The sequence below is a fragment of the Enhydra lutris genome, unplaced genomic scaffold (genome assembly GCF_002288905.1).
Source record: "Enhydra lutris kenyoni isolate GAN:26980312 unplaced genomic scaffold, ASM228890v2 scaffoldscaffold3, whole genome shotgun sequence".
Lineage (NCBI taxonomy): Eukaryota > Metazoa > Chordata > Mammalia > Carnivora > Mustelidae > Enhydra > Enhydra lutris.
Window position 1 is genome coordinate 3,602,367 of NW_019154087.1, and position 72,089 is coordinate 3,674,455.

Sequence of the window (72,089 nt, forward strand, 5' to 3'; positions counted from 1 at the left end):
TACACAACACATAGAACCCTTCATTTTCGATTTTGTGTTTATAACCTAACAAATGACATTCCAGGCAACTTTACAAAAGTTTAACTAGCCTACATTTTGACATAATACATTGATCATAATCAAAGATATTTCTTGGTCAGGATGCACAAGGAAAGATAAAGCTTCAAAGAAAAGAAAGGAAAAGAAAGGAAAACAGAGCAAATGGCTCCTACTAAGAGAGTGTAAGTGGGTAGGGTGGGTGGGTGCTGCGTATGGCCGCCTCATACAGAGTTCCCAGCAGGACGTGAACTAACTTACAAAGCTATCATTACACTGTCAGAGAAACCGTGCTCTATACCATTTGCATTTCAAAGCAGGAATAAAAAGTGTGGGCTTTTTATTTTTGTGTTTTGTTTTTGTGTGGGTTTTTCTTTATTTTTTTTGTTTTGTTTTTTGTTTTTTTTTTTGGTTCAGCATAACTTGGAACATTTGAAAGCTTTTCAACCTAAATGTGGGGAAAAACAGGTAAGGCATTATTTTTGCACAAAACTAGCATTCCTAAATAGTGCAAATGAATCTGGTACCTCTTAAAATGGTGAGAGGTCATATACTTACTAAAATTTAGATTTTCTTTCTATGGCTTGACAGATTACCCCTCTATATATTCTACTCTCACCCAGAGCTGTTGCTGTGGTCAAAATGTAACTGTAAAAAGTGTCCACCTTCTTCTGTATCCAACAAAAACATTTTTGCTCATATGCAAAAAATCTGATTTTTAAATTACGCTATGAGTAAATGTACAACTTGGATTCATTAAGAAACTCCTAATATCTGTAGCAACAGCTTATCTGGACAGCAGTCTTTCAGAATGAGCCCCATAGCTCAAAAATAGTCAATCTAAAAACCTGGGTCATTCTTTCCCCTCCCCTGAATTAGCTACTATAATGTATTCGAAAAGTTAAGACTTGGTTTGAAAATGTCATACATACAATGGGGATGTGTCAGATCTACTATTTGATCATCGGATAAAACTTGCATAGCAAGATGGAATTCCATAAGCCTTTTTTGCTGTTGACGATCACCTGGAAGACTTGAAAGGTAACTACAGAACTCAAAGCATCCCTCGTTAAGTATCAGAATGTCCCTGCCACATGGAAACAGATGTATAAATGAATCAGGAATCTGAATACTGGTATTAACAAACTAAGGATAATTTAGGGGAAGTTGGGCTTGTTCCAAGTGCCCATAATTCTAAATTTCATTGCTACTTAAACTTTAAGTTTGATTCACAACTACATTGAATTCCAAAGAAAATTAACAGGACCTTAACACTATCCACTGTCTTCATACATACGCACTACAGTGAGTGCAAAAACAGAACATTGTACTCAAATTTAATGCTAAATTCATTATTGCTGATAACTTACTAGTTATTGCCATTTGCAATTAGAAAGTCCAAGTTACGAATTGGAGCTTAGAACTCTGACTCCAGGAAACCTATTACACTTCAGTCTCTTTCCTGTATAACCTTGGTCAATGGTAAGAGGTTATCGCAACTTATTGCCTTTCTATTGTTTTTAAAATATAACCTATTTTGCTTTTTTTTTTCTTTTTTCTTTTTTTTTTTTTTTCTTTTCCTTTTTCTTAAGGAATCCATTCATGTTGGAAGCCCGGATTCCCCAACATATGCAATAGTGGTTGGCTCTGGGAAATATGTCACCAGAGTCTGGAAGTTCATCGCTTGAACTTGAATAGCCATTAGTATTGTTGGAAGCCAGATGGCCAGGTATGCCAAAGGCCAGGGAGATCCCAAGTTGGCCCAAAAGGAAGTGGTTAGGGAAGAGGAAGGTCAAGAGGACTGATAAAAATGGGACCAACTGCCCTTTCTCACAGAACTTCCTAATGGCTTCTTTCTCCACCAGTCCCATACCCACAACACACTCAAGTGCTTCAGGCAACAGGACCTTGCTATACTGACCCTAAATCTGCAAGCTGCAGCAGCTCCCCCCTGCCCCTTCAGATCTTCTAGATCTGACCTTTTTTTTTTTTTTTTAAGCTGTTCTAATTTACACATGAATTCCCTAGAGTCACTGAAGCTGCTGCCTCTAACTACAATGCAACAAAAACAGCCTTGTGGGCCAAAGTATAAACATGACTTCAACATCTACCACAGTCCTAGGAAGTAAGTTCTATGGGCTATTAAACGGTACGTGAGGGTTTCTCAAGAACTGCATCTGATTCCGCATATTCAGGTAACCAAGAGTTTGTGCTTTGGGAAAAATACAGAGGGCAATACAAACTCAGGAGGCTTCTGTAAGCCTTGCCCTCTGAAGACTTATTTCAGTCATTCTTATCTTAGTGTTTAATTCAGCCTCAAGTACTAATGTCTTGAGGGTTACAATCTACTCTTGTGTTTCCTCAACAAGTTGCAGATAACACACTTCTCACAACAGTGATTCATAAAGCACTCTGAAAAAAAAAATTCAATCTGACTTGCAAGTAAATGTGTTTGTGTAGCTCAGGAGTGATGGGGTTCTGCTTGTCCCCCACATCAGAGCTCTGGTCTAGCAACTCCACGGCAAGCCCGCGGCGCCCCCACGCCATCTCAGTTTCATCAAGAGGCCAGAATGCTTCTCCTGATAATATCTGTCCTCCGGCTGATAGTGCTGCTGGCGTGTATGCATTTCTTTTCTGATGCCTCACTCTCTGAGTCACTCATCTCTACATCAGGGACATACCCGTCATTCTCATTGTCAGATTTTAATTTGTTCTTTACCCTCTCCTTGGCTGGAACTCGGCCTAAGCCCAAATAGGGGTAGTCTGAGTGCTGGTGGCAGGCCCCCTCGTGGGCCTCTCCCTGCTGCTGCCGTTCCCCTTTCTTTGGAATCCGGAATCCTCCCCAGTTTTTCACTGGGCTGGCAGGTGTTGTAGGCACTTTGACTGCAGTCTGGTTACAGTTTACTTTGATGAGGGAGCCGTTGCACTTGGGCACTATCTCCTTCCTCGTGCCAGGTGCTGCCTGCCCCGCTCCCAGGGAGGCGGCAGCTCTGCTGTTGTCCAGGTGCCTCTGGGACACATCTGTGGACCTGAGAGGCTTGTGACTCTGTTTACAAGGTCTGTCCTTTAAGTCTCCCTTACTGAGATCACAATGAAAACGATGGTCTCTTCTGTCCCCATGGTCTGGCATCACCAGCCCATTTTTCTGCTGTGCTGATATGAGACGTGCTTCTGCAAAGGTCTTTTCAAAACTCAAAAAGCTCTCTGGGACCACCATCCCCTCCCTTCTCCCACACAGGTCCGGCTGCTTCAGCAGGGTTTTCCCTCCACTCCCAGTGCTGTTCTGCAATAGATCTCGCTTATGGGGCTTTTTCAGCGAATGAACCAAGGAAGTACCCATTTGCTTCCTGAAGAATGCAGAATGCCACTTCAAGTCCTCTATCTTGGGAGCATCAGGGCCCACAGAAGGACTGTTAAACAAAAGCATGTTTTCCAGTGAGGAGGAGGAGCAGGAGGAAGAAGGCACACCTATGAACATATAACCACAAAGAAAAAAATTACAGAAGCAGATCCAAAAAAAATAAAATTCTAGAACCTTAGCATGGCCCTAGTAATGCAAACTACCCACCCAACAGTACAACGCACAACCACCCAGTCTATAAAAATTTACAGAGAAATATTATCCGCCTTGAGAATCTGCATTCAGTCTGTAGACTTGATTTAATATGCTGTATTTTCTAAAATAGCTGAAGCTCACAGAAGTTTTCATGAAACATCTTTCCAAGAGAAACATTCTCCTTCAAACAAAACAAGTGATCTGACTTTCAAAGAGGAATCCATGCAGAATGCCCCTGGTCAAGCACTGCCTCTGCCTCTGCACCTGGTTAGGCATCTGCCTCTGAGACAAGAAAGAGAGCATCACAAGGGCAGCAACTGGGGCCTTAGAAGTTTGAATCTCCAAGGGCACCTGGGTGGCTCAGTCGGTTAAGCACCCAACTCTTGATTTCCGGCTCAGTTGTGATCTCTGAATCATGGGACTCAGCCCTGCGTCGGGCTCCACGGTCAGCATGGAGTCGCTTGAGACTCAACCCTCTGCCTCTGCCCTTCCTCCCTGCACCCTCTCTCACACTGGTGCGGTCTCTCTCAAATAAATAAGTAAATGAAAATCTTTAGAGTTTCTTTCTCCAAAGTAAATGTACCCTCATGGGGCTATGATGAGGATAAGTAACTGTAAGTACATGAAACGAGAAAGGAAGATTTAGTTTAAAATCATTCTTGATACCTAGTAAATGTCTTTTAAATCTTCACTATTATATACAAAGCCTATTTGTGGAAGTAAACTGAACTGTCACCCAACACAAGAAGGATAAGTTAAAATGGTGTTTTGCAAACATTTTTGCTGCAAATCACAATAACTAAAATTTCACAATGTAACCCAGTAAGAGCTCATATTTCATAAAATCATATTAGCCTTCCCCACCAGATGTGGCACTGACATGTCACTTGCTTTCAATGCTGGTGGTGACCCACTGAATTCATCTCACAACCAACTAAGGAATCATAACCCTCAGCGTGAAAAACAATGAATTCATAACACACTGGATTTTATCACAAGGACCGTGTTTCTGCAAGAGCCTCTGGGACATCTATAAAGAGCTGTTTTCATGTTCTGTCTCCCCTAAGGTATAAACCACCAGGAAAGCAAGGCTCTGCCAGGCAGGAGCCCAGTTGAGACCTCCCTGCTCCACAGACATGGGCACCACATGTGAACAGAACAGAGCGAGCAACTCCGAACATGATGGAGTTCAATGGAGCGCTCTGAACACGAAGGCATGTGGGCGCCACAGGGTAGGGAGTTCTATAATCCACTGGGCCAGAGACTGCCTGCTTTCTCAAGGATCAAACCTTCAGGTCAACCTTCATGCCACACTTCCATTTCTCTTCCTCAGTCACCTACTGTGGGAAAACAAAGGTAAGAGGGACCGACATTTTCTAAACTCTGAGTTCCATCTACCTGGGATCCATGTCTCTGAAAAGCCTTGGTCTCAGGACCTGGAAGCATGGTCCCCACTGAGGACGTGCTCCTCCAGCAGAACAGCCCTGCCATTCTCAGCTTCACACACACGTCCAAACCATGGACCCTGACCGACATGTCTAAGCTGTGGCCATGTCCTCCTCACCTGGAACCACCTATCTTCTAAGACTGGGGATCCACCTGCGGCGTAAGAATACAGCTGAAAGTCTAAAACTGGAAAGGAGGGTGGGAGGAGGCATCCTAAAGGGTTTCCACTTCATTCCCTGTGGCAGCCTGCAGAAAGATTAATGTTGCTTTCAACCCACCACACTTAGTATGGGGAGGAAGGGTTTGTTTACCTTTTCTGGGATAGCAGTAGGATTTCCTCACAGCTATGTTACACAAAACACTTCCTAACCTGGTGAAGAATCTCAATCACTCACCCAAATAAAAACCTCAGCCATGAAATGCAAAAAGCTTCCTGCAATATCCAAAAAAAAATGACTCTTAAGTGAAATCAGATGAAAATGCTCTTTACAGCTTATTTTTATAGGTAATCACTCATTACATAACAAGTTAACTAGAGTCACAGAAAGCCCTCCAATGGCACAACTCCACAGGCACAACATGCATTGAGGATCCTGCTCAAGGGCAGCACAGGCAGCTCGGCCTATGCTGGCCAGAAGCTGGGGCATCTGCAGACAGCTGTTTACAGGAGGCCACAAAGACAAGGGATAAAATAGGTCCCATGTATTTATATTCAAGTAGGAATAATGAATGAAAGAAGTTCACTTGAAACACTGTGAGTCAAACAAACTGCTTTCCCTGATGAACCCTATTTAACAAAAATTTAAGTTTTACAACTATAAACTCTAGCTAATGATACATCTGGAAAATATTTCTTCTCGGGAAGAAAATTATCTAAGTAACATTAACAAGTTAATGCCATTAGTATTCACTATGTAAGAACGCCTCAAGAATACCATTCAAAACTCCCTAAGTTTGTTTCTCTTTGTTCAGCTGACCAACTTAAGACTAGTTCCATTCATCTGGCTAGTTTTAGGTAAGCCAGAATTTGGATTTCAATGTAATAGGGTATAACCACTTCTTTGTTGCTCCTATGCGTCAACCATCTACAGAGACAAAAAGTCACCGCAGCAGGAAAAGCTAGCTTTCTGTGGCCACACAAGGCAAGTGCTTTGGCCTGGGGACAGGGCCGTGAAGACCCAAGACCTGCCCGATCCACTCCGTGATCTCCTTCCCTGAGAGCCCTCCGATGCTGGCTCTGCGGGATTCACAGTCACAGAATGTCAGTACTCAGAGACCCAGGGGGAGGTGGAGATTCTGAACCCAGCCCCTCTTACAGATCCAGGATCCCAGAGAGGTTCAAGGACTTGCCCTAGCATGCACCCTGCCTCCAAGTAACAGATGTGCTCTCCACAACAGAGGAAGTATGTATCTTCGTTTCCTTGTTCACTCTGCCTAACCCAGAGCAATGTAGAAGAGAGGGCACTAAATAAACACTTGGCGCTGAATCTCAAAAACATCCAAACTTCCACCTACACCAAAATGTGCATTGGAAATGTTATCTCAACATGGATGTGTGCCTTAACCATACTGTCTTAACAGATCTTACTTATCACACCTTACAAGGTAGATCCAAAGACCAGACAATCTGTAAGTCTTTATGGGTATCCCCATGACACTTTACAATTATCAGGTGCTTTGCAACACACCAGAGAAGTTGCTGCTCTACTCGAGTCTCACAAGAGCTCCCAGTAGGAAGCCTGAGATATCATCCTCATGTTACACAGGAGGAAAATGGGGGAGCCTCCGAAAACTTGGGCTTGCTTGTGTTTGGCCTATAAGTAGAGGATATAGGATTCAATCCCTATTTGAGGTCACAGAGGTCACATCCAAAGCCCTTTTCCCTATACTGTGATGCTTCAGATGCCCAAAGATTTTCTTGAAATAGGAAAGTCAGTGCTTCCAAGATTCTCCTATAGCATACATAAAAGAAAATTAAAGAAACTATTATTTTTTTTTCCCTTTCCCAGAACATGAAGGCTTACAAACCCCTACACTATTGTTTGACCTACAAGAGCTTAATGCATACCTGAAACTCTTTCTTGCTCCAAGAGCTTAGTGTAAAGATTGAATATCTGTTCCTGGACTTTGCACACAGACCGCTTAATCTTTTCCCTGCGGGTCACCATGTAAGTGAGGTTCCGAACCTAGAACGTAGAGAATAAAGACGCTAAGTAAGCAACACATCATAACGGTACTTCAGTGTTTTTTCTTTACCTGAGAAATGTGTTCTACTAGGGCTGTGAGTGACGTCGAAATCAAGATGTACTTCAACATTTTATCCAATCTCTAAACCACTTTTGGGCTGCTAACTAGGATTCCACGTAGGCAGCAGCCACATGGAAGAGAGACTGGATGGGGACCTTGAACAGAAGCCCTGCCTCATCCACCACACCCAGCCTGAGGCTCATCCCAGCAGGGAAGACCACTGGGGTCCAAGTCCAGACATGCCACCTCCTGCCAAAGGGCTCTGCATACCACCCCTCAGGAGCTACTCCCCATGAATTCTGATGGAAGGCTTTCAAGCAGTTCAGAAGCCACTTTATCAAGCATCTCTTGAAGATGGAATTAAGGAAGCACAGGGTCAAGGGCCATCACAGAACACCCTTGCCCACACCTGCCAAAAATGATCTCTGCACCAAGCCGACTAGAAGACCAAATGGGTACCAGAATCCAAGTAAACTTATTATCAACTGGACAGCATCTGAAATGCCTGCAGCCTACAGGTAGCTACTGTGTTCCTCTAGAATGTAAACCTAGGAAATGTCCTCCTTGCTTCGCCACTGATATGCTGTCAGCATCTCAAGTCCAACTCCCTGTTATCACCACCACCAACTGCCACTGCCCTCTTCCACATTCATCTGTAAGTGACAAAAAAGAGCCAAGTACTAAAAGCTCCACTTGGCATCTGACCACAGCTGCTGGGGATCCCACATACACACCCACTAACCAATATGAACTAATCGATCCCTAGATTTGTTCCCCATTTTTAAAGCCACCTATGATCAGTTGATACAAAAACAAAATAACTAGTTAATAAATGCCCTTAACTCCTCAGTCCTCAAACCTACTGGGAAACCTGACTAGATTGCATGCACCTGAAAACACAAATGTCAAATTCAACACCCCAGAGCTACAATTAAACCTCTTCAGGAAGATGAAGACCAGAGCCCCATTAGAGCTCAGCGGCGGGAGTGCAGGGCCTCCACCTCTGGCACAGCGTGGCGACACTCCCTTAACACCTGTCTTCCTGAGGTGCGGGCAACCCCCTTTCCCTGCCACCTCGACTGAACAAGCTGAAGGGTTCCCGATCTTTCCCGTAAGGGTGGCAACAAGCCCCACACACAGGACTTGGCACTTTGGCTTCTGTGCAAGCACCTCCCCTAAGGTTTCCAGTCCTTTCTGAACTCTAACCGTTCCAGCTGCCCTTCCTGTGTTCACAGCTGTCTTGTCTCCAAGAAGACAGGAGGCATAAAGAGGGACAGGCTGGCTGGCTGGTTTTCTTTTTTTTTGCATCATGGTGGTTTCTGGGCCTATTGCAGGAGCACCCAGTCAGGTTTCTGCTGACCCTCATCACCTGGCAGACTACTCAGCATCCTCCTAACAGCTCTTCTCGATGTATAGACGTGTGTGCGTGTGTATGTGTAATCTCAGAATTAAAGAATTGAGAAGAAAATCACTCTCTCTATCTCAGAATCAGTATTATTTTGGTGTAATTCACCCTGGCCAGAGCCTGTTCTGACAGCCTCAGGGCCCCAGGCCAGGAAGATGTCCTTTCTAAAAATCCTGACCAATATGGGGATCGAAGTGGCTCACAGGCTATTATCTTTGGTAAGTATTGTTCCACCAGGGCGGAGGTTTGAGCGTGGAAGGTCAAAGAGAGGAAGAGGCAAGACTAGGTTTGTATCACAGATTAAAAACTTCTGCCCAACAGTTTTTACATCAAGGAATCTGACTTCTGGAAATAGGAAACAGAAACAAATTCTGACATCCTGAAAACAAGCGAAGTTACTCTATTCAAGACAGATGTACACCCAAGATACTTACAGCTGACTTGAAAGTATCCATGAAAACAGAAAATAAGGAAACCAGGGTACCTGAACTTTGCATATTATTTAAACTTAATTCTGATCGCTTCAACCACTATCCCCAGGAAAGGCTTCCACCCTAAGTGGACAAATTCCACTACTATGCCCTCATGATCTCTGATAAGAAACCTCTACCTGTAACCCCAAAAAGCTAAGGCCAAGGTGAATTTTCATTGGGACAAATGAACCCCTGAATAACCTAGCCCTGGCTGACCACATTTAGACTAGTAAGCACACTAAACCTTCCCTCTCCTATACACAAAATACTCCTCACAGGACAACTTCCACCAGCAGCCCCAGCTGCTCCTGGATGCTCTGCCCTTCCTGTACGCCGCTCAACCAAACATCCTCCCCCCCTTCATCCTCTCACAATTGCCAGCGAGGAGTTACCAAAAAAACCAGTTCATGGGTGCGCCCTCACAACACACTATACCAGAGTCAGGCTTTCCCGCAAAGCTGTGATTCTCAAACAGAAACATAAGGGGACCCTAAAACACAGGAAGCTGGCCACTAACCACCCCCACCCCCGTTTCTGGAGTCAGAGGTGGGGTCCAAAACTCTGCATTTCTGTTACGTTTCCAGGTACTGTTGCTGCTGGTTGGGGCCCGCGCTCTGAGAACCACTGCCCTCAGGAATCCAAGAATGGTCTTAAGGAGTTTTCTTGAATCCCAAACACTGCTCGCACACTAAAGCTCAACATGCATTTTGTTTGGGGACACCTGTAGCCTCTATCAGATTCTCAGAGGTGAACATTCCACTGAGTGGTGAGTAGGACAGTCTCCCAGGAGCTGGCCCCTTCGCATGAGCACCACATGCAGAGGAGGCAAGTCTCTGAGAAAGTTCTCGTTTACTACATCTTGTAAAAGACAATGTCTAAGGGATAGGGATTCCACCAGGGTGAAGCGGCAGCCTCGGGAACTTGACACAGCCACAGACCACACCTCAGCAATTGCGTCTTCTTAAAAATGGGGGTTCCCAAACCCTCCTAAAATGCACTCCTGCCACCTAACTTTGCCATCCAGAACTGTACCCAGGTGTGGAATGCCCGGCGGTGTGTATTTGCAAGAAAGAGCTATCAACATTATCGTTCATCAGTTGTTCGCATTTCTAATGAAGGCTACTCATTTGTCAGTTTAGAACCAACCACAGCCTTGATTATAATCCCGTGTATCCATGGCTTCTGCACACCTGCTATGAACTACTACTATGTGAATTAGAAGAACTGTAACTTAATTGAAAAAGTAATTTAGGATTTGTTCCGGTCACCCCTGCCCTGATAAACCTTTGGCCTGATATCCTTAATTGTCTATAATTACAAAGCACTGTGCGGCTCTCAGGAGCACAGTACGGATTTCAATGTTTTTTAAAGCTTCCACCATCGCTGGCCTTGTGGCAAATTCTGGAAACTTATTTTTCATTATAAGAAGCCCATTTTAAACAGACACTAAATTCCCTAAAATGGCCTAGGCTTTTAATAAAATAATTGTAAGTAATGCCACACACACACACACACAAAAATCCTGATTTATTCCCTGTTTCTCATACATCATCGGTATCATTCTACTTAAAAACCAACAGTAAGGACTCCAAAAAAAATGTTTAGAATTTAATTATAAGTGCGTGTTAATCTGAGTAACTGAAGTACAGAAAAGAGTTAGTACACCACAAGCATTTTCTACACTTTTATTCTGTGGTGATCATGAGACAAACACAGTCCAAACATTTAGACTTCTCGTCCTCCCTCCTGAGGACTATCTGACTCCATAGCTCATGCAACCCCACGGACCGCGGTCGTCAGGCTGGGAATAATGGCTTCTTAGCAGGACTCCAGTTTAGCTTTCTGAATCCCTTTCTCCTCCCTCTCTTACCAATGCCACACGCAGGTGGTTGAGGCGAGGTCTTCTTTACACTCACCACCAGGGGGGGTACAGCAGCACAAGAGCCTCACAAACCCTCCTCCGGCCCGGCCTCCCCCTGAATCTGGAATCCGAACCTGGCCAGAGGGGGTGTTGCAACAAGCTGGCCCTCTGGCACTTGGTCTCCTACGGAAAGGATCTCTAATGAGCACTAAATACTTCCGCACCTATGCCATCTTTAGCGGGGCCACACAGGTCTCTGTGAGAGCTGGATTCTTCAGCTTAATCCTCCTCCAATTTATCCCTGCTCTTTGCCTACGCTCTCATTTCAAATTATCTGTGTGTCAGATCCTCTCCCAGGCAGGTGAATCATTCCCTGCTAATAAGTGAGGTGCTTCGGGGCGACGCGGTAACTGTTTCAGGCCACTGGGGTGCCTTTCAGTGCAGGATGCTCCAGGCCAGAGAGCTTGGGTCCCCGTTCCTGTGCACTAATGAATTTAATCGTAGCTGGCAGTCAGGGGAGTTTCTGCAGAAGGTGCTCTAAGATGCATCCCCAATTAGCAACCTCAGTCAGAAACTACCTACGGGGAACAGGAGGCCCTGGAGGGAAGACAGCCCAATCCTAATTATTCCTATAGCAGGAAGGGAGGTCCAGACTGGGGCTCCAAAGATAATGGAGAGTTGGGGAGGCACAAAGCAGCCACACGTTGAAGGAAGTGCCATCAGCCAAGGCTCCAGACAGCCCAAAGCCACTACATTCACAATCCAGTAGTGGGATCAAGTAGTGTACTGAATACTACTCGGGGCTCCTCAGATAGATGAGACAGCCCTGTGCGCCAGCTAGCCCGCCCCAGCCCCGCACAGACACACCACAGACACACATGGACAGGAACACACAAGCACACACGCACAGTATATACTCTGCCTCAGTGATGACTTAGCACCTCACTGCCAGGACAACCTCCGGGAACAGATACGCATGTGTATGTAAGTTCATGCACACACATCGGCACCCACTACCTGCTCGCCCCCGGGACGGTACCGGGAATGTCCCTGTGAATTAGCCAATGAACGAGGGTGAGCCAGAGAAGCAGTGCCTAGCTCTACTTGATAAGCCTGTCACTGGCACCCAGTGTTTCCCCAGGTCTGAACAAGAATCTTCTACTTCTGCCTGCCCCCACCATGAATCAAATCCACGTGGTCTTTCTAACTCCACCTGCAAACAATTCTGAGCCAATCCCTTGGTCGTCTTCCTGGGGCTCAGTTCCCTCTAGTACTGGAACGGAGAGGGGACACACCCCATTTGATCTTACAGAACAACAAGGATTAGTGGGAAAAGTGTCATAAAAATAAATCACAGAGAAGCTCCCCACTCTGTGGCAGTCTTACACATATGTACAATGAGTTTACCAGCCCATAAATATATTTAACTGACACAACCTCATGCTGCAGTGTGTACAAGGGTCTGGGAGTAAAGGAACTGGCTACCATTCCTTGCTCTGGGCAAGCAGCCGCCTCTTTGCAATCTTCTTTTCTAAGTCACTACAAGGTGTCAGTGTCAATCATTACCCTCTCCAGGTCCTGCCGCAGGTGAGTGAACAGCTGCAGCCTCCTAAACAAGACATCCTGCTCCCGCTTCGCTAGATTGTCCTCTTCATCTTTCTTTGGAGTGATCAAGGGCTTGTTGAAGTTGACCTTCCTCTTCAACTTCCAGTACTGGTACAGGAAATCCACTACTTCCTCAGGCAGCCGCAGGGCCCTGGCCACATCCAGCAGGTTGACGAAGGTGTAGAATTCATCTTCCAGCTGTTGCAGCTTCTGCTTGCGGACACTCACCCGGTGGGCCTCCTCTTGATTCTGCTCAAGGCTGGCAAAAGGCTCCAGCGGATTCCGAGGGGAACACTCAGAAGCCCCATTCTCCTGCGCAGCCCCCTCACCGAGGCTCTCCTCAGGTTTTCTATGTGAGCTGTGCTTCGGGCAGTAGGACTTAAACTTGACTTCATCATTCTCTGCCAAGATGGTCTTCATCTCCAGGCCCCGGTCGAAAGCACAGGTCACATGGAAGGCCGTGCGGCAGTTCTTCACAGAGCACTGGAAAGAACACAGAGAACGCGAGAAAAAACGGTTATGGAGCGACAGTGGCTGAAGGCCCTCCGTGCTGGGCACCCTCTTCACATCCACACACAGGAAGAGTGGTACTTCAAGCATGTGCCAGGAGAGGGCTCTCTACCTCAGTTAACCCTGGCATGTCTAGTCTTCTCTTAAATAAGGTATTGAAGGGAAGGAACTCTTTCCGTGAAAGGTTTCATAAACCAAACCATCACTCTTAGAAAAGTAACTGCATCCGAAACGCCTCTTAAGGCAGACGCAATTACACAAATGGCACACGTAGACAAAAGTGGTCTGGCACAGATTATACTAAAAAGAACATGGGCTCAATATGCAGAGTAAACTCTGAGGAATTAACTAGTTTTCCTAGATTTGAACTCTTTTAAAAGCGCTTATATAGGGACACCTGGGTAGCTCAGTTGGTTAAGCATTTGCCTTGTGCCCAGGTGATTATCCCAGAGTTCACTCTGGGCTCCCTATTCAGTAGGGAGCCTACTTTCTCCCTCTACCGCTCACCCTGCTTGTGCTCTGACAAATAAACAAAATCTTTAAAAAAATAAATTAGGGGCACCTGGGTGGCTCAGTTGGTTAAGCAACTGTTTTCGGCTCAGGTCATGATACCAGGGTCCTGGGATCAAGTCCTGCATCGGGCTCCCTGCTTGGTGTCAAATAACTAAATAAATAAATAAAATTAGTTTTTTAAAGTGCTTATATAAAAAGCTTGAAAAAGAATCTCTTCAGGAAGAATAACTACTACTCGGAGTTTTTCAAGGAACATGAATCCTCCTGCTTACTTCCAGCCAGGAAGGGAACACATGGGAAAATAAATAGTACACTTCTTCCAAGCAGCCAAGTCTGACAAGCGTGAATAAAAAACTCCTGGAAAGAACAGGTAAAAGAGAATCGAGCACAGGAAGGGGGATGGGAACAGGTCTCCTTGCCAGTGAAGAGGCTCCACTAGAAGCAGAAGGCTTCTGGGGCCAGGGGGAGGCCCAGCATCAGGACACTAAACTGCAGTGTGGTAGAACAACTGCGAAGGACCCAATTCCTGTGGGTCACAGGGAGGGTGACCCAGAGACCAGGCCCCACCCTGCTGTGTCTCCCGCCTCACTAAACACTGTCCCTCTCCCTGCCTGATCAGGGCTACAATTTAGAGCCTTGATGTAGATGGCAAGCCAGAGGCTAGCAGGAAAAAAGTCATTAACTTCTCCCCATCTGATCTCACTGGGCAAATCCCTGGAAGGAGATTTCCTTGTGGTGACTGAAGCCAGTCCCTTAAAAGCAACACTGTATTTGTGTGAGGCCAAGTGATCCCCGGGCACACCAAGACTGCAGAGAGGAGCAGAACCCTGTGGCCGCAGGCCAGCTGAAAAGCTTAATTAAACTCATTCAACAGACCCTGAATCCCATAACTACAAATGGCAGAGGCTGGAGATGGGGCTTTTTCCCCTAATCATTTCAGTATTTAAGAGGTGACACACTGGCAGCCATGATTTCTCCCATTTTTATAAAGTCTCTTTTACACAGAAGTACAGAAAATCCAGGTCCCTTCACCAATCCCATTACAAACACTTCAGGCACATGAACTCACATAAATCTGTAATTTTACCTATAAATAACCTCAATTCCAAGAAATGTGTGAAATCAGCTTTAGTGGCAGGCAGAACGCGCACACACACACACCTGGCCACTATCATTAAAAGACAAAGTGCTCCTCCCTTTTAGCACACAGCCAAGTGGGAAGTAAAAGTGGGAACAGATGACGAGACACTATCTGGGTTTGGCTTAAACTACATCTAACCAAAACGTTCCAACCTTAAAGAGGAATGAGCTGCAGCAGAATATTTTATACAGGACTTTGTAAAAGCGCCAAACGGCCTTCCTCTGGGTTTTCCTATTCAGGTTGACTCAGCAAATAGATGTTACAGAAACATAAACCAGAGCCTTCCAGCTGCAGACATTTCAGAGAGGAATTCTTTAATAAAATCAATCTATTCTGTGAAGATATGAAAAGTCATCAACCTTACTTGGCCTCTTAGACTCCTTCAAATTAACGTTCTAGGAAAAAAAGGTCAGTGGCAACAAAAGAAGTCATTTTACCATTATTCTTTTCAAAAGAGAAACAGAAGATCTCATTCACCCACCTCTCAGAAACACCAGTTCAGGCCCAGGATTGGTATACTCAGAAAAGGGCATAAATTCTGTCCACAGATCATCAGGTAACATGGAAGAAAATAACTTCCATTTCCCTCGGTCCCCCTCGGCTTGTGTTCTTCAAGTGCTCATATGGGCAGGTCTATGCAAGAAATGCACTCGCAGGGCTCTAATGCTTGTTTTTAATTGAGGCTTTTAAAAAATTTTCTCTTCCATTCTCTCCCCAAAAAGTCAGAGGGTTTTGCCATGTTATAGTTTTAAACTGATTCTATTGATGTGCAAAACTCTCCACTATTTTCAAGGTGTGTAGCCAAATCCCACCACCTATCTCGTGCCTCACCCTCTGAATACTTGCTACATTTTGGATCCTTGAACTCCAGTGGAGGTGATAATGAAGAAAAGTAGAAACACCAGGCTTACAAAATGAAAAATTTTTAAAACCTCTGGTCAGTAGATAACTTTACTGAAGTAAATATTAGCCAAAATACAAAATGATTTTGCCCAATGAGGTCATTTCCTTAAAACCTAAGCCCAACAGTTCATATCTGTGCTCATCTGTTGTGTCGTCTGCATCAAAAGAAGCCACTCCAGAGGGGCCTGCCTGGATGGCTCAGTTGTTAAAATTTGTCTGCCTTCCGCGGGAGTCAAGCCCCATGTTGGGCTCCCTGCTCAGCTGGAAGCCTGCTTCTCCCTCTCCCACTCCCCCTGCTTCTGTTTCCTCTCTCGCTATTTCTGTCAAATAAATAAACAAAACCTTTTAAAGAGAGAAAGAGAGAATCCACTCCAAAACAGTGCCTTTCTCTGCTCTTAGCATGTGTTGTGGAGACCGAGGACCAGCCCGTGGCCCTGAGCTGTGGACCTCCTACAGGAAGAGCTGGACTTGGCCTTTAGGGCCAATGTCTACCACAAACAGCATCTGAAGACCTGGGGAATGAAGCAGCATCCTGGTCCTCTTAAGTCATGACTCTAAATGCCAATAACAAGAGGCCTGGGGGCGCCTGGGTGGCTCAGTGGGTTAAGCCTCTGCCTTCAGCTCAGGTCACGATCTCAGGGCCCTGGGATCAAGCCCCGCATCAGACTCTCTGCTCAGTGGGGAGCCTGCTTCCCCCTTCTCTGTCTGCCTGCCTGCCTCTCTGCCTACTTGTGATCTCTATCAAATAAATTTTTAAAAATCTTTAAAAATAAACTAACAAAACAAAACAAAACAAAAAACAAGAGGCCTGAAATTAACCTCTGGAGCAGAGTTTTTGAAAAACTGAAAAATCATTTACATTCCCTCCATAATTCTACCTACCTAATGTCTGTGTGGTGTGTGTGTGTGTGTGTGTGTGTGTGTGTGTGTGTGTGTACACAGTTTGCACACAGCAGCTCTCCCCCACCCCCGACCCCACCCTACACACGTGGTGCCTTGACAATCAGGTATCCAACCTGGATTCAGGTAACAGCTTCTGCAAACAACACTTGGTGCAGCACCCCTCCAGTGTCCCTCTACCTAGCTGGTGCTCCAAGGACTCTATTCTACAAACACGAAAGTATCAGCAAACCAAGTTGATTTTCAACAATGCACAGCTAAGGTCTGACACACCCCACGAGCACACTGAAACCAGCAGGATTGGGAGGCAGCCACAGAAGCGGGTCTGCCACCAGCCCTGTAAGGGCCACTGGGAGGGTGGCCAACGCTCCAGCGTCCAGAATGGTTCTTCCCGGAAGGTGTCTGCCTGTGGAAAGAGCCTCAGTGCCAGGCTTGGGGCAGAAAGGCAGAAACCAGAGACCAACGGGAACTGTCTTATGGCTCAAATGGACTTCCGAGTTGCCTGTAATTGTTATAGCTGGGGTTCTGGTTACACTGGATAGAATCCACCAGCTAAAGATGTTTGTACTGGGCTTGAATCCTTCCTCAGCAGCCTCAGAAGAACTGTGAGAACCTTGATTCTAGACCTATCCCCAAAGCCTCTGACAGTTCACAGAGCCCTCCTTCATCCAGCCCCAAAACAGAGAAAGAAAATGACACTACTGTGACTAAGTGGATTACCTGTATGGAGGCCCCAAACTTCTCATTGCAGAGGCTACACACCAGCGCCCACCGACTGCTGGGGATGTGAGACACCTTCGTGATGGGTTCCATCTTCTCAGGGCTGCCAATGCTCACCTAGAGGCCCAAGGAATAGCAAGACAGGCTGGCAGAGGCCATCGGACAAGCAAGAGCTGAGCATGGACAGTAGAAACGTATTTTCCTACGGACATCCTACCAGCTGGTGGCAAGGGGCATGCATGCACTCTCTAGGCCAGGAAAATCCCTACTTCTGAGCATCTGGACAGTGCAGGTGCCAGCTCTGGGCCAGCAGCAGTAGAGAACCCAGAGCCCAGTCCCCTCCATGCTCCATGCCCTCCATGCGTCGAGGGTTGGGGGGGTCCTGTTTATGAAACACTCAGGTAACTAGTAACAGTCACTTCTCACCTGAGTGTCTGACAGCAAAAGATGGGTCTGTATCAGGACAATGCAATCTAACTAAACCTCTGGCCCACAATTAAGTGATCAAGACTGAAAAGCCTTCGTAGATGTATTTAAATAGTTTGTGAACAATGAAGTAAATACATACTAATTTTAGCATCTCCCTCAGTGAAGAAAACCATTCTTTCCAGTCAGAAAACATTACTACAATTCAAAGTGGAAAATTACCAAGATAAATAGGCATCCTGTCTGCATTCAGCCTGCATCACTAAACTCTATCCCTATTAATAACAAACCATGAGATTCAGTGGTACCAAGACTCCAATCAAAATCATTCCCAGATAATATTCCTCAGGAGAAAAAAAATGCACCAAAATCATGCTCCCCCCCACCAAAAGCTGCAATATGAATCACAAATGACAGTCTCATAGTGAGCCATGCAAATCAAATTAGTCAAGGTTTGGGATTTGAAATAAATTAGACCAGACCTGAAATTAAAAAGGTTGAGGCTAAGTTAGAATTTTAATAAAAATCACAAAAATGTGACCTAAAGCAGTGGTTCTTTAACCATCTAGTGCTGCATGGAAGGCTCACCAGGCCCAGGGACTCAGAGCCGATCCCTAGGGAAGGCCAGAGCAGCACCCAGGCCAGACCGCCACAGGCCCACTCCTGGCAGCACATGTCAGCAGTGGGAGGGTCAACTGGGACACAGTTCTGAAGTGGTTTGAACACAACCAAGAGTCCGACTCACTGCTGCTTCCAGTTAACATTCCCACAAATTTATGTACCAAGTCAAGAGGACAGTATGCCTGAGATTCCATTTAAGAGGGAGGGAAAAAAAGACAACAATTAATAGGTGTCTTTTCACTCATCGGCTATAATACCCCTATTTATGAGTGGTTCCCCACCCCCAATCCCAGCTATAAAGCCCATAGTACTCCTGAGCTAGGCTACTACTAAGAACTATACCTACCTCAGGGATCCACAGAGCACAGCTGACATGGACCCATTTGGTGCCACTGCGGGTAGGCTTCATCGCTCCGCCTTTCTTGGGACACAGCAAACATTTTGGCTGAACCCCCAGGGCACACGTCCGGCACAGCCAACTGCCCTCCGGGACCTTGAGGATTCCATAACAGGCCTGTGAAGCCACAGCACATCCCCCAAAGAAAACAGAGAAAGAAGAAAGATTTATTTTTCCCCGTGTATGTATCATTTAAAAAACACCCAGAAAGACTTTAACAGAATAGAATAGAGGTACTCCCACATCGACCTAGCTTAGCTGGAGACCCTCTCCCTTTAGCAAAAAATGCCAGCCAGCCTCACAGCAGCAGCCTGGAGGTATCTGGGATCTTCAGGGATAAACACATCCTTATTTACCAGAAGGTGGTCCTGAAAAATCCTGAAGGACAAAAAACTTGACAGAAAACCTGCTTTACTCTATTGCTATGGGCACCCATCTATACCAAGTTTCTAAATATTGGGCAATAAATTCTCAAAACACCCCACGAGGCTAAGTGGGGGAAGCTTTTCCTTCTCTGATATACTAATGTGGGTGGGATACCAAAGTGAGGGAAAAATGCACAAAGCAGTTGAGTCTACAAAAGCTACTCAATGAGATGGCCTATGAAATAAGAATGAACTAAGGAGCATCTGCATTCCCACAGTCAAACAAAATCAGCTCACTAGACCCCACCACTCTCCCAAGTGAGCACAACATGCACAGAAAAATGAGACCCTATAGACAAAGAATTTGGTGTCTTCAGCCAATATTTAAAACAAAGCCTGCTTTGCACAAGATGGCAACATTGCACCAGACAACACAGAACTGCTGAAATCAAGGATTTTACCACTGAAGTCATTAAGATGGTTCAAAAATAAGAAAAGGCAAATGTTAAATGTGAAGAAACAAAACCAAGATGGTACCAGGAGCACATTCAGAACCTTTAAAAACACCAAATTATTCAGAACTTTATCCTTAAAGAAGCCAGAAGACAGGAAGTCAAGACACAGTAATATAGCTCCAATCCTCCAGACAGGAAAAACACAGCCACTCTGTGATATGAATAGCCAGGACACAGAAAGGAAACCACAGCATGAAGAGAGGAGCAAAGTTAAGCAACACCAAGATTGGAGCTTAGGAGCCCTAGGTCGGTGCCATGAGTAAGCCACTGTCAACACAGACTGACTGGAAAAAAATTTTTTAACAGAGCTAAAAGACACTATTAAGTTTTCAAATACTAAAAAAGTCTGTATCAGGCATTCTAGAAAAAGTCACATTTGAAGAGAGAACTTTTCTACTGGAAAATCAAGTCTACACTAAATTAAAAAATTAAATACAGTATGCCCTCAAGAGAAGCCTTCAAGAACCTCCCAACAGGATGGTGATATAAATGTGAGGGCAAAGGGACAATGTGGCATGGCAGGCTGGGCAGAGGGGTGGGGCTGGGGGACCAGGGTCCCAAGTCCCAGTTCCAATGCAACTAAACCACAACGGGCCCTAAACAGCCCAACCTGCCGTTAGTGAACCCATTTATAAAAGAGGGGGTTCAACTAGTTTTCAAGCAGAACCCTTGTTTTCAAACAAAATTCTCAGGGAGGAAAAAAAAAAAATGTAAAATGGCATAAAAAATAGTGAAACATCATCCAGGAAAGGAACACCAGCAACAAAACAGCAACACTGGTAGTCAGAAGAGTGATCTTGACACAACAAAACCACTTTGAGAATTTTGTTATCCCAGGGAAACTTCCCAGATAATCTGAAAATCTAGTGCCAAAAGATGGCCTGTAACAGAACTGGAGCAAGAGACTGTGGCCTCCTGTCTCCTTGTCAGGATGAGTTGACACAGGGCCACCAGTGGTGACATCTTCAAGAAAAGGGGAAGCCTCCTTCTTGTAGAAGGAATACACGATCAGCAAGAACTTCACAGAACAAACCTGATTCTTCTTTCTGAGAGGTCGCCCAAAGAACTATTCCACAGGAGTCTTTTAAGTTTGTTTTAAATCTCACCATCAACAGTTGAATGATAGCCTTTTCGTGAGTGTATATACAAACTAGTGTCCCCTCAGAAATCCAAATTACTTCATTACTGCATTAAGAAATACGTGAGAGAAGAGATGGAGATGGTCACAAGCTTTTTAAAATTACCCAGCACCCTTCTTACTGATGTTGGAGGCTTTACCTTTCTGTGGATGGTAGCAAGCAACCACCAAATGCCAGTGGGCACACGAAGGAAAGTAAGTAACATTTAAGAAAAGGAATCTCCTTACTCTTCTTTTAACATCACAGTTTATAAGCGAACACATTAGTGAATGTTATGGGTTGAACTGAGTCCCAAACAGATAAGAAGTTATCCTAACCCCTAAGTCCCTCAGAATGTGGCCTTATTTGGAAACAGGGTCTTAACAGATATAACCAGCTAAGATGGTATCATATGGGAGTAAGGTGGGTCCCTAAATTCATTCGGAGGGTGCCCTCAGGAGAACGTGGCCATGTGTGAAGACAGACACACGAGAACACTGTCAGACAACAAAGGCAGAGACTAGAATTGTGCAGCTGCAAACCAAAGAACATAATTGTTAGCAAACTGCCAGAAGCCAGACAGAGGCAAGGACGGCTTCCCCTATAGGTTTCTGAGGGAACGTGGGCCCACCAACACACCACTGATTTCACACTTCCAGTCTTCAGAATTGCAAAATAATAAATGTCTGTTATCCACCCCGTTTGTGGTATTTTGTTATGGCAGCCTAAAAAACTAATACAGCAACCTAACCAGCTTTTAGAAACTGCCCCCTGCCCTGCCCCCAGTGTTCATATCTAAACTCAGGTGTGAGCCAGTTCAGAGGGGCTGCATATATTCCTCTGAAGCAAACCTTACTTCTGTGGATGGGAATAAAAACATTATGCAAGGGAAGAAGATCTCCACAGAGGATCCTCTTCTTCCAGATGTAAGAAAGTAGTAGGAAATACTTCAGACACTGTAAGAACCTATTAGGAACAAAAGATTTAGTCCACAGAGCACACCTCTTTCACTCACTTAGGACAGCAGGAAAAGAGACCCCATCTGGAGGGAGACCTCTGGCCTCCCTGGCAGCAGGTGAGCTCACACCCCAGGCAGCTCCATTCTTTCTGGGCCTTACTGCCTACATACCTGGTGCACACAGATGTTGCATTTGTCACAGAACACCATCTCATTGCCGTCCTCACCATCAGGTGACTGGCAGACATCACAGACAACATCTTCATCATATTCAATCCCCAGGCCTTCTTCAGTCTCTATAGCATGATTCATATTGTCATAGCATCGCTGTTCGAATTCTTCTAGGACCCTTTCCATGGTGTATTCATCCAATTCAGGCATTCCTAAAGGAAAAGTGCCCCAAAAACATTTTAATAAAACCATATTGATAAACATTACAGTAAGACATTATTAGTATATTTGTATTTATAATGCATAAATAACCTTATAAATAAATCCATCCTGAGGATCCCAAACATCTTCTACGGAATGCCTCTCAGACTGTTCCAAGGAAGGATCTTCAAATTAAAAGGCAAAAAGAATCTTCCAGGCAACAGTCTGTTACTTATGGTCAGGCACTGAGCTATAGTGTTGTAAGCAGAAAAGCAAAAGATAAATCCCAAAAGGGTTTAAGGGTATTAAACACATATCGTTAAACTAGCATTTTATTATATGATACATAACAAAACCATGACCATATGGGGCACCTGGGTGGCTCAATTAACCATCTGCCTTCAGCTCGGGTCATGATCCCAGGATCCTGGGATCAAACCCTGCATCAGGCTCCCTGCTCAGCAGGACAGTCTGCTTCCTTTCTCTCTCCCTACTTGTGCATGCATACGCACTCACTCTCTCTCACATAATAAATAAAATCTTCTAAATAAATAAATGAATCTTTAAAAACAACAACAACAACCACCACCATGACCATATATTATAGTTTGGGTGTCTTCTGAATAACACTCCTTTCTTGCTACTGAAAATGTTGCTCTGAGAACAGATTTCACTGTGAGCACACAAATGTTTTTAACTGGTTTATCCCTCCTCACCCTCTGAATTTACAAAGTTGAGATGCATAGTCAATCAGACACATGAAAGACGGAAACACAAGGAATGTCTGAAGCAAGGGAAACAGCTCATTGTGAATCAAATAAAATGCATTCTTATGCAAGAATGATCAAAAATAAATTTCAAGTGGTTATCGTGGTTACAATACTGGTAAGATGAGACTTTTATTTCCTTCCATTTGTGGATATATTCCAAACTTCCTACAATGAAAACACTCATGCAGAAAGAAAAACCAGGTTATAAAAATATTCTAACAGAACATGTAAGTGGCAAGAAACAATAGGTCATTAGAGCCAACTTCTATGCACTCTGATAAATACAAAGCCATCAAATTAACACTTCAAGTTTTTAAAAACTTGGAGGACACAGAGCTGCCACCATGATAAGCTCTAAGCACATATTCAAAAAAGCCACCTACCCATCTCCCACACTCCAGTTACTGATAAAATACTCCACTGCCTGGCCAGGCACTTACATCTCAATTCCTCCTACCAGTTTTGAAACTAACACTGGCTTTGAAAATACAATTCTATGCCCTATAATTAACTTCTACCATTACAAAGACCAATAAAAACTAAAACATCTTAAAAAGCATATGTTCAATTTCTGTTAGACAACCGCATATTAGTCTTGCCAAAGTATTCCAGACTACCTTTCCATCTGGCGAGTTAGCCCAGTACTCGTTACTTAAACCACCCACAAAGGCCTCAGCGTCTTTGGCTGTACCCTCTACCATAAGACAGGACACCTAGCTAGTCAAGTGCATGATACAGGTCTTCCCACAGCTGTCACAAAGCAGAACTTTATAATCTTTGAAGCTAGAACTGAACGGTATTCAGTTCCAAGAGAGCTCTGAAAACTTATCAACAGATTATGTCAAACAACCTCCTGGCTTGCTAACGTCCTGGTCACTAATACCTAAAAGCAGGGACCAGGAGGAAGGCACTGTACTTTGTCAAAATATGTGAGTGATCAAACAAGGAGAAAGCAACAACCTTCCTGGCTCAGTCGGCTTGACTGCCCCCATCCAGCGGGCCGAGGCCCAGGGAGTGCGGTGGCACAACATGCACCTGCTGTCCGCCGGGCCCTATGTGAGGCTCGGGGACCCATCCACGACAAAAGCAGTCTTTGTCCCTCAGGGCTCTGAAATCTACCACCAAGCATTCTATAAACGCTTACTGTGTGCCAAACTGCCGACAGACATCTCTGCCGCCTCTCCCCAACCCAGGACCCACAGCACAAGTTCTAATGAATCCTCAGTCTCTCACTCCAAGCCCAGACTTGACTGACCTCCGTGCTCCTGCTCATCACAGCCCTTCAAGCAGCACTTAGCAGCCTGAGGTGACAATGTAAGATACAACCTACATACCATCCTGGTCTTGACACCAGGAGGCGCAAGTAAAACGAGGTACAGAAGCCCCAAACTGTAGATAAACACAAAAAGAGTAACTTATAGAAAATAGCCTACAATGGGCAAAACATTCAGCCAAGCGGGGGTTTCACAGAAAGAAAGCAGGACAGAGGTGAATGGGAAAAGCACTCCAGGTTTGGAGCAGGACTTGAGAATCACAGAAGTAAAAATACAAGAGGTGTATTAGAGAACAGTGAGCTTGGCTGGTGTGGTTTCCTGAGAGAAACAACAGGCCACAGGAAGAAAGGATCTGAATGGCACTGTAGGAAAACACCACCAGGGCATGAAACTGTGTGGACCAGACCCTCCTGTCATCTTGGGAAAGTTGCTTCATCTCTCTGGGCTTCGGTTCCCTTGAGATAAGCAAGTGAGGGGGGGTAGATCAGGGCAGAGATGGGGAATCCTGCCTCCCATACCCATAGAAAACATCTTCCTTCAATCCCACCACTCTATTCACAAGCCACTCACAGACTCAGTCCCTCTTGAACACAGGTGCCATAGCCAGGCACACTCATCTCCGAAAAAGACCCCATGATTCTGAAACCGAAGCTAGAATGGAGCAGACTTCACCAAACGATGCTGAGGGGCTTCTGCTACACACCCATATGCCTGAAATTCTTCTCTACTCATCATTCATTAATGAAGCAATATAACCCATGGTCTCTCACCCATCTCCTTAAATTCCTCATTGGTCAGTTCCAGCCATGCAGCATCCATGTCGTTGAGGTCGTAACGACACACACTGTCGGCCAGTGTCCGGATATCAACATAGCCCAACTCTGGAGGCTCGGAGCCTGGCGACACAATGTATTTCTTGGGCCTGATGAACATGAGGGATTTCTCTTCAGACACGACCCTAGTTAACAAGAAAACAAAGCAGCCAGGTTACCCTTCCTGCCACAAAAAAGGAAGTCTTTTCACAAGGCCCAAAATTTGCTTCCACTTACAACACCCTAATCCCCAGGTTATCACCGGATAAACAGGCTAACACTGAGACATCCTCAAAACAGCTTTTTCCAACTGGCTTCCTGGGATACTGCACACCCTGCCTTGAGCTAGGACAGTGGCTGCCCTGACCTGCTGGCAATCCCGAAACACTGACCTCCTAAGCTTCAAGAGTTAGCGATTAAGTCACTTTCAACCAATCAGGCCTGCCCACCCTGCTGAAGGTCTAGCACCAGGTTCTTCAGAACATGGCGGCAGGACATGCACAGCAGGGCCCTGGGGAACCAAGGGGACAAACCCACCACCTCTAATCTTAAAAATAAAATTAGGCCTTGCCCATTACTAAGCAAGCTAAGAATCTGAGAGGCCTAGCCAAGTAGGGGACTCTCCCAACATATGCTTAGGACCCCAGGAGAGGAACACAAGCTCCCACTTCTCCTTATACTACCACCCTCTCCCCACACCTGTTAAGACCTGGAGTGCCTTTCACTACACCCCACTCAAAAGAAATGACAGCACACAAGACTGAATCCCTCCCAACTTGGAAGGAAGAGCCCTCTTCCTAAAGACATAGGCCCAGCATCACAGCCCCACATGTCCACACAGTTCCTCCCTCCACGCTGCCATGTCAGCAGACCATCAGCAGGTGGTCCAAAGAGTGTCAAAGTACTGTCATCAACCTCGTAACTACCAGAGTGATTTTACCTACAAGTAAAACAGGCAAACCAAAGGGAGTTATTTCTCCGACTCAACAAAGAGCAGGGCTTTAGCTAAAAACTCCATAAGCTGTGGTTAACATGTACTGCTCTTGGTCTGGGCTCCCAAATAAAAAAATGACCTGGCGAGTAATTCTGGATGGGGACTGCCATCCAAATAGTGAAAACAGTGCTGTGCCCCAAACGTAGATTCGAAGGCAAACATGGTGTTTATCCTGCAGGGCCAACGACTCTGGCCTACGGAAGCATCGGATTGGTCATTTAAGCTTGCACATTTAAGGGGACATTTGTCACAGAGACCCCAAAACAATAATCAGCAACGGTAAAAGAGTCCATTTCACAAAGCCGGCAGCTAACCAACAGCACAGCAGAGAAACCAGGCGTTAGCTGAGCGCAGAGGCCCTGAATCTTCCCTCCCTATGAGGGGCGTCCACAGTCAGCTGAGCAGCACAGTGAAGGAAGGAGCAAACAGGCCCCAGCTCCATGCGGAGGCAGGTCATCAAGGCCCCGGACCCACAAGACCCTTAAATAAAATAAAATAATAAGAGAACTCATCAAACGTCCCTCCTCTGAAGCCCCCCTTCCACACAACCATAACCTGGCAGGTCTCCTCACACCTGCCCTCCTCCAGAGGTGGAACCTATCCCCACAACAGCCATGAAGCCAGGCACTCCTCTCCAGCAGAACTGCTCCCCAGAGTGAACACAACTGGGAGTGGGGTGAGGGGAAAAAAAAAAAAAAAAGCAGCAGTTGTGTAAACATCCCAATTTCCTCCCCTCAACCAGTCACCTCCCTGCAATGTCTTGGAATTTGCCCTCCTCTCGTAAGAGAGCAGCACCTTCCCAAGATGGCTGGAATATTAAGTATGGAGGCCCATGGCCCACAAAATCACTCCCTCTGGACCTAAAGCATGTTTCTACACATTTCTGTGGCCACTTGAGGCCCCCTCTTAGTTCACTGCTCTTCTCAGGCACCTGGCTGTCAGCAGAAAGGCAATGGCAGGTGGAGAGACATGTCTACCTGGCCACAGGCTGAGGGATGGTCCCTGGACTCACAGGCACCTGGACCCCTTTCTCCCACTCCTGTCTCCAGGGATCTGCCAACACATAGTACTCATCTGGGTTCAGCTGATAGGAGTCATGCAACTTCATAGCAGTGATCAGGTCTGTCCTAAACACCTGGAAAGGGAAAGAAAGGGTCACTGACATGTGATATTTGCATTCTGACTCAGAGTGCTGGCAGCTGCAGGGTAACCATGGAGCTGCCGTGTAACAAGGTCACTGTATCAGCAGAGACCAGGTCTGACCTATTACAGGAACCCCTTGGCCTGCCGCGCCCCTTGGCCTCTCAGGCTGGGGGCGGCAATGGCTCACACCAGCCTCTCACTTCCTCATCAACTCCACAAGCCTGCAGCATCTCTGACAGCAGCAAAGCAACCTTGTTGTCCTCCTCCCAAAAACTCTAGAAACTCTCAATTCAAAAGAGGGCTGCTGAGATTTCACTCAAGGGTGCTCTTTTGGTAAGATATAAAACTCCACTAACCAGGCAACAACTTCAAGCCAAAACCCAGAACTGCCAGGCCTCCTCTCCCATATGCAGACCACCACCACCCAGCTCCTGCCTCCCAGAGCACCAGGGCCTGCGGCAAGGTACCCGGGCAGTCGGGTCCTGGCTGGCAGGTGCCACACATAAGTACATGTGGGGAAAATATGGGAAAGAAGCAACGACAGACCAGTGGGGTCAAGTCAGAAAAAGGGCTTGTAAAGAACATGTTTACACATGTTTGTTTACCTGGTATAACTTCTATAAGGGAAGCAGTATTTGAGAGGAAAGGAGGGGAGGGAAGGAGAAAAAAAGAAAGCAAGCAAGTACTCTACCTTCTCTTTACCCCACCTAAAACCCACCCCCCCAAAACTCCAAAGCACCCCTGTACAGGCAGAGCTCCTCAATCTCTCATCAGAGGTAGAGACAAGAGCCAAAGTGGCCCTCGCAGGGCTGCTCTTCCCAACTGGGAAAAGGGCAGAAGTGCAGCGCCAGCGGCCAGACGGGGCCTTGTCCTCAGTCCACCAGTGTCTCAGGGCTACATAAGGAAGCTCTGACCCTGGCATTAGCGCTGGCCCAAAGTTGTATTTGGCACAAAGCATGCCTGCATCTGTAAGCTACACTCTCTGTTTACACAAGTCACAATGCTGAACTCTCTCTTCCCGGGACAGGGAGTTCTTTCTTAAGCTGTGAAGCACAGTGCACATTATACGCCTGTTAATAGGTCCATATTTGTTTTTCCTGGTGGCTTTTCAGACTGGTGATCACTTTAATAAACTTCACCATAATAAAGTCTGAGGGCAGTGTCTGAGTAAAAAGTCCATTTCTCTGGCCTGCCGTTTTTTTCAGCACAGACTTTTTCCCCACTATGCCACTTCTCGTTTCTCAAGTCCCAGTAACAAGCAGTAACCTGGCTGTGTACCGTCTGCAAAAGCACAAGCAAGGTCAGGCTCCCCTGCAGCACTGAGCCCCCGAAGCAGGCGCCCAGCCCAGATGCAAAGGACCCGTATCACCCATGCCCTTCTCCCCCGACCAGAGAAAAGTGCTTTAAAACAAAAATCACAAGTCTACATCTTCAGGAAGCAAATCAGTTAAAAAACACATTCCAACTAAGCCTTGCCAGTAAAAAACAAGGGAGTAAGCCAAAGGAGGAGGAAAATCAAACTGTGGCAACAATATGAGAAAAGGCAACCCACCCTTCCTTTACTGAAAGACTCTGAGGACAGTCAAGAACTGAAACAGATGCCCTACACAGACTCCCCAGTCTCTGGCAGAATTCGATGTTAGCGCTAACCTATGTGTAAAGTAGTCTGAACTAAGAGCTCAACTCAGAATTTTAGGGGGAAAAAAAAAAAAAAACACGGGTCAGGGACAAGGCCGGTGCCATCCATGCCGCTCAGCCTCCTGCTGCCCGGTGCCCCTCAGACCCAGTACTAGCTCCCCCATCCTAACCCCCCATACTATTGTCCTGAAGTAACAGAAATGCATGCAGCGTGAACAGGAGGACACTGGTTGTGGAGGCAGCAGAGAGAATTAAGAAATAAAGACAGGCAGAGCTGCTCAGATCCCACAGGAAAGGAGGAGAGCACGGCAGATCAAAAATGACAAAGACCTGGGAAAACGAAGGCAATAAAACGGCCACCTTCCCATGAAGGTTTGATCTAATGTTTAAGTGTCTCCTGGGATGGTTTTCTACTACGATTCCTCATAGAGAATGGTATTCCACAACTAACAACTCCTAACCTCAATACAGCCAGCGACCCTCAGCACTCCCATTACAGACCCAGAAAAAGAAGGAGCTGGTGGAGCACAGGCCTCGGCTCCGCAGCTACAGGATGAGGCAGCCTCTGAAGCCATCTATTCAAAAGGCAACACAAAACCAGGGGCTGAACCTAAGGCCCTCCTCCCCACAGCCTGCCCACCTGAAAACTGTAATAAACTAAAATGCCCTTTCTGCGATCATTCAAATCCTCAGAGCCTGGCCAAGGTTGATAAATAAAACCTATCTCAGGCCTGGTAGAGGACCCTAATCAACAAAGGCCTGCAGAGAAACGCACCTAAAAGCAATTTTAAATAAAGAGACAATAGATAATAGGGAGGTAGGTAACAAAATGTGGGGGAGCAGGAAAATAGAAGATGAGAAACAAATCGAAAAAGAAGGGGGGAAAAAAAGCCTTAAACGTAATCGCCGAAACAAAACTCCCAGAATTACAATGGGTTGTTGCCAAATAAGCCACAAATTCATGGCCCAAACTAACTTGAGGCTGGCAGGGACTGGCAGCAGCCGAACCCGCTGATCTCCTGGCCAGAGGAAAAGTTGTTGGGAGCCAGCGAAGATGAAACAGAAAAGGAAAAAAAAAGAATATAATTAATCATAATAGCTAACATTTACTACTGAGCACTCTTTTAAGTGCTTAGTATGTATTAACGTCTGTGTATTAACCCCACTTAATCCTCACAAGAATCCTATGAGGCAAACACCTGTGTCACCCCCATTTTAGAAATTTGAAAACTGAGGCCAAAGTAGTTAGATAATTTGCCCACGATTGCAGAGACATCAGTATCAATCAACCAGGTGTGTGCCAACCACATGTACTCATGCACACGGTAGGACATGCACAGTCACACCATCATTCAGGAAATACCTCTGAAGGTTTTCGATCTTCATGTCTGGAGCAGGAACCTCTCCTGTGCTGGGATCGGGAATTCTGGGACCAAGTAGTTGAGAGGCCTAAAGACAAATATCCGAAGAGGAACAATTAAAAGTACACAAATCACTGTGTGTTCACGGGGTTTTGGTTATTTTAAAGATTTTATTTATTTGAGAGAGAGTAAGAGCGAGCAAGTGAGCGAGCAGGCACCGGCAGGAGCAGAGAGAAGGGGTGGGGGTGGGAGAGAGTGAGGGTGGGGGCAGGAGAGAGTAGACTCACTGCTAAGCCCTGCTCAGCCCCAGGCTTGATCCCAGGGTCCCAGGATCACAACCCGAGCTGAAGGCACACCCTTAACCAACTGAGCCAGCCACCCCGGGGCTCCCACAGGAGATTTTTTAACCAAACTGAACAAGGCTCACCTCAGCGCCTCCCCACAACATAAGCGGCAATGCTCCTCCACTCTCAGTACTTACTTAAACCACACACTTTCCAGAGCAGGCCTAACCAGATCCCTCCATCCTCGCTCTGTAGCCCAGGTAACAGCCCACAGGAGGGGGGCATTTTAAGCGTATCACCCATGCAGAACCTTCATCTGTAGGCCTGCACTTCAAGAGGTTCCAAGTCTCTCACATTGATAAATACAATGTGAAAAGCATTTGAGTTTTCAATAAACTTTCTAAATGCTAGATCATTATGTTAAATCATAATGCCACCCCCAAAAACATTAAAAAACAGTTCTGACTCCACAAAACATAAGAACTTTGCATGGCCTGAAACGGGGAAGCTCAGACTGCACCAGACTAAGTGCTATGGCCAATTAACTTTTAAAATTGCCTACTCACCTTGCCCAAAAAAATGCCAATGGGGTCTTTTCTGTGCCTTTCTTCTACAACTAACTAATGCTCTACGATCCAGCCACTCCCCCACCAGGCCACAGAATCCAGAAGCCCTACCAGGGCACCCATATCTCCTAAATGCCACCATGTCTAAGCCCCTCTCAGGCCTAAGACCTCTTTTGCAGCATGAACTCTATCCTGCTTGAGATGCTCCCTCAGCCTGGGTGGGAGTTCTCTTTCCTGGTATCTACTCAGTGCTAACTTCAGTCTTCGATGAACCCTGAACACATTAGCATTTCTCCTTCTTGCTCCAAGTATTCTCCCCATGGAGCGGTCATCCCTGCCCTTGGGTCTTCCCAATGTGCCAAGGAGACTGTCAGACTCGCATTTCCACTCTCACCTCCCTGCCAAGCTCCAGGTCCACGTTCACCTTCAGATAAGACATCAACTTCAGGGTTCCTTAGGTCAATCAACTCCACACGATAAAAACTGGCCTCAACATTTTACCCAAACCTGTTATTCCTCTTCTATTTCTACTTTGATGAATACCACTACCATTTCTACTAGAATTCAGAAATTTAAGAGTCATCCTAGACTCTCCTCACTCAGGATACATCCAACCATTGGCCGAGTTATATTCAGTGCAAATACCAATACCTCAGAATCCCCGCCTCTCTTCCCACCTCCACCTCTGCCTCCTCACTTGTTTTATTGGTCAACTGCAGTGGCTTCCTGTCTGTGGGTACCTTACCACCACCAGAGAGCTGAAACAGCCCTCACAACTGCCCCTGGCAGGTGCTGAACTTCCTCATCACTCACCTCTAACCCGAACACATACTGCACTGTTTCCCAGAAATGAACAAACCTCCGCAAAATAAAAGCACAAACCTAAAGGAACTGCCTTCTACCAATAAAATCATTTGCCACTCAAGTAGGAAGCTTTTATCTCTGTGGATTCCAGAGACGAGGGACACAGAATCAAAACACCTTAAGACCTTGGAGACATTAAGAAACAGATTCTACACATAAGCCTATCATCAGATTTGCAATGACAGAGACTAAAGGAGATTTCCAGGCTCCTCTGACACAGATGGGGGTAGTACCCTTGATCACCAGTTCTGAAGGCTCTTACTGGTCAACTGACTGCTGTTAGGTTAGCAGAATTACATTTCCTACAGGTGGCCCTACTGTACTTTCGGTAAATATTTTAGAAAATTCTTCCTTAAAGAATAGTGAGTATGTCTCTTTAGACTCTAATCAGTAAGAATGTTTCACTCCCACACTGAAGGAAATATTCTGGGCACACAGGAGTGCAAACCCAACTTGCAAAATCTCTATGTCCAGTCATCAGCGGAAAAAGTAGAGACAGAAGCCAACTCAGGAACCTGGAGAGGCAGGCAGATGGTTCATGTCTTCAGACAGGTCTCTTCACCCTCTGGTCCTGCAGGCCCTCCTCCGGCCAGCCCACAGGCCAAGAGAACAGACCGAAGAGTGCAAACAACAACTCTAGAAGGATGCCCAACTGTTTGTGGAGAGGAAAGAAGATACAGGGCAAAAAGGCATGGCCCTTTTCCTTTGAATTACTAGGAAAAGGATTATAAATATAAGAAAACCAGAAATTTTAGAAGAATCATTCCACTGCTATACTTTAAAAATGAATATAGAGGGGAGGTGAGTCTTTACAGTCAAATACTTTCAGAGTTAAAGCAGAAAATAAATTTGCTCACTTTTTAAAAAAGTTTTATTTAAGTGATCTCTATACCCAATGTGGGGCTCAAACTCAGGACTCCAAGATCAAGAATTGCATGCTTGGGGCGCCTGGGTGGCTCAGTGGGTTGAAGCCTCTGCCTTCGGCTCAGGTCATGGTCTCAGGGTCCAGGGATTGAGCCCCACATCAGGCTCTCTGCTGGGCAGGGAGCCTGCTTCCCTTCCTCCCTCTCTGCCTGCCTCTCTGCTGACTTGTGATCTCTGTCTGTCAAATAAATAAATAAAATCTTTTAAAAACGGGGAAAAAAAAGAAGAATTGCATGCTCTTCTTTTTATAAATATTTTATTCATTTATTTGAGATTGAGAGTGCACAAATGAGGAGGGGAGGGAGAAGCTCCCCCTTGAGCTGGGAGCCTGACATGACTAGGGGCTCAATCCCAGGACCCTGAGCCAACCAGGTGCCCAAGAGTCACATGCTCTTCTGACTGAGCCAGTCAGGTGCCCCCAAATTTGTTCATTCTTGGTTTTTGTGTCACTCTTGCCTCTTCTTGGGGATCTGTCAGAAGTCCCTCCCAGGTAGTTTCCAAGATTTCCAGGAAGTACACAGTTTTGCTGGCCAAGAACACAATCCAAGTAATGGCAATCACTCAAACTTTTCCTAGGACTGCTTTTATATTCTTGAAAATGTCTGGGCCACATTTGCTTTTAAAACCAGGAATCCAAAGATGCTCCAAATTTGGTATCTGATAATAGTAATATCCAAGGGAAATGCTGGTCCACCCAGAAATAGTCTGTCCCTCTTCCTTCTAATTTAACTAATGCAAAAGGAAGGAGAGAAAAAGTAATCTATTGAACTCACTTTGCAGAAAGGGAAAGACTGGCGAAAAGGCAAAATTTAAATTTTAACTGACAAAAGGGATGTTCATTAGAGCCAAAAGCTGGTAATCACCCAAATATCCACAAACTGAATAAGTAAACATATGGTGGTATCCATACAATTTACTGACCAAATTATGGTATGTGCATACAATGGAGTACCACCCAGCAATAAGGGGAAAAATGAGCTAATGATACATACAACATGATGCTGGAATCATTCTGTGATGAAAGAAGACAAAGAATACATATTGCATTATTCCATTTACACAAAACTCTGGAAGGTAACAACTAAGCTATGTGACAAAGTCGATCAGAGGTTGATTAGGAAAAAGAGAGAAGGATTATCTTGAGTGTTATGATTTCATGGGTATAAACATTTCAAAATATATCAAAAGTGCATACTTTAAGTGCATGCAGAAAATAAGTGATGATTTTCTATCATCCATTAACAGTAAAGGAAAAGATAATGCTCTATTTTACTTCACACAGGTAATTTGCATATAGGTGAGAATCTGCATAGAGAACTAGAGGATCCTTCCATGTCCAACAGCAGGTATTTGTTACCTGTAATCCCTTTTCTGGTTTACTTGCTTTTAAGCACTGTCAAGAGCCATCAGGCCCAAGACAGAGGTGACTATTTACAACATACAGTATACCTAAGTTGGTATTGTGCACACAGCAGATTTTCAAAAAAAATTTTTAAGTGGAAAAAAGTATAGTGTTGTTGAGAACAGCCATGCTCAACAAGAATCACCACCACTGTAACTCAAAAACTGAAGGTGGCAGGCACCAAGAATATACCTGTTTTACTTACTAGAAGATAAGTTTTGCTTTGTTCTTAAAGACTGATCTATTTATTTATCTTAGAGAAAAACACAAGCGAGGAGGGCAACTGGGGGGTGGTTGGAGAGAGTCTCAAGCAGACTCCCCACTGAGTGAGGAGCCCAACTCAGAGATGGATATTAACCCTGAGATCATGACCTGAGCCAAGATCAAGAGCCAGACGCTCAACCGACTGAGCCACCCAGGTGCCCCTAGAAGACAGGTTTAAAGAAAAAAAAAAAAAAAAAAAAAAGATATGTTTGAGTTCTGGGAAAACGAGGTCATGGAAAATAAAGCAAGAATGCATTTAAAGGGGTGCCTGGGTGGCTCAGTGGGTTAAGCCTTTGCCTTCCGCTCTGGTCATGGTCAGCCCCGCATCAGGCTCTCTGCTCAGAAGGGAGCCTGCTTCCCCCTCTCCCTACTTGTGATCTCTAGCTCTCTGTCAAATAAATAAATAAAATCTAAAAAAAAAAAAAAAAAAAAAAAGAATGCACTTAAAGACAACTTGCTGGGCCACTGCCTCCTGACAGGAATGTCCCAACATCTACAGAAACATTCACAGAAAGCCTACAGGCCAAGAGACTCAGGTCTTGACAGTATTATACCAGTTCTCTCCACAGCAATGCTCTCAAGTGGTCAAGAAGCTCCCAGAGTATTACTCAAGCAAAATAATTTGCAACCACTTTTAATTAAAAAAAAAAAAAAAAGTTAGAGATATTTTTTTTTTAATTATGTTGGGTGGGAAAAAAAAAAAAAAACAGAACCAAGAGTATTTCAAATACCACAAGGACCAGGAGATAGTGATTTATGCTACAGCAAAACACTAGACACCTGTAAGTTCTTAAAAACCATGTGCTAAGAGCACACTTTGTTGGTACTGCATTTTGTTTTTGTTTTCAGAATGCTAACATTTAATGGCAAATTAAACTAAGAATATAGCAAGTAAAATTCTTTTTTATTTTCTCGTTGCTTTCAGGAGGAGTTGGGAGCTCTAGAAATTTGGCAATGATGTCTAACATTACTTCACTGTCCATACACAAAACAGGGTTACTTAAAGTCCACTCTAGTGACAAGTTTAAGTGACTTTAAAAATTCTGGACATGTATACCATTTAAGAACAATTCTCTATTAAACACTGGAAAGAATGATTAGACAAAGCATCTTATTTTAATGGCCCCAAACTCCCACTGAAACAGAGCTCTGTGGGGTAACAATCAAAGTTATAAAAGGCTTACAGATCACAGCATCATGAGCATGGACCCCGTATGTGCACAGAGCACTCAACCCTGTTTTTCGGGTCCTACTAGGCAGGTATTTTGAACATTCTCCTTTGAAATTAAAAATAGCCATGCTTCTTGCCCTAGATCTAAAATAAGGAAAAACCTCAAGAGTAAATCTACTACCTACTGCATACACTCCACTGGTAACCCGTGTGTGATAACAGGTTGTGGAGCCCACGAGAGGTTTAGAAATCAAAACAAATGGTGGTCTGGGCGTTGACACCACCACAAAATGCAAACTCTGAAAGAATCGCACCACTCACCAAATACCGAATCTCCTAGGTCTCCAACACTGCTTTGCTTCTAGACACTACATCACATGCTGGTGTCTTCAGGAATGTTAAACCAGCTTAACAAAGAAAGGAACTTAGGGACCAATGAGTATCGGAGTCTGGCAGGGCAAGTGGTGTCACAAAAGCACAGATCCAAGAGACACCCCTATGCATTACTTCAAAGCTAGGGACAGCCCTGTGCAAATAAAGCAAGGCTGTGGAAATTCCCACTGGAAAGTAAGCAAATTTAACGTAGTTATTAACCATTTGCTTTAATTGCATGATAGAAGACAAGACTCTAATATAATTGCTGTTTCTTGCAGGGGCTGACCCTACACTTCCCCTATCTCCTCCATCCCAGCATAGCTTTGCTCCATGGTCCAACTCACTTCCACATTCCAAAATACAAAAGCTTCATGCATATATCCAAAAAACTGGCTCAGGAATATTTCAACATAAATATACTGTGCCTTCAACCAATGGACACACACGTTTCACTTACCCAGCGCTCCTGCCGACACCTAAGTCCAATGGCTATAGAAGACTAGCCCATGGACTAGATCATTTTGTGCTAACTGCTCCTATAGCCCAAGAAGATGCTGGCTCTGCCTCTCAAAGCCAAGCCACACGTTGGGTTTGAAAAGGGGCAAAGCCACCTCTGTGTGTCAGTACACATTCTGCAATATTTGAACCGAAAATCCCCTACATTTCAAGAATGCCTACACAATCCCTGAGTGTCACAAGATGCAACTGAAGGGGGAAAAGGACAAATTAAAGGTACAGTCAATTTATGAATGGAAGTGGAAGCATGCAAAAAAGAAACCACTGAAGACCTGCATGAAGGTAACCAAGCACAGCCAACTGAATTAAGAAAATGACAGCAAGTTATTGAAAGATGGAAGGAAACTCATTAAATGCAATAAGACATAAAGAGGTACAAAGCAGAAGTACATTTCATCCACTAAAATTTTGTTCTCTCATTGTTTACCTATAAGCTGGAGAAAAACTAAAGTCCTCACATAACTTTATGTTTACCACTCACCAACCTGAGTTACTAAATGCAAAATTAGTAGATCTGAATTTTGCTCAGCACTCTTTTTCTGCACATTTATCATCACAGGCGATGGAGCAGAGCTCAGCTGCTAACTGGAGAAGACAACATGTTTCAGGGCTAGTACAGGTGTGGAAACTAGGTGACCAGAGGGTCCACAAGGCACCTGTTTCCAGACCCCCAGCAACACTCTCCAGGCCTTCCCACAGGGAAGTCCCAGTCCTGACAGTTATGAAATTCAACAGGAAAAGGAAGCTCTGCTTCACAACTTCAGGAAAAACTTTCAAGTGTCAGCACACTTCTCTCATTATTCCTAATAAATAAATAAATAAATAACTTTTCCCCCTTTCCCTCTGTTGTCTTTGAGAGGCACATTTAAAAACAACCCAAAAAACCCAAAAACATCATTTACATTTGGCTCCCTTATTCCAGCCAAAAATCCCATATTTTGAAAAGAAAAAAAAAAAAGTGTGCCAAATGGACAGTATTCATTAAGTAATATTTAATTCTTGTCTTACTTTTACAGAAAAAAAAAAAAATAGAAGAATGGTGATCAGAGCTGTTAATTGGCCTGAGATAACAATCCATAATTCCTGCCAAAAGAAAGGACACTCAATGCTTTAATTAGCCTCTGCAGCTTTACCAAAGATAAAAATGCAATCTCCTTCAGGTTTTGGAAATACTGACAATAGCTGGCGGATCCCATTCCCACATTTGCCAAAACTCCAGAGGACAGAGGATCCTGGGCTGGGAAGCAGGAAATGAAGGGCTTGTTTCCCGGGGCCACACCCTGGCACAATATGTAACTTCAACCTAGTGAGGGCCACCCAGTCCCAGGAGCCCAGCTATTACAGGCACAGCCTGTGAACACCCCAATGCTATTTCGTCTAACTGTAGGGCCAGCCCTCCACAGGGCACCTGGAGAAAGGCTTCAACAACTCCAACTGCAGCTGGATGAGGGCTTGCACTGGCACAGAAAATGCCCATCCATCCCCAACTGTAAATACCACACTGGTATTCCCCTGGATCAGGCCAGAAAACAAAGCAAAGGACTCCAGCCCAGAGGCCAGCAGGGCCCCGCCGTGGCTGCGGCTGGTGTTGTGGCCCCACGCTGACGTCTACAGCTGCCTCTCCTCCACTTGGACAAGTTCTGCATTGGGCTGGGAACTGCTGCCAAAATTCTGTCAGGGCTGCAGGCTGGAGAGGCTGGGGCGCAGCCACTGCACACACCCAACCCTTCTTGCAATCAGGACTTTCCAAGTGTCCAGACCTCCCTGAGGGCGGGCCTGGTTCTAGGGACCGCACTGCAAGGGCAGAAAGCACCCCAATCAGACCACCATGGGCTTACAAAAAGATGGGCTCCAACACAAAGCCATCTGGTACCAGAGGCCTCTGCTGTGAAGCAACTGCCCTCAGAGAGGGTTTGAAAGGGTATTCCATGGTGTCAATATGTACGTATTTTTATAAGCTTTGGGACTCCAAGGGTTCTTAATGAGACCTGTTTGTTTACTGTATCATCGTCTACTATAATTACCAAATCATTAAGCCTGGACAGGCAGTCCAGTACTAGAGCATCAACATACACTTTATACTGAACCAACTATATGACAAAAGGATGGCCCACCCACCTTCTAGTAGCGCTGTCGTGATCCCCTCATCTAGCCTGAGTAGGACAGAACCCAGCTTTGTGGTCTACCTAGTTTAACCCTCCAGCCCTCTGTAAATATTAATGCTCCTTAATGCTCTGACTCTACCTTCTTCAGGGAGGCCAGCACAGACAGGAATGTAGCTTTTTTTTTAAAGACTTACTTATTTATTTGACAGACAGAGATCGCAAGTAGGCAGAGAGGCAGGCAGAGAGGGAGGAAGGGAAGCAGGCTCCCTGCCCAGTAGAGAGCCCTATGCGGGGCTCGATCCCAGGACCCTGGGATCACAACCTGAGCCAAAGGCAGAGGTTTTAACCCACTGAGCCACCCAGGTGCCCCCCCATTAAGGTGACTTTTGATGGACACATTTTGGTGAACTTGGGCACTCTTTTCCTCCTTCCATTCTAACAAGAGTTCTAAGTGGAAAATCCTATTTAGATGAAACACCTGGTCCTCTAGGGCTGCAGAATTCTTATGTTGGAGGCTAACCCCCAGTACCTCAAAATGTGACTACATTTGGATAAAAGCCTTTAAAGGGGTAATTAAGCTAAAATGAGGTCATTAGGGTTGACCCTGATCCTATCTCACTGATGTCCTTAAGAGGACATTTAGACGCAGAGATGCCAAGGATGCACATGCTCAGAAGATCGTGTGAGGGCACAATAAGAAGGCAAGCCAAGGAGAGAGGCCTCAGAAGACACCAGACTTACTGACACCTTGATATGAGACTTCCAGAACCGTGAGAAAATAATTACCTGTTGCTTAAGCCACCCAGTCTGTGGCCGTTTGTTCTGGCAGCTCAAACAGACCCACACAAGGGCCTCTGGGGCTATCAGGAGCCTCTGTGCAGCTGAGGAGGAGTAGACTGGGCCACGGCCCAGAACTGCACTGTTCAACATGGTCGTCAGTAGCCACATGCAACTTCTTTTAATGTACATTTCAATTAATTAAAACTAAGCAAAATCTTAAAACCCAGAGTTCCTCAATTACAGCAGATAAGAACATTTCCATCCTGTTGGGCAGCTCTAGACCAGAGAGGGAAAGGCTGTAAGTCTGAGAGAATGTTCCAGGAGAACCTTGTCTTCCTTTTCTTTTAAGATTTTAGTAATCTCAGGGGGGGCGCCTGGGTGGCTCAGTCGGTTAAGCATCTGCCTTCGGCTCAGGTCATGATCCCAGGGTCCTGGGATCGAGCCCCGCATCAGGCTCCCTGCTCAGTAGGAAGCCTGCTGCTCCCTCTCCCACTCCCCCTGCTTGTGTTCCCGCTCTTGCTCTGTCTCTCTCTGTCAAATAAATAAATAAAATATTAAAAAAAAAAAGATTTTAGTAATCTCTATACCGAACCGGGGGCTCAAACTCACAACCCCGAGACTAGAAGTTGTATGCCTTACCAACTGAGCCAGCCAGGTGCCTCCAAGAGAACCTCCTCTAACCCAGCTCTCTCGGGGAAGAGATGAAGCAGCAACAAGAGCAAACACAGTGAGCATAAACCTGCTGCTCAATGCCAAAAAATATATTAAAACAGGACTCCAAGCCTTGTATCCAGCATTATTAGTATGTGAAAGTAATTCATGAAACCTTCTTCTGATTAATTCTGAACCTAAAAAGCAAGACATTTTTAAAATTGCTATAGGACAAAATTGTGTATTCAAGCAAACAGCAAGCATTTATTGAGTACTTATGACTCCTGAGGACACTTTGATAGGCACCACAGGGGGCAGAAGAGAAATATCAGCATGTTTTTGCCTCAAGGAGTAAAAAGCCTAAGTAAATATCAGAGCAAAAAACAGGTAGTGAGGGCTGTGTACAGACAAGCGCTAAGAAGTTCAGAAGGCTCTCTTAAGGGCTTTCCCAAGTGGTTTTAGCTGCCTGTGCCTGGGCACCGACCCTCAACACCTTTCCCTGAAATTAAAGGGAAGCCCTGCTCTCTGCAGCCCCCAAACCTCCATGCCTCTCCTTCCTTCATCCAGTTAACTCTTCCCCTGTGCCAAACATCAGCAGCTCCTACCATCTGCCCCCAAAGTCCCCGATCCCCTAGCTCGTCAAACCCAGCCTTTCATGATCTTGTCACAACTTAACACTCCATGTACCCCAAACACCCGACACTGCTCCAACAGCCACCAAATCTACATCCCACTGCCCCACACCTGTCCCCAAAGCCCCCTAAAGAATGCCGTGTTTGAGGTCTTCTGGTTTTCATGGTCTCTTCCAGTAGGTTTCTCATGGCTGTCAGTGTGGCCACCTTTAGCAGCAAAGGCTTGCAGTCTATAATTTACAGCTTTTACTCTGTTGAAGACTTCCAGACCAGAAAACGGAAAACAATCCTGTTTGCCTAAAAACTATTTCATCCTTCAGGACCTGCCCAAATGTCAATCCTGGTGTTTCCCTGGTTCTCCTGTTCTCTAAATTTGTGCCTATATACATATATATATATATATACATTTCCAACAAGCGTCAAAAAGACATCTCTGTTACTCCCCTAATGACTTTCTGTCAGACCTAGATTTTATGTTTGTCTAAGCAGAGTTCCTTGAAAGCAGGCCTAATACCTTTCCCATCATGCAGCAGAGCAAGCAGGTTTCCCAAGTTTCATCTGTAACCTAAAACATAAGCCAACAGGCTGGAACTCAGGCACTGTGCTAGGTACAAAATTCCCTTGTTATCTGAGAAGAACTCTTCGAGTAGTATGTTAGCTTCTCAATACACAGAAGCTGTATGACATTTATTTTGACTGCCTGGAAGCCAACTTCTGGTTCTCAGCTGCACTGTGAAAATACGAGGATGCCAGAGAGCAGAGATGCAGACAGGAGTAGTATTAAATACAGTCACGTTAAAAGTCAAGTGAAGACCATGGACTCTTGCCTCACTAAAAACCTATACTTAATATTCACACATCACACTCAATCTACCCCTGTATCAGGTTGGACTAGTTGATAATTAACTGGCTTCAATTAAGTTCCCTTTTCATAAATAGCAAGTCTAAGTGCCATAAATGATGTTTAGGAAAAACAGACACACCAGTGACTCTTGGAACTGGCTTGTTCATCCTTGGATAACAAACAGGAAGCCTGAGGAATGCCCGCCTGCAGTCAACCTTACCAGAAATACTTGGTTACAGACCTGCAGTCTCACACTCAGAGGCCTTGGCTTTCTCTGACCTGCCTGATATGTGAAGGGCCTCAGCTATTTAAAGCATTACATTAAAAAATCATGTTTTTACACCAACCCAAACCCGGGTAGGCTCCAAGAACAACAAAGCAGGACTTACTGCCATTGTCGTCAGAATCCTCACTGCTGCTGGGAAGGCGACCTCGTTTCATGATCTCCCCGGGAAACAGCAGGCAGCCTGCAAAGCAATGAGACAGCACTTAACCCAAGATGATAATACACAATCATCAAGTTGTGCTTCAGATGGCAGCCCAGGATTTACAGCATACAAAAGCAAACAATTGGCTTTAAGTAGCATTTGAATTGTAAACAGCAAAAAGACCAAAGATACATAATTAGGTGCAATCTTTAACAGAACAGGTTCAAAGGGGGAGGGGTGGCAAAGTCAGGAATCAGTAGGTCTCCTAAAGGTGCCACGTTCCTCTCTAGTTCCAGTGACATTATCACTACAACTACTCCAGGAGTCTGTTTAGCTGACTGGCAGCAAGCAAAGCAGAAAGAAACACGCAGCAACGAGCACAGTGCTTCCTCACTACAGGCAGATTCATATTTCACATGTGTATATGGGGGATGGGGATGAGGTTGTGCCTGAATGTGTGAATATTTACACTGCACTGGGCATGATTATGCTTCTCAGGCAAATTTTGCTGAAATAATCCTAAAAGCCAAATAACCTGGAGTTGCAGGAACAAAATAAATGGGGTATTAGGAAAGCAATTATCTCCTCTAGCCATCTCCGACCCTTTGGCATTCAAAGCTCCAAGAGGAAGGAACCAGACATAGTAGCTGATCCAGCTCCCTCCCCTTTACTTGTGAGGAAATGAAATCAAAAAAAAGTTTAAGCAGCTCCTCCCCCAAGTTCACACCAAATCCTATTTCACCCAACTCCTTACAGCCTGGTCCAACCTAACCTAGCCAGACAGAGAGACACCTGGCCCAACTTGCTCTTGCTAACTCCTTCCCCATGATAATAGACCTCCAGCATTACCAGACTCTATTAGCAGACAGTGACCTGAGACTAAAAGCCAGTCAATGAACTTATAAAGATGGATTCCCTGGTCATATTCGCACAGGTAGCTCTCCAAAGAAATCCAAAAAGCTTTCCCAAACTGAAATTACTGATTCCCTTGGTATTTTTAGGAACTTGATCTTACTGCAGGGCAATGATTCCTGATGAGAGAGGAGGGCTTTTCAAGTCAGAAGTACATACCCAGCCCCTCAAGAAAAGTACATCCCAAGATCCCCCTCATTGGGAATCAGAGCATTGGAATGTGGTATGTTTCTCGTAGCCTAGAGCACAGGAACAGTGTGGGTTAAAATGTGGAGAACCGCTGTGTTAGAACATGATAGAAATTAGAAACCCAAAGCTCCACTCTAAATGGACCTACTAAAGAGCAGACCAAAAAGGCAGAAACCCATCATACACTGTATTCTGTTCCCACCTACAAAAGAGACCTATATGATTAACTCAAATGTTAGGCCCCTAATCTGTAATTCTCCCTGAGACACCAGTTAAGCTTTGTGAGTTTCTGTTCACAAACTGATTCTTCAAAAACCATTAATAAAACAATTTACCAAGTGGCAGCCCAGACATGACTTGGGATCTGGGTCATGGGCTATCTTGTGCGCTAAGGTTTCATACCATGAGGGCGGGGTCATAGTCCTAGAACCCACCCATCCCTTTTCTGCAGAGCCCCATTCACCCATAACTAACATCCAGCAATCTATAACTTGGCCTGGGGCAGGCCCATTCCAGTCAGAAGCATCCACACCAAACACCTGTGGCCAACTCCCCACTTGGAAGGACTGTCTTTCCTGCCCAGTCACCACATGCCGAAAATATCAACTACTGACAGCTAAAGTCTCCTCCAACCTTCCAGGGAGGGCAGCCCTGTTTCCCTTCCAACAGGAGGCACAGGGAGAAGAGGAAAAAGCAAAAGACCATTTTTTCCTAAAAACAACTTCAAGCTCCCCAAAGCCTATTTACACCAAGCAGCTTTAAAAAAGGAAGGAATGAAGGAAGAAGGAAGTAAGAAACAAAGGAAGGAAGGGCTACCTAAAGAGGAATTCCTTAAAAGTAAGGGTGTGGGGCACCTGTGTGGCTCAGTCATTAAGCGTCTGCCTTTCTCAGGTCCTGATCCCAGGGTTCTGAGATGGAGCCCACAACACACTTCCTGCTCAGCAGGAAGCCTGCTTTTCCCTCTCCCACTCCCTCTGTTTGTGCTCCTTCTCTCGCTGTGTCTGTCAAATAAATAAATAAAATCTTTAAAAAAAAAAAAAAAGAAAGGGTGTGATGTGACCCAAAAGAGATGCAGCTCCCACCCCAGACTAGACACAAGAAAACCAGTGCTGATCACATCTCCACTAACTCAGACAACTTAAATTTACCTAAAAAGAGCTTGAAGAACTTAGCATCCTTTTCAGTCAAAAAGTCTTCCTCCTAGCCTTCAAACACAACTCCTAGAGAAAACACCCAGTTCAACTAAATGAAAAACACCAGCACTGGCCAAAATAGAATGATGCTCCTAAACACATATATATAAACACTCTCTAAAGCAAAATTATGCAAGTAAAAGAAGAGTAAAAATAGTATTTTCCTCCTAACGCATTCCATTTTCATCCACCCTGAAAGATGTTGAGAAATGAAGGTTGAGAATGCTGTATTATACTTCTCCAGGGAACCTGGCATAGTAACAGGGGTTAGTGCCGGCAGAATCTCCTCCTCTGTTGCTCTAACACACTTAAACCTTGACATCAGGCTGATTTATCTCACCTGGGGTTACTTGCTGTATCAAGAAATCAAAGTACACGTTAGTATCTTCAAGATACACAATACAGTGGTGGTATGCTTCAAACATCTGACCAATAAAAGCCAGTGTGAGAAACAGAGGGCCCTCCTCATCATTACCTTTGCTGACTCTTTAGGGCATGGCTGATTATTATCTAGACGATAGTGTAGTAAGTAATAAGTAAAACAACACTTCAGAGAAAGCACAAGAAGATATAATAGCGTATAATGCACCCCATGAACACATGAATACCGAATCTACTTGGAGGCTGTTCCGGACCTCATGGAATTCCTGGTCTGGTTGAGGACAGACAAGTCAACAGAAATTCAGTCATGGTTAGTGCTTGACAGTGGTAGACACAAGGCTCTGCAGGAACAGAGCTTGATGGGAGTCAGGGAAAAATTCCCTGAGCAGAGTCCTAAAGAGTAAGGAGAGGTAGCCAAAAGTGGAAGCACGACATTCTGGGCAAAGCACTGTAATATCTGACAACATACATGCAACATACCATATTACTCTGCACAGCATCTTCATAACCAGAATCTTACTATTTGCTCAACTGTTTACTAATACACTTTCCTTTTTACCTTTTATCCTATTGCCAAGCCTTACCGATTCATAATGTAGGACTCTTTCAAGTTCCCCTAACTTTGCCTCACCGATTTGTCTTCAAACACCTGTATCTGTATAGCTTTAAGCACCTCCCTTTCATTCTCTGTGCCTGCAATCTCTTAGCCCTTCTGATTATTACAATAAATGAATCCTCTCTAATAGGTGACCACATCAAGTCATTCCTTATACAAATCTCTCCGTCTGCTGCACACTTACAAATTAGTCCAGCCAGAAACTCCTAAGTTTTCTGCCACCTGGACCCTCACAACTCTACCCAAGCATCTCTCCTAACATCTCCCCTTCAGCTAGGCTTGCCTCTGCTGGGCCAGGCCTCTTACCATTCTCAGCCTCTGCTAACGCTTGCTTCTCTGCCCTTCCTCTCCTCTGGGGGCCTCAGCGAAAAACCAGTAGGCATGGTCTACCATTCCAATTACAAGCACTTATATTTTGTACCACTCATTCCATCTTGTTTTAAAAACTTTTTCACCCTGCTTTTCAATGTGTTATTTTCTTCAATAACCAATTCTTGCTTTTTATGATCACCTAAATGTGCCATATGTGTGTCTCTAGAAATTTTATAGAGTTCTTCAGAACAGAGATCCTCGGGGCGCCTGCGTGGCTCAGTAGGTTAAGCCTCTGCCTTTGGCTCAGGTCATGATCTCAGGGTCCTGGGATGGAGCCCTGCATCCAGCTCTCTGCTCAACAGGGAGTCTGCTTTTCCCTCTCTACCTACCTCTCTGCCTACTTATGATCTCTCTGTCAAATAAAAAAAAAATATTTAAAAAAAAAAAAAGAACAGAGATCCTCTTTTAATTAAATATGAAAATAAGACACCATGGAGAGGGTCCTGCATAAAATAGCCTCAGGACAGCTACAATAAAACACACCCAGAACTCTGGGTTCAGTCCTCACCCACTCCGCCTGGTTTCGTCAAAAGTGACTCAAGGTGACGCAATTTACAAGAGCCTGGAGTATCCCTTTGCCATGTGAAGCAGAACAGCTAGGCATTATTAGGAATTTGGGACTTTGTCCAAAGAAAGGAAGACTACCTAGGAAGCCTGATTGTAACAACATTGCCTGGAAAGGCCAAGTCAAAGGAGGTTTCTGGCCAAAGACCCTGGCTGGATGCATCCAGTGCCAATCCTCAGGTACCTCCACTGCAGGCAGGGGCATGCCAAGACAACTAGGCACCAACTCCTCACCAAGCACAGGCACTATTTATATGACCATCCTTGTGGACATTACATGCAAACCACTCTCCTTCAATCTTCTCTTCACACAGGTTAAAATGAGTGGATTAACTACTATATTAATTCGATTAAATTTGTATTGAGTTGGATACCCAAGAAAGGGTGAACAAGATACGAAATGGCCCAACAGAAGATACGGTAAACTAGACAAGTGGCTTCACTGCGATAACTGCTATAAAGGTTACTTGACTGCCATTCAAGGATTACAGTGGGACACGGCATACATAAATGAGATAGCAAGGTACCTTGAAATCTTGAAATTCCTCAGACTGAAACTGGGGGAAATACATCAGCATGCCCGGAAGCTAAGAGCAGCCATTAGCTGAAGGAATCCATTCCCAAGGTGGCTCAGGAATTTACTGAAGAGTGAACAAGTTCAGTGACCTGGGTGTGGTCCCAGGGAGACATGACTGGTATGTGATTCTGAGGAATAAAGAATGAGAAATGACTTCCGGGATAAGGAGTGAAGGGGTTTAAAAAAAGAATGAGATAATTAAGAATTCGAAGATGTTTATTCAGTGCTATTCCTGGGAAAGAGGGTCCAATTTGAGGAAAAGAAACTGTCCAGTTACTAGAATTACTCTCTGTGGCATAACAAGACCATTTATCAGGCTATAAACTCTACAGTTATAGTAAGGATTACACCCTAGTGATTTTAATTATCTTACAGCTCATAGGTAGAAAGGCTTCTTCCTCAAAGTATTAGCCATTATGTCTCATTCTTATTTCACTCTAAAGAAGTTCTAGAAGGTACTCAATTAAACACCTGTAAGGACTTCTCTATGCTATCACCTAAAGCAATGCTATGTATTAAAATAAACTAGTGCGGACACCTGGGTGGCTCAGTCCATTAAGCGTCTGCCTTCGGCTCAGGTCGCGATCCCAGAGTCCTGGGATCGAGTCCCACATTGGGGTCCCTGCTCCACAGGGTGCCTGCTTCTCCCTTTGCCTCCCTCTCCCTCTCTGTCTCTCATGAATAAATAAATATACTGTATTTGAAAATAAACTATTGGATGAATGACTGAGTTCTCATATACAAAGTGTATCTTATGCTCACTTGGCTTTACAGAATTTGAAATGTTTTCACTTTAGTATCTAATTGACATTTAACTGGTGTTATTCTTGTTATATTATTTTTAAAGATTTATTTATTTGAGAGAGAGAGAGAGAGAGAAAGCACGAACAGGAGGGGGAGAGGAAAAGAGAATCTCAAGCAGACTTCCCACTGAACAGAGCCCACTGTGGGGCTTGATCTCAAGACCCTGAGATCATGACCTGAGCCGAAACCAAGAGTCAGACACTCAATTACACCACCCAGGAACCCCCATCATATTATCTTTAAATTTACTGGTGTCCTTCCATTTTCTGTCAAAGTTATTCTGATACCTAAATGTACTATATTTAAAGATGTATTCAGAAAATGTGTAATATAAAAATGTATATAAAGGAGAATATTTTCAGACACCAACTCATGGTTACATAAAAAGTATTTTATAATGAGCTACTTCCTTTCTGTTCGATAAGGTCATACAATTTGGATATTATTTTTAAACATTATGTAATTGATACTTTGATTCCTAAGTTACTGAATACCCCCTATTTAAAAAAAAAAAAAAAACTTGTATTTTCTTAAGAAGTCACCTTCTTAACTTCTGTGGCATACACAATACCCAGTGTAACAAAGTATCCAAATATAATAATGATCTATACTTGATAGTAATTTTCTATTCCCCAAATGAATGTGAAAGAAATCCAGCTGGTTTCTTACCTGTTTTTAAAGACAACATTAATTGCTCGGAAGTTTTCAAACTGGCAACATTATCTAATTCATATGCTCACTGAGTCTAAAAATACTAGTGTGACTATAACTCAAATCCAGCTTCCTCACTTTAAGCAAGGGTTAGATCTGGTTAAAAAAAAAAAAAAAGTCATATATTTGATGTAAATGACAAACTGCTTAGATCTTAAGTGTTAAAGTTTTAACCTTGTCCAAATATTTCAAACCCCCTAAAATGGGAACTTTTTAAAAATGTCCTTTATAATGTCATATATCAAAATCTGTTTAAAAAAATGCTGCCTAAGCTACTATAGAGCTTTTGTGAATATTCACACTTGAAAATATTCAGTGGAGTTTATATTAGCAATAAATAACCACCGTTCCCAAAAAAGATTATAACTGACCAGATAATCATGACTACAGTACTTATTCATACAAACATTACTAATAAAAGCCTGAGTACTATAACGCCTTAGTTCACTGTAAATTCTTCATGATTTGTAAACTCAGCCTTTAAAAGTCAATAAAAAATTTTTTCCAAGATTTTAAAGAATTTACAAATTTGAGTGGTTCTAAACAAATCACAAGCAGTTCCCATCTGCCAAATTTATAAATAATCCAATCCCTGCTTATGAGCTCTAAAAACAATCAAACCCCTCACAGGTCTCTGTAATCACTGACTCAATTAGAGATAGCAACTGAAGAGCAGCTATGACAAAACATTCCAATCATTTGTATTTAGAATTTATTTAACTTCCCTTGACATGGGAATAACGGAATTCACATCCAAACAACAAAGGCAGTCAGTCGGTCACCGTGGCCTCCAATCTTGAGCTTCTATCCCTACTTCTACCTACTCAAAGTCTCTTCTGTTCTATCTATATGCTCAGCAGGAGCCTCAGCTCAGGTCATGATCCCAGACTCCTAGGATTGAGACCCAGGTCCAGCTCCCTGCTCAGCAGGGAGCCTGCTTCTCCTCCCCACTCATGCTCTCTGTCACTATTTCTGTCTCTCTCAAATAAATAAATAAATAAAATCTTAAAAATAAAGATCTATATGCTCAGATATGGAAAGATGCCAAAGACATATTAAACAAAAGCAAACCGTAAGGGAGGGAGGAAATATAGGTCCTTTTACACATACAAAGGATAGAGGAAGAGAATATATACACACAACAATTGCATATTCATGGAAAATTTCTGTAAGAATATAAAGGATATTATTAATCCTATTTATCTCTGAGAAATGTGACCAAAGTGTTCAGATAGAATGGGATGAGAACTTTTATTCCTCTTTCTGACCTTTTATATGACTTTAATTGCTTAACCATGATACTATCCGATATTTATAATAAAGTAAACATTAAGTAATAGTAAAGATTTAAAATCCAACACCTTTCTTCCCTGCTCCTAATCATAAATATAAGACCCTGGGAGCACAACTTCTGAGTCCCATGTGAAGCACCAAGTCTAAAAGAAGCAGCCATCAATAAACTATGAGGTACCAAAGGCTTATTTATGTCTGCCTTCTAAAGAATATTTGATGGAATAGTAGTACAGAAGGAAAAAAGTAAAAAAGGTAACAGGGTAATACCATAAAATGTTATTATCACCCGCTCATTATTTACTTAAAAGCAAAAGTTTTCAAAACACGTAAGAATAGCCATTACCAATAGCAGGTCACTAAAATATATGCAATAAGAATAGAAAAAATTAATTTAGACAGGAAAACTAGAGTTTAAACTACCTTTAAAGAATAAACTTTCCATTTCCTGGCCATTGCAAGAGTACTACTATTTTGAAAAAAAATAAAAATAAAAAAAGCTACATTCCAGAGATGGCTACCAAACAGGCCATTTCCTCCACCCATGATAGGCATTAATAAATTAGCTCATTCTTTTCACAAGACCAGACATGACTTCAGAATCCTTCTTAACACAGGGCTACCACCACTCAGTCAGAATTCATGAGATAAAGCCTATTTGTCCCATATGCCCTAACCCTCTTTTCACACATTTTTTTGACAATTAACCAGGAAAAACTAGAAGTTTTTTTTTTTTTTTCCTAAAATATTTACTGAAATCAGAAGTTGTGTTCCAGTCTACCCTGGGGTTTCTGAACCGAATTCTAATTTATATAACAAACATACACAGACACACACACCCCAAATTCTAATTTATGTAACATACACACACACACACACACACACACACACACACACACGCACAGACACCAAATTCTATATATAACACACATACACACACCAGCTCAAAGTCTAAAAGTCCCCTGAAGGTAGAGAACACTTTTAGAAAAACCAAATGGTAACAGGAGATACTTCTACGTGAACAAAGGTGAGGGTAAGGATAGAAAGGAAGTCTACAAACCCTCACTCTGCCCACGTAAGAATAAGTCAATAAATGCAAAGTGTCTACAGGGGAATTTTAAAAGATTTTTAAATGCTTAAACCAGATGTTCTTATACAGGATATAAAAAACGCTTCTGCAGAAACCAAACTCAACCAGCTAATGACAATTAACACTGTGCACAGATTGAAATGCAACTGTTTTGAGGACTTTGCTCCTTGATTATAGCTAGTTGTCGGAAACTATTAGTTACCACTAACAATGTTAAGTCACCAAAAATTGTTAAAGTAATGTTGAAAAGGAAAAAAAAAAGGACTCCCAATGTTGTATATATTAAGACCTGGAACAAAAACAGCATTTACACATCATCTGAGCTCGATATGAGAACAAACACTATCACAATTGTACAAGTCTTGTTATTATGGTCACTGACACATAAAGTTGGTCTCAAAACCCAGCAACAAGGTCTCGAAAAGTACTCTGAGTTGAAGGCTGAAAAGAGTCTCACCCATGGACTGCGTTTACAGGAAATCTTCCCAAAAAGAAACCCATTGAATGGCTGTAGCATTAGAAAACATTTCAGAGATAATTTAATCCACTTTTCCTAATTTTAAAAATGAATACATTGAATTCTGGAGAGGTTAAGCAGCGTGAGATCTAGAACACAGATCTAGAACAAAGCCAGTCTCTGAACAAAAGACCAGTTCCCAAGGTGAGTGGGCATTCCAGTGCCAGCCACCTCCCAGGTGCCTACACCACAGGCTTCTCCCCTCCTGGACACCGACTGTGATTTAGAAAGATGCTCTCTAAAAGATTAAGGCCGCGTACTATATATTATCAGGGAGCAGACAATGAAAATACAATGAAAAACAGTCTGTTAACTTAGAAACTGAAACATGGTTTCCTGGCAAGCTGATATGAAGACAGTTGTAAATGTCATTCTGCCTGGTGGAGCACACAAAAGGTAGAGCTGGAAGAAGAGTGCGCTGGTAGTTTCCTGAACACTAATCACAGGGGGTATGGGTATGAGCCCTCTGAGCTGCAGGCATTAGCTTCTGAGCGGTCGGAGGACACACACATCCTACCTGGAAACAGTAGTCTCCCTCCGCAGGGAACTCCAGTCTATAATCCACATTCCCTTCCATGAGGCTTCTTGGCCACGGTCCCTTAGGAGGGTGTGACTACCTAAGTGTGCTTTCCCAGGTACACAAAGGCCCATGGTATAAATTCTATCCTCAAGTGGGATCTAAGAACGGAAGAATTAAGAACCACAGCCCTCAGACTAGCAAACTCCCTCTGTATTTATCAAACCAACTTGGTTTTTGTTTGTTTTTTATGATTTCAGCTTATTTCAGGTTCCCAACAGAAAGGTAACTTAGCCCCAACAGGAACAATCTGGTGACCAGGTAATGGTGAGTCTCAATATAAATCAGAATTTCACAGCTTATTTTTGTCCAGCCCCAGAACTAAAAATGGTTTTTACATATTTAAATGGGGGGGGGGTCAAAGAGGGAGTCAAAAGAACATCTCGTGATACATTAAAATTCAAAATTTCACTATCCACAAATAAAGTTGTATTGGAACACAGCCATGTTCATTCATTAATTTTTTTGTCCACTGAGACTGCTTTCATACTTAGAAAAGCAGAGTTAAACAGTTTTATGAAATGATCAGGGCCACAAAGCCTAAAATAATTACTGTCTGGCCCTCTGCAAAGAGTGTACTGATCTCTGCTACAAATCAACATACTGGTACTATGTTTATAAACAAGCATCATGTATGTTTAGTGAAATGTAAATCAATGACCAGGTCCTGGGCAAACAAGTGCCTTAAAGCTTACAAAGTTAAGGATCAGACACACTCATTCCTCAGGAAGTTTTTAACTAGAACAGGGAAGACTCAAAAAGGGAGAAGAGAGATAGGGATGCTCTAAGCAAATTAAAGACCATGTCTAGAAACCTGTGACTTTTTCTCAAACCCCTGAAGACTCCTACTTGGAGCCAGTGCACACTAAATTATAAAAACTTCTGGGGCGCCTGGGTGGCTCAGTGGGTTAAAGCCTCTGCCTTGGGCTCAGTCATGATCCCAGGGTCCTGGGATGGAGAGCCCCCGGATCAGGCTCTCCGCTCGGCAGGGAGCCTGCTTCCCTTCCTTTCTCTCCGCCTGCCTCTCTGCCTGCCTCTCTGCCTGCTTGTGATCTCTGTCTGTCAAATAAATAGAATCTTTAATAAAAAATAAATTATAAAAATTTCTAACACATTTCTTACTTAAATTTTAAGCCAATAACCAATAAGGAAAAAAAAGACTGTTCTAGACAGGCATTTTAAGAATATATGGTTAACAAGGATATGAAAGTATCAGAGAGAAATCATAAAAAGAAATCACCAGAATTTAAACAGTAAAATGGAATTCCAACAATACATTTAAAAGTATCCCCCAAATCCCTGAAATGACACACAAATTTCAATGCAACTCGATTTTTCTGGGGAGAGGTTCCACAGGCCTCAGATTTCAAGTGCGCTTGACTTTAAAGAAGTTACAAGCCACCAGTACTCAGCCTCTACATCTTAAATGCACCATTGTATTTCAACACTGAAATAACTGATACCTGTAAAGATGACTATGAGTAATCAAGAAAAAATCTTAAATAATGTTTAGTGTACCTTGTGTTAAACAAAAGCCAACCATATACTTCCACTCCAATTCCAGCAACTTGTTACCCTTGCTAATTCTCGCTCCTTACTCTAGAGTAAGGAGTAAAGAAAAAAAAAATACTCATTTCACTTTTCAGTTTGGACTCCCACCACTGAAATTGTCATTTAAAATCAGTGCTAAGAAAAGGTCTTAGAAGCGGTCAGGAGATTTCATAAAATCTCCTGTGCAAACATTAATCAATACTACATATACATATATATACCACTGCCAATTTTGAGTGCTTTTACAACAAGAGAATATTGTGGCTTAATTCCTTCCACAAACAAGCCCAAAAAAACCCAAGATATTTTTTAAAATGAACTTCAACTATCCTCAATCACCTAATTATGTTTTGATTCCACCTGGAGAACCAAAAGCAAAAAGTAAATACTGAACTGGTTTGAGAGTAATCAAGTTTGATACTGAACATTTGTTAACTGTACATCATACACCATTGGTCCAGAGTTACTACAGAATGGCAACTGCCCAACAACTAAGTTTTCCATCCCACGTCTGGCAATATTTTTGTCGCTTTCAGGTGAGGAATGACATTATTAGTAATCATTCAAGGCCTAGGCCAGAGAAGGCCACAATAACATCACCAGAGTCAGGAGCAATATCCTCTTAGACTAGATTTTGTCTGGACTCAGAGGATACTCGACCCTAAGCTAAACCTGCAGACAAGATGCCACTTCCACTCAAAGGTAAAAAGGCTCTCTAAGGCCACCCTGGCATATTTAAGGAATGCAGGGAACTTACTCCACCAAATGCAAAAACAACAAAACCTAACACCCCTCAAGATCACAGACCAATACTTTTATATAAGTATGCCAGGCAAATGACAATAAACTCTCAAATCAATCTCAAACTTTCTAAATATCATATACTACAAGTAATGTACTAATTGTCCAAATTTTAAATAATGAATCACATAAGCTACTGCAAGATCTTGAAAATGGAGAAAACAGACTGAACAGGAATACTTTCAAGGAAATAACTTGTCTTGGGAATTAAAATACTCTTCTTATTAAGTTTCCTACCAGGCTTCTGATACTAAGAACTAATAACTCCAAGCAAAGCCACCCTTTATTTTAAAATTTTAAAAAAATGTTAGGGGTACCTGGGTGGCTCAGTGGGTTAAAGCCTCTGCCTTAGGCTCAGGTCATGATACCAGGGTCCTGGGATGGAGCCCCATCTCTGCTCAGCAGGGAGCCTGCTTCCCTTCCTCTCTCTCTCTGGCCTCTCTGCCTACTTGTGATCTCTGTCAAATAAATAAATAAAATCTTTAAAAATAAATAAATAAAAATTAAAAAATATTAATGTATTGTTGAATGTGATACCAATGTTTTAACTTACCAGGAGGGGAGGAAAGAAGTTTAATACTGGTATAACTGAACAACTGAGCCAAACTTTTTGATGCCAACCCAAATAAAAAGCAAAATGTACTGGCCAAGATGTCTATTTTATTAACCTTGTGGGGAAACTGTGTTTACAATACATATTCTGACAGACTGTTAACTGCAATGGTATAATGGGTGTCCCACAATACCAAAGAAGCCAAGAGCTTCACAACAGGAAGTAAGCAAACTGAGGTTCATATGCCTTTTTTCCTACTCCTCACAAATCGTAGATACAGGACATGATCAGTTTGAGATCTTGATGTTTGCTGTTCCAACCACCTCAGTACTGAAACAAACAGTTGATAATTCTTTTCCCAACAAGCCTCCAGATAAAAACGTCAGGCAAATTTCTTTAAAGTATTTTTCAAACAAGAAATTTCCAAATGTAATCCCAAGTTACAATAAAATGCGATATTCATTTTTAACTTTTTAAAAATCCAGTCATGATTAATTCCAAAGGCTTGATTACACAATGTCAGATGTTCTGTCAAAAAGTAACTACAGATTAAAATCTACTTATGGGAAATAATCACCAGATGCAATAATTGATCCTCAGCTGGACAGCAGTAATTTAGACAAAGCTGCCACTGTATTTTAGGGCCAACTGAGGCCCAGTAATAGATGAGATGAAAATTTACCAAGCTGGCAGACAAGGGAGAGGAAAAAAAATCTTTATAGAACTGTATGTATAGTATGATCTCATTTTGATTTAAGACTAAATATATAAGCATAGACAGTCATCTACAAAGTGATACAGTGGTGATCAGTGGTGATCTCTGGATAGTAGGAATGTGTTATTATATTTGCTTCTCTGTATTTTCTGATTTCCAACACACATGTAACACCACCTCTGTAATAATACTTTAAGTCACTAAGGGCTCCTAAAAGTCAAAAATCTGTATTTATTAAATGCCTACTATAGACAATTCACATGCAGATCTGCTTTCATTCCAAGTTCTCCAAGTTTTTGGCTAATCTTTCCCCCAAGCCCTGAACTAAGCAACAGTCCCTTTAAAATGTAACATTTCCTTAAACTCCTAAGAGTTTTTTCCTCTCCTCTCATTCTCAAGCACACTTACCATTTTTCAGTTTTCTCCTTACAGCTATTCTTTCAACCTTAGTAACTAATATAAGGCTAAACCGCTCATTATAGGCTACAACCTGTTAAGGGAGGAAGGAGGAACTAATTAGATAGACTTTTTTTTCTCCTTTTAAATGAACATACACCTAGCTTTGTCATAGTTAAAATTTCTGAGGCAGCCCATCCAACTTTTCTTACAAAAAAGCAGCTTCCGATCTTGAGCTTAAGATGGAATCAAGTTCAAGGTCTACAGCCTATCAGGCAACTCCCTTTTGTCTGGCTAGCATAAAAATGAAGGGAGATATGGGGAAAATGAACACATAATTGAAAATTTTACTTGTTGCAGACATCAAAGATGCCAATTCATATACAAATATAAAATACACAAACTTAAGAAAAGCAAAATACTAATCAGGAAGTCATCTAATTTAAAAGGGACATTAAATGAGACCAAAGTATTTGGAATAAAAAAGTAATAAAATTCCGGGTTGCAGATCTTTGTTATTAAGTGTCACCCCTAAAACACCCTCTATCTCTCCCAACATGTATTACCCACTTTACTCCAATTACTGTACCTAAAGTGTTAAATCTGTAAAGTATGGTTATATAGAACTCTTCCTTTACCTAGAAGTTATTAAATCTTGATCAGCTGTGATCTGATCAAAATGCAACTTCCTGTAGTAATCTCTAACCATTGTGGACCACTATTAAACCAGCTTTCAGTGAAATAATTTCCCTGTACCTTAGAACTATAGAAATAGCTCATCAGCTTTGAAAGATAACGAAAGCCTTGAACTACAAGTAACTAAAGAGCAAGGCTTTCTTTCACAGTGGGTTTTCTAAAACGGAAAAATAGTTCACCTAATAAAAATCTTTGGGAAATAAGCTCCTAAGCATTCCTTATTAATGGAAACCTCAGATTTTCTCCCACTTCCCTAAAAATGTTGCTGTCGTGTCATTCAATTGCAGCTATCGTTTTACGAAAAGAAAATTTCAATTCCCTCTTGGACGGACTACACTGAGGACGGCGGACCCTCGCCCCCGCCGAAGCGAGGTGGGGCGCCTGTCTCCTCATTACTAGAAAGCCAGCCACAGCAGCTTTTAAACGGTCTCCGGGTGACGACGCATTCCTAACGGGTTTCGAAGGCACGTTTAAATCGCCCGCTTTTTTGTTTGCTCGCTGCATTCACCGGGCGCCGGGGCTGCAGCCGCCCCCGCGCGCCCGAGAGGGGGAGCCCAGGGTCGGGAAGCCCGGAGCCCGGTGGGTGGGGGGAGGGGTTGGAGTGGGGGAGAACCGGGGCGAGAGGCGGGGGTGGAGGACCCTGGGTCGCCGATCCCGTGTGGGAGGGAGGAGTGCAGGGTGCGCTGTGGGGAAGAAGGCTGGCGAGGAGGGGGGGAAATCCCGGGGTGGGTCGGGGGTGGGGGGAGCCCGGCCACCGCCCCGCACCAGAGAACGCTTCGCACGGCTCCCGCCTCCCGCCAGGGCGTGCGCAGGGCCGCGGCTCAGCGCGGCGCCGCCCCCTCCCTCCCTGCCTGCCTCTCCTCCCTCTCCTCCTCCTCTTCCCGAGGCGACAGAAACAACAGCGCGGAAGGAGGGGAAAGTAACTCCCGGCACCTCCGCCGGAATTAGCCGCGGTGCAGTGATGACACCTTCTCGTGGCGCAACCAAGCCCCGCTCCCTCCGCAGCGGCGTCCCCGCCGCCGCCCTCTCCATTTGAAAGTGGCCACCCCCCGCCGCCGCCGCCGCCGCCGCCGCTCCTCCCGCCCCGCCGCCGCCAGCTGCACCAATCCGCTCGGCCCCAGTTGCAAATCAAACGCTCCCTCGCGTCCAGAAGCCACTTGCGCCGCTGGAAACGGCCGCGCCGTCCCCCTCCCCGAGTCCCTCCCGGGCGGCACCTTTGAGCTGGGGCGGGCGCGCCGGCGAGAAACGGCTGTGAGATGGGAGAGGCGGTGGCGGCGAGCAGCCCCGAGCGGGATCGGCTCCCGCTCTCGCTCCCGCCCCCAGACAGTTCTGGAAACTGTGTATCACCTCTGTCACAGGAAGCCATCCGGCAAGGAAGGCGGCGCGGAACCAACAAACAAACGCCTGCGGCCGCCCGCCGGAATCGGCACGGGGACGGCGACGGGCTTCGGGCCGTTCCCTAGGCGGGGGCGCGGTGGACGCCCCCGCGCCGCAGGCTTTGTGCGGGGCTCCCGCGGCGCGGGCGCGGCGGGCCGGGCGTCCCCGCCCCCGAAGCCCCCCATCCCGGGCCCCGCGGCAGCGCCTCTGGGACCGTTAGGTGACGCTCCCGCCGCGGCCAAGAAAGCAGCACCTCGGCCGCCGCCCGCCCCCATTTCCACATGGAGCAGCCTCTCCTCCAACGCCAGAGGCGGGCTACAAAAGTTGGCCCCGGGGCCACCCAGCACCTGCCCACGTGCCACAGAGGCTCGCTCCCAGGTCTCCCCCGTCCCCTTCCCCCCGCCACCCTCGGCCGCCAGGTCACCTATTACCGGTGGGAGGGGAGAGAGCCTGCTATTTAAACGCCCGCGGAAGTTGAGACACCCCCACTGGCGGGTGCCGTGCACCTGCCTCCCGCCGCCGCGCTCCGCCACTTTGAGCAGCAGCCGCGTCCTCGGCCCCGCCTCCTGCCCGCAGGCGGGCGGGGGGGAGCGGGAAGGAGGTGGAAGGGATCGAATTTCTCCAGCAAATGGGACCGTTCCGACAGGATTCGGTTCCCTGGTCAACATTCCACATTCCATCCCTCTCCCGCATTTGCAAGCCAGCGCCAACAATCCGGAAAGCCTGCTGGCTACCAAACAACAGCCCCCAACTCACAAACACACACTCACAGGCACCAGACACGTGCACTGAAGGGCTTTGCAACTTGCAGTCCCGGGGTACACACTGCACGTTCATTTAAGGCAGGGAAGCCCAAGCGACCCCACCCCCACAATTTGCAGATGGTGCCAAAGGTTGCAATTTGCAATCCGTTTTTAAGTTCATGGTTAATCGGTACTTTGCTCCACGAATGCAACTCCTTCCTAATTTCACCGATGAAGGGTTTTACACTTTACAGACAGTCTCGCTTTAAGTAAGAGATCTGATTATTGGAAACCCAATTTGGAAGAATCTAATTGCCAAGCTGTCCCTACACCCCCTGCTCACTGCCCTTGAATTGATGCAAAGAATATTTTGGACATGTGGTGACGCGGTGACAAGAGCCAGGGCTGCTGCGGCCACCCTACAGAGATGGACCTACACACACAGACACACACACCTATGTTTAGACAAATATAGTCGTCCCCCCGCCACCACGGTCACACACACTCTGGATTCATATATGTACGCGGACCTGCGTTCTGCCATTGCCATCTGTCTACCAAGTGGCTACTATGCTTTCCACTTTCATGCAGCCTAATGCGCTTTGGCTTTTTAAAAAATTGTATCAACTAAAGCCAACTAAACTGGGCTTCTGTTACCAAACGCGTTTAAATGGTGATTCACCTGAAAACCGCATGTTCTTCGCAAATCCGAAAGAAGAAAAAAGCTCTAAGTCTTCAGCCCCCCAAAATTGAAAATTAATCATAATTAAACTTACTGATCCAACACAAATCAATTCTCAGGATCCAAAAATCATCTCCACCTCCTCCTCTGGCCCCCGCCCCAGCAATGACCAAGTTACTGGTGGGATAGTAACGCTGCGCTCGGCGGCTGCCTGCCCTCCCTCCTCGCTACATATCGAGAACCCAATCTTTTGGCGCCATATTAATGACGTACTATATTATTTCCACTAGGCAGCGACCTTCGGCACTAAATTACTCCCGAGAACTCCCGAGCAAAGCAACAAAACCATCAAATATGGCTGAGCCTCTCGGCTCGTCCTGCAGCCGCCGCCGCCGCCACTGCCGCCGCCGCCGCCGCCGCGGTACCGGGACGCGCACACGGACCCACACGCGGACACGCGCGGGCACAGGCGCGGCGCCCCCCCCCCCGCGCGCCCCCCGCGGCCCGCGCGCGTACCTGCTGCGGAAGGGTTCGGCGGAGGCGCTGGGCTCCACGCCGCTCGCGCCGCGCTGCATGAGTTCTGGCCGCGCCGGGCGGGCCCCTGCTCTCGCCAGCGCGCTCACACACGGCACTCGCGCAGGGAGGCACTCTCGGACGGGCGTTTGGCTTGTTATGGAGGAAGGGCTATGTGAATCAAACTCATTTCTGGGTCACTGCTGCCACAGGGGGGAGCACTTTAATCCCTTGCCAAAACGAGAGGGTGGGGACACGAGGGCGGAGGGAGCGCGCGGGGAGTCCGCGGCGCGGGGGGCTCCGTCCCTCGTTAACTCTTCGCGGTCCTCGCCGCAGCCGGCTGGGCCTTCGTCCGCAGGAGCTGGCAAAGAGTGGCACTGTTCAGCTTTTAAAATCTCTTCCCTCACCTCCCTTGTGAGTCTAGAAATTCTTGAGGTGTCTCCAAGCAGGGAGGTAGGCTCTCAGATCACCCTCTTCAAACTGCCCCAGTTCCAACTCTTATCTAATCTCATTGCACCTAGAAATGGACTGTTTCAAGTTAGTTTAAAATTATTTAGATACCAATGTGACTATTAAAAGTGTGTAATCTGGGTGAAAGGTTTTATTTTTAGGCTGAACAGCAAAATAAATAGTTCTTTTGTAGTAACAGTTATAGGGAGTTGAGAATTACAATGACATTTTTAAATACAGAGAATCCAGTTTTGGAGACGGACTGCATCTTTACCCAAGTTTATATCGAACTGATAATTGCAACTGAGGATTAATTCATTAGAAGACAGTGATTATTTGTAAATGGACACCAGCTTTATATTTCACAGGATTACAGAACTGGACATTGCCTTCCAGATAAGAAAATGGCGACGAAAGCTTAACCTGGAATTGCAGACTAACATAAAATTAGTCATCAGAGGTTTATTTGGAGGTTATTTATGTGTAAAAATAACTGACCGATTTTCCACAGAATACAAATTTGCTTATTCATGCGGAGGTCAACATAAAAGAAATGAGTGTGTATATGTCATTTAGCTTCAAAGGAAAAAGACCTTGGTGCAGATAAAAACTCCCATTCAGTAAATGTGAACAGTGGTCACTAATTACAAAATTGGATATTGAACCTAAAGGCATCCTTATCTGCTGGAAGAATTCTTCTAAAGATACCAGGTTTGATTTCACACAATCACACACCAACCTATCCACCTACATCAAGAACACAATAAGAAAAAAAAAAAAAAGAACATAATCTGATAAATGTTGCAAATCAAAACTAATTGAGTCTTTCCATACTTTTTCAGAAAACGAGGAAGCCAAAGGAAATCTCAAGTATTAAGTCTCATATCTTCCTCTCCTGTTTCACTGAGGAAAAATACGGAGACACCCTGTCAGTCTTATTCCATAGGCTCATTTAATCGTATTCAGAGATCACAGACATAAAGCACTATGCTGTGATTATTACTATCACTAGGTCACACGGCAGTTGTTGTTACCTTCCTTGGTTCACCTTACACACACTATCCTGTAGAAGTAAGAGAATACAGGCTTCATAGCCAGACGGACCACATTGGATCTAGCTCTACCAGTTGACCAACTTGTATGGCTGTGGGGTAAAGTATAGAACTTCTTGGACCCTCAATTGCTTCATGAGTAATAAAATGAGGTTAACAACTCCTAACCTAAAGGGTTGTTAAGAGGAATGAGAAAGCTCCATAAAAGTGCCCAGCAGAGGCCCTGGGCAGTTGGAAGTTATCAGTTCCCTGGGTCATTTATTCCATCTCTTTCTTGATCTTCAACCAATTTTTTTGCAACTTTTCTAAATTCCAGCCAGCCTTCCTGCACATATTCTCAAACAAACAAACAAACAAACAACAACAACAACAAAAACTCAAAATGGAACACCTGAGTGGCTCTGTCCTTGGGCATCTGCCCTGGGATCCAGCGTGCATGGGGCTCCCTTGCTCAGCGGGAAGCCTGCTTCTCCCTCTCCCACTCCCCCTGGTTGTGTTCCCTCTCTAGCTGTCTCTCTTTCTTTGTGTCAAATAAATAAATAAAATCTTTAAAAAAAAAAAGATTAACTGATATTAAAAAAATTTCAAACATTTGCTACTTGATGTTTTACTTGTTTTTTCTGACTATCCCATTCCCAAAACACCAGGCAACAAAATGAAAGTGTATTGAATAAGTTGATGAGAAAAATGAAGAGGTAAAATGGCACACAGACTCCCCTAGCTGATAGATTGACCAGGACTGATGGTCCCAAGAATATTCACTCAATAATGCCATGACATCAAAATACTGATGCACTGAGGCAGTGTAATGTGTTATAAATAACCCTGGACTAGAAGTCAGGAGAATCCCACCAACTCACACTGTGACTCTGACAAGGCTTTTGGGTCTTAGTTTCTCCAATGAGATGACTGACAGATGGTATCTGGTGCCTCTTCTTCTTTAACATTCAGTGATTTCTGATTGTTCTTACCTAACTTAGAAAGTGATGATTATTTGAATAAATGAAGGACAACTTGAGTCCTAAGGAACGTGTAAAAACATTTTGTCATTGATGATCAGCAGTTGTCATTTTTTTTTTTTTTTAAAGATCCCATTCATTTATTCTAAGAGATAGAGGGAGCACAAGCAGAGGGAGTGGGAGGCAGAGGGAGAGGGAGAAGCAGGCTCCCCACCAAGCAGGGAGTAGACAAGGGCTTGACCCCAGGACCTTGGGATCATGACCTGAGCCACAGGCAATTGCTTAACCGACTGAGCCACCCAGGCACTCCAACAGCTGACATTTAAAAAATAAGATAGGCATTTTGCCATCAGACCACAAAGGAGAATTTTATACAAGCTATTTTTAAAATAGGAGAGGCAATGACATGGTTTGCCTTGCAGCTGCACAGGTAATACAATGTAGAATAAGAAGTACTAAGGTGGCAATTAGAAATACTACTTTCTCTTCCATTCTGTCACTTAACTGTCTTACCTTGCCCAACCACTCAGGATCACCATCTCCTAATCTTTATTATTGCTATTTTTTTAAAAGACTTTATTTGTTTGACACACAGAGAGAAATCACAAGCAGGCGGGGCAGGGGGGGTGCGGAGCAGGCTCCCTGCTGAGCAGAGAGCCTGACTCGGGACTCAATCCCAGTACCCGAGATCATGACCCGAGCAGAAGGCAGAGGCTCAACCCACTGAACCACCCAGGCGCCCCATCTCCTAGTCTTTAGAACAGTTCTGTTAATTCACACTTTATTGCCAGAGATGAAATGACATTTAAGAAAAGAGCCACAAAGTGATCAGTGTGGTTGAAATAGCAAGATTCTAGTCTTCCAGGGCCTGGGTGACTCAGTTGCTGGGCTTCTGCCTTCGGCTGGGGTCATGATCCCTGGGTCCTGGGAACAAGCCCTGCATTAGGCTCCCTGCTCAGCGGAAAGCCTGCTTCTCCCTTTCCCACTTCCCCTGTTGTGTTCCCTCTCTCACTGAGTCCCTCTCTGTCAAATAAATAAATAAAATCTTAAAAAAAAAAAAAAAAAAGATTCTAGTCTTTCCTGATCTCATCTGGCCTGATCTGACCATGTTTGTAATGAAAGTTATAATTCTATATATCTCTTACATTCTGCTGTAGTCATACACTGTTCAATTATTTTCTTCTGTAATAATGGATTTTTATGAAATAAATATTTGGAACTTTATACTCATATTTCTGATTTTGAAACCATACATGATTAAACCTATGTATGTTTACTTAATCATTTCATTTGTATGTACATCTTTGTAGGTAAAGAATTATAAGGTCTTGATAAGAGATTCAGAATTATTCATAATTAATAGTTGTTTTATGTTTTGTTTTGTTTTTAAATAGGCTCCACATCCGACATGGGGCTTGAACTCATGACCCTGAAATCAAGAGTTGCATGTTCTACCAACTGAGCCAGCCAGGTGCCCACAGAATTGTTCACAATTAAAATGAAGTAAATGCATATGTTGAAACTGCTATATATCTCATTCCTTTAGAGAAATGAACAAAAAATTCTTACTGGCAAATTCTACTGCTAGTTGGTATACATTATGACACATAGAGAGAATTTTTTAATTGCACAAGGGCTATCCTGGATAAAATGGGTTGTGTTCTAGGGGCGCCTGGGTGGCTCAGTGGGTTAAGCCTCTGCCTTCAGCTCAGGTCATGATCCCAGGGCCCTGGGATCGAGCCCCGCATCAGGCTCTCTGCTCTGCAGGGAGCCTGCTTCCTCCTTTGGCTCTGCTTGCTTCTCTACCTACTTGTGATCTCTGTCTGTCAAATAAATAAAATATAAAAAAAAAAATGGGTTGTGTTCTAAAAGTTTATTTGAACTTTACTTGTTTGGAATTTTGAATTTATACCCCAAATAAACCTTATTATAAAGAGGGTTTAGGTTGTTAAGCCATCTTTAAGAAAATAATTTTAGGAGGGCCTGGGTGGCTCAGCTAGTTAAGCAGCTGCCTTCAGCTAAGGCCGTGATCCCAGTGTCCTGGGTTGGAGCCTTGCGTTGGGCTCCTTGCTCAGCGGGGAGTCTGCTTCTCCCTCTCCCTCCGCTCCTCCCCCTGCTTGTGCTCTCTTTGTCTCTCTCTGTCAGATAAATAAATAAAATCTTTAAAAAACAATAGTAATTGGGGTGCCTGGGTGGCTCAGGGGGTTAAAGCCTCTGCCTTTGGCTCAGGTCATGATCTCGGGGTCCTGGGATAGAGCCCCACATCGGGCTCTCTGCTCAGCAGGGAGCCCGCTTCCCCCTCTCTCTCTGCCTGCTTCTCTGCCTACTTGTGATCTCTGTCTGTCAAATAAATAAATAAATAAATAAATCTTTTTAAAAAAAAATAGTAATTTTAATACTGAATGATAGAAAAGAATAACTTTTTGTTTACTTTAAAAAATGGTATTATTTGGGTGGGAAAGGATCCAGTTCAAAGAAAGATAAGTAGGTATAATTCTGAATAAGAAGAGTAAAGTTGGGAACCATACTTAGCACATGCCTGAATTCCATGAGAAACAGGAGGTGACGAGTAAGAGATTAGGACTAGAGTACCCTGTCTGACCAGTCAATGAGGTCACCAGTCCCGAATGGCCTGGTTACCCCTCCAGGTAGGTGGTTACAACCTTCGAATATATGGAATGATTGAAGGCCAACATCTGACATACTTTCTTGTGGGTGTCAGTAACAACCACATTATTTTTTTCATGAGGTTCTTTCTTTCTTTTCCTTTCATCTTGCTTGTTTATTTTCGTTGTTTTCATTTTGTTGTTTTTCATACTTTTAGCACAAGTTATCAATGAGAAACAAGTCCAAGAGGGGGTTAAGAAGGGATATAACTTAATCCAACCAAATGGAAATGTCTAAGACTGGAAAGTTTCAAAATAACAAAAGCTTTGCTCTAATTATGAAAGAAAAATATGATAATTTTGAAGAATTATTATTATTGAGAGAATTTTGAAAATTTACAAAGGCAATATAACTCACCCACAGGGATAACTATTATAAATACTGCCATGTATTTTCAGTATTTTTTCTAGACATTTTTAATAAAATTGGAATGATGTCACACATTCCATTTTACAATCTTTCTTTGCACTTAAACCTTTTTTTAAAATTTCAATATTGTACTTTTTCAAGTAAAAAAATTTTATTTTTTTATTTTTTAAAATTTTCAGGGCTTTGCCTCCATACCATACTTTTATCTACAAGCCACTTCAACCATGCAGTCTCATAGTTACTCCCTGGACCTTGTCAACTCTTGGAAAGTTTAATATCAAATTCAAATATCTCCTATTTGAGCCACCACTTCTGAGATGTGCAAAATGTATAGTTCTCACTCAGCCTTTCTTTTTATCTGAAAAGTCACTCCGATCTTCCTACCCCTCTGGCCTCTCTTCTTTCTAAGACTAGACTGGTAACTCAAAATGTGATCTCCAACCAGCCCCAGCAGCTGTACCTGATACTTACTGGAGATGCATAATTTCCAGTCCCACGCCATAACCACTGAATCAGTAAGGGGGATCCAGCAGCGTGTGTTTTAACAAACCCTCCAGGTAATTCTGATCCATGCTCAAGTTTGAGAACCACTGGTGTAGATCTTCCTCCTACCCACTGTACTCAAAGCACAGGGATGGACACTAGAGAGAAGGTGACAAGTAGACAGCTAGGCCTATTTTCAAGTTAGTTTAAAAATATAAACAAGTAATTACAAAAAACTGCAGGGTTGGGGGGAAGTATATATCTAGACATCTAATCTTGTGTGTGTGTCCGGGGAAGAGGGTGCTCAGGAAAGACTTCTCTAAATAAGTGACCCTAAAGCTGAAACCTGAAGGAGTACAGCTGTTAGGCAGGTGAGGAGGAGGGGGTCAATTATTGTTTAGTATTGTGCTACTTCTTTCCCCTCCCTCCCTCCCTCCTTTCCTTCCTTCCTTTCTTCCTTCCTTCCTTCCTTCCTACCTCCCCCTTCCTTTCTCTTTCTAACAAAACGTTTGACTTCCATGTGCAGGATGGATGGGGTGCGAGTAACATAGGAGGTAGGGAGGCTAGTTAGGAGGTTTCTGCAGTTACCAGGTGAGAGATGAACGAGGCTTGGCCTACAGTTATTGATCATGGAAGAGAGACAAACAGACAGATCAGCTCATGATGGAGGCATGGTTAACAATGTCCCCGCTCTTTGGAGGTCTCCAGCTCACACTGTCCAGCAACCCTTCAGGGAAGCGTGTGGGAACTCCTTCTCCCAACTAATTAGTTGCCAAGGGAATGTCTCTATACCTTACGAGCTCCCTGGGGCTCCTCAAGAGGCACCCCCTAGATAGAAGCAGTTGTCTGGGGAGAGAGCATCTTCCAGGGGAACCAAATGAAGGTCCTGCTGGGCAGTGAACGGGTTAAAGGCCCAGTGCAGAGGGGTCCAAGCCCTAACCTATGCACAGAGCAGCGGCTCAAGCCTCACGGACCGGGCGATCAAACAGCCAGTTTCCTCCAATGTGGTTGGGAGGACTTGTGCCCCTGGCAGGGTCTTTCTCAGCCCCCCTTCTCGCACAAGCTTGGATCCCATCCCAGGCCCCTCCTCACTCACTTCTCGTTGCCGCCCCACGAGGTCCTTATCCCTCTCCAAAAAAGCTCTGTTTTCCTCTTTTCTTCCACAATATACCTCAATGGCCCATTATAACCTGAGCCCAAATCATTAGCAAATGAAAAACGGGCTTGCTTTTCTCAAAGACTGAGAGGGCTGGGTGCAGATAGGGAGAGGAAGCAGGGAGGGAGGTGCCCTCCCACTAGTTTAGTTCCAGTGTTAATGAAGCCAAGAAAAGGAGGCAGAGCAAACACAAGTTACTGTGTTAAAACTGTTTGATAATTCACTTTTTTTCCCCCTGCCATAAGACATATCTAGTTTTGGACATGACTTGGTGCATTGGATGTCAGAGGTGAAGGAGAAATTGGAGTAAAAGATGACTCCCAGGTCTCAGGCTTAGAGAACTGAGTGGATTCTTTCATTTATTTTAACAGACATTCACTGAACACTGAGCTCAGGGCATGCAGTGGTGAAAAAGACAAATAAAGCCTTGCCCTCCTGGAGTGCACATTCATTCTCAGAGTAGATGAAATGCTTGAGTTTGAGGAGACGCTGACTAAAGATACTCAGAAGGCAGATGGGCCCAGGAGTCTGGTGCTCTAGAGAAGGGCTGGGTTGTGTTGGGGAGGGAGGAAGAACTTCCACTCTATTATGGTCCTTCCAGCTGGACTTAGAATCAAATTGATAGGAAACAGAGAGAAAATAAAATTTAATAGGCATATGTACAGGGAGTCCACACAGAAACAAAATTCCAACACCGATTAGGCAACCTGAAGCTTCCAAGAGCTAAGGAAAGGGAGAGGGTCTGAGGCCCCAAAGGGGAGGAGGGCCATTAGCAGGAAGGTGAAAGGAGATGTCTTGAAAAACAAAGGTTGCCCTGTGATGCAGATAAGTTTCTTAGGTAAGGGGGAGTCTCTATTAATAGCTCTCTTCCTGGTACAGGCTCTCCTTTCTGATGTAAATTTAGGCAGGACCAAGAAGAGAGCTTTTCTGCATTTGCTGGGTTTTGGTTACTTTTAACTCAAAAATAATGTTCATTTCAAAGTGGCCTGTCTTAGGGCATCCAGCCCCAGGCACTGACAGTGGCAAGTATTGGTTTAGGAGTTATCAACATAGAGAGATTAATTGGAAAGGTCTACAGAGTAAGAAGAAAAGAGAGACTAAGCTCAAAACTGTGGTGTCACATTTAAAGGATGGGCAAAGGAAGCTGCAATGCTTCAATGGTTTCATTGAGGACAGTCCAGATTAATTGAAATGTTTTAGCCTACCTCATGCCTAAGTCCAGACTTCTAAGCACTACTAGAGAAAATCACAGACTTGTGCTGATTGGTTTTACAATGTATTCATTATTCTCCACTTCCACAATGTCCTGAAATCACGCTCCATTTCCCCCCAGTCAGTTCAATCTCCCATTCTCCTTGGAATCTTCCTCAGAACTTAGTCTTCCCATCCTTAGTCTACCATCCTGCGACTTACCTTGGCACTTTGAGCGGAGCTTCTAATTTCCTACATCACAGAAGTAACAGGCCCTTGGACAGGAAAGTCTTTGACTTTCTATCACCGAACTTGCAGACAGTCTTCCCTGCAGGCCCATCTTTTCCCTTCTTTCCAGTCACAATGAGAGAGATCTTCCCTCTACCTGGACTCAGAGTCCCTGGAGCCTGACCCCCTTTCTCTGTTCTCTAATTCGAGATTAGCCCTTCTCTCACAGGTACCTCTACTGCCCTGGTTATTGACTTCTTCCCAAATATGTTTAAATATAGTTAATATCTCCACAAAACAAAACAAAAACTAACAAAAAACTCTCAAAAACTCTCTTCCTATTCCTTCCTCTTCATAGTCACATTTTTTAAAGAATGGTCTACACGTACTCTTGGGCCCACTGATATCTGACTCATGCCCCCAAACACCCCAGCGAAACTGTTCTTGCCAAGATCACCATTGACATTCTTATTACTAATTCCGGTGGCAATTTCGCATCCTTGTTTTACCTGACCTTGCCCTAACATTTGACACTCTTGCTCAGGCGTGACCTGTTTCTTCAAATGCTTTCATCTGGCTTCCATGACACCAGCAGTCTTCTGGTTCCTCACCTACTTCTCTAGCCTCTTCTAATTCTTTTGCAGGTTCCTCTTTCTTTTCTGTTAAAGCAATGCCTTGAACAAATTATTTTTGAGTATATGAGAAGAAGCTTTTTGAAAAATTCAACTAAAGGAATAATTTTGGTTGAGACATTTTATAAGAAAAAAGAATGGTTCACTAACCATTAACCGTTTAGAATGGATATTAAAAAAAAAAAAAAAAGAACATCTGGTTAAAGATTATTAGGCTAGTCAATCAGCTGGATGGGTAACCCTAGCTTCCCAGAAGGAGTTCTCAGTCTTATTAAAGTCTGTCAGAAAACTGTTCACGCACTTTATCAGGAATGCTAATTGCTTCCCAGAAGGAGTTGTAAATTACATCACACAAAAAAATTTCTGTCCCAGACCAGGTTTGAGTCCATTTTTTTTCTCTCATTTTCAGCCTCTCAAATGTTGGTTTTCCTTAGGGTTCCGTCCTACGTGTTTCCTTAGGGTTCCGTCCCAAGCCGTCTTCTCTTCTCATTATACGTATATCTTTTGGTGATCATATCTACTCTCATTACACCCCTCAAAACACATGTCTATACAGCCACTTTCACACCTGACCTTCACACTTGTGTCTCCAATGGTTTCCTGAACACTCCATTGGCAGCTTAAACCCAACATATCCCAAACTGAACTCATTTTCCCTCCCACTTGGTACTTCCTCATCTGTCCCATATCTGTCTCATTTAGTGGTACCACCATCCACAAAAGCCAACTCAGGAGCCAAAACATCTTCCTTGACTCCTACTCTTCTTTGACACAGTGGGGGCCAAGGGCAGGCTGCCCCAAGATGGGCCCCTTTGGCACAAACTTTATTTTGAGTTAAAAGCTTTTGAAACTCAGCTGGTTTAGGAAAAGCTCTTTACCTCCCCACTCAGCTGCCAGCCAGTATCAGGAAGAGAGCTATTAACAGAGATTCCTCTTTACCTAAGAAACTTATCTGCATAATAGGGCAACCTTTGTTTTCCAGACATCTCTTTTCACCTTCCTGCTAATGGTTTTTCTCCACTTTGTATCCTCAGACCCCTACCACTCCCCTTAGCTCGTATAAGCAGCATGTTGTCTCACTGTCTTTGGAACTTCATGTTTCCATGGATTCCCCATACTTTTCAATTTTATTTTCTCCTGTTAATCTGGCTCATTTCAATTTGATTCTTAGTTCATCTAGAAGGACCTCAAAGGGCGGAGGAAACTCTTACTCCCCAAGAACACCCTCTCCACCAACACTACCAATCCAATTTATCCCCCAATCGCTTCTCCATCAGGTCTCATTTCTTCATCCCCACAGCTACTATTATCATGTCATTGACTTAAATCACCATTTAACTGGTCTCCTTGCCTGCAGTACTGTCTCCCTTTAATTCATTTCCTACCCAGTAATCAGTGTGATCTTTTTAAAGCAAAAAATATGATCATGCCATTTCCATTTAGAACCTTTAATTGCCATTTTTTTCCTATTTATTCATAAGGATAGAACATGTCACCAACACAGTCTATCAGGTCCTTCATGTTCCAATTTCTACTTACTTTTGCTACTTTTCCTTCCAAACCCTTCTCCCACACTCATGACCTTCATATTTCTTTAATGATATCTTGAGATAACTTTGAAAATCTTTATCCCTAAGCTTGGATCATTCTTTGCTATCTGTCCACTTTTTTTTGGCTCCATCTGCCTCAAATTCCACAAAAAAGGCTTATTCTACCTCTTTAACCCCCACCCTTATCTAATTTCCCATGATATTCAAGACTATTGCTGTATGATCACTTCTCTTACTATTCTGTAATTTTTTTGTGATTCAAGGACTTTGTCAGTTATGTTCTCCATTGTGTTCATAGAAGGGCCTCGCAGTTGGTAGGCACTTAATAAATGTTTTGAATGTGATGGATGAATGACGATTACATTCATGTAATAAATATCTCCAAAACACTATTTAAAAAATAGATTATAACTTTCATTCTTATTTTCTTGTGCTAAAAATATAAATATTATGCTTTAGAGAAGCCAAATTAAAACTAAAATTACCAAAAAGCTTTTACTCAAAGACAATCACCACTAAAATTTTGGTTTATATTTTTCCCGTCTTTTGTATGGTTGTATATCTATATGTACATACATTTTTTTTAGCAAATGGGATCAAGCTTTAATTCTATTTTGTGACTTTTAAAGTTAATTTATCCATATAGTTGGCCTTCTAATTTATTTCTATTTTTTTTTCCTAGTGTAAAAAGTGCGTTAGTGAATATCCTTATAGCTGTATCATCCATGATTAGGAAAATGGAATCTTATTAATGGTATAATATTCTATCATACAAATAGAATTTGCATGATTCCTGATTTTTTATTGCTATATCTTTATGTCTTTCTAAGTTCTTACTTTTACAGATAAGGGTATGAGAAATATTCCTATGTATAAATTTTTGTTCCTATATCTGAACATTCTTTGGATAGATTCTGAAAAAAGTAAATTACTAGGTCAAAGTGTTTAAGACTTTGGATTCATTTTGCCAAGTTGCTTTGCACAAAACCTGCTGTAATTGAGATACGCTCTATCAGTGTATTGTGGACTTGTTGAGGACTTGCCACTTGCCCAGCATAGAGCTATATTCCATGGAGGAGGGTGAGGGGCTTGCTCTCTAGGAGATATGTACGGTGTACATAATATTATGTATATGTAGGCATATTATGCCCATGAAACAATACTAACCTGACCACATATATGGGTACTATGATAGTTTGGAGACAGAAAAATCTTTCAAATGCCAAAGGAGATTGAGAAGATTTCATAAAGGAAGGAGAATATTAGGACCAGGAGAGAGAGGCAGAGAGGAAGAAATGGAGGGTGTGGGGAAGGAGACTGTGAGTTGGGAAAAGTGCCTAGAGAATCTGCATTGAGTGTGGGAAGGAGGGAGACCAACAGTTACGGAATGTCTTCTATGTATGTGTCAGGCACTGAGCTAAGCATTTTTACACTTAATACTTCATTTATTTCTCACAACAATCTTTAGGCATAGGTATTATTATTATTTTCATGCAGGTGTTAATGGACTGAAAAATTGACATTCAGAGGGATTAAGTAACTTGAGAAAGATCACAAAGTTTGGGAGAGGTGGTCCCAGGATCTGAACTCAAACAGTCTGGCTCCCAAGTTCATACTTTTAAGTACATCACTCAACTGACTCATTA

At 44.0% G+C, this 72,089-nt stretch overlaps 1 protein-coding gene across 4 annotated transcripts; it reads right to left on the reverse strand.

Moving 5' to 3' along the window:
* Positions 1–2,015: 2,015 nt before the first annotated feature.
* Positions 2,016–59,796, reverse strand: LOC111153420 (jade family PHD finger 1). Of its 4 annotated transcripts, none has more exons than XM_022512447.1 (11): positions 59,710–59,796; positions 41,848–41,925; positions 30,083–30,168; positions 26,916–27,073; positions 24,903–25,090; positions 21,888–22,099; positions 18,710–18,877; positions 17,317–17,433; positions 12,591–13,112; positions 7,107–7,224; positions 2,016–3,504 (listed from the first exon to the last, which is right to left on the reverse strand). In XM_022512447.1, the coding sequence occupies exons 2-11, from the start codon at positions 41,897–41,899 to the stop codon at positions 2,594–2,596; spliced, it is 2,532 nt and encodes an 843-aa protein (XP_022368155.1). In that variant the 5' UTR covers positions 41,900–41,925; positions 59,710–59,796; the 3' UTR covers positions 2,016–2,593. The 4 variants fall into 4 exon arrangements, with proteins under 4 accessions (XP_022368155.1, XP_022368147.1, XP_022368138.1 ...); XM_022512439.1 differs by lacking the exon at positions 59,710–59,796 and adding an exon at positions 59,288–59,380; XM_022512430.1 differs by lacking the exon at positions 59,710–59,796 and adding an exon at positions 57,739–57,792.
* Between the last annotated feature and the right edge of the window lie 12,293 nt (positions 59,797–72,089).

Coding starts and splice junctions, on each gene's coding strand:
- LOC111153420 (XM_022512430.1), bottom strand. Junction 30,169..41,847: donor GGATTCTGACGACAATGGCA/GTAAGTCCTGCT, acceptor ATTTGTCTTTAG/GCCTCTCAACTACTTGGTCC. Junction 17,434..18,709: donor GTGCTCTGTGGATCCCTGAG/GTAGGTATAGTT, acceptor TTGGGCCTCTAG/GTGAGCATTGGCAGCCCTGA.